Here is a 72,089-nt window from a genome sequence, read left to right as displayed (position 1 = left end):
ATGAAGCTGTGGGCCAAGAGGCCGTCTGCTTATCGCGCCTGCTGGCTCTGCTCAAATGTAGAAAACAAGTCTGCCGAGCGGCGTCTCTAAAGCTCGCTAACATCACACATATTACATCCTTCCTGGAGTCATGTCAGCATGAGGAGGAAGCCAGGACAATAAGTGAAGACACAAGGAAGTCACTGCCCTGGCTCAGGATATAGTCCGGCACATATAACCCCCACACATATTTGTTTTTAGACTTTTTGTGCAGATTAGTGAGCGTTAAAGGTCCTTGCAGGAGGATGTCGTCACCTTTGAACAGAACCAGGCTAGCTGTTTCCCCCTGTTTACAGTCGTTATGCTAAGCTAAGCTCTCCAACCGCTAGTCGTGGCTTCATATTTAACCTACAAACAGGAGGGCAGTACCAATCTTCTCATCTGACTCGGCATGAAATAAGCACATTTCCCGAAACTACTTCTTCAAACCTGCGATGAATGATTATGTTGTCCACTTGCGGGGAAGCAGAATCACGCTTCAAGTTAAAATGGTAAACCTGTTTGCAAACAGCTGCTTATTTACACATCCAGTAGTTTTCGAGCGACGTTATCATTCATTTGGAGTCGTGTTTGTGTCACCTGATGAATATCAGTCCAATATTCTCTCTCTTTTAGCTCTGTTTTTGGTATCCACCGCCTCCCACAGGGAATACATGTCGCTTTAGCTGCTAAATGCTACTCTATGTTCACCAGCTAGCTGCTAACTTTGCCTTTTAGGTGTTTGGTCGTGGACAGGAAGACACAATAACGCTCCAGAGAGCTCCTGCAGAACTGTGTGATAATTATCTCTTCACGTTAATCTAGAAATATTGGTCAGTTCTGCTTTAAAGCTCTGTCATGAGAGAAAGAGCAGCTGGACATGTCCACTTCAGAGGTTATGTTGTTCCTGCAGTTTGGGCGTTACTGAACTAACACAAGCTCATTCCTGCTCGCAGGAGGAGGCAGGATGCAGACGGTGGGAGATTATGGCCTCAGAGGAGTCAGTGGCTCAGTTCCAGTTTGATTCCTGTTGTTTTCCGTATCCACCGCGGCACATTTCATCGTCCTCTGGGCAGCTGGGTGGTAAAGTGTCAAAAACACAGAGGTGAACAATGAGGCAAGCACAGAGGTCAATGTTTAGAGGCATCCCGAAATCCATTGTGTTGCTCTATTGTAATGTATTGTTTAGAATAAATGAAGACACAAAGGTTCACAGACAGTCGTAGTCTGACTTTCCTCAGGAATCCAAATTCTTACCATCTGGTGTGTGATTCAGATCTGTGAAAAACAAAACCAGCGGTGAGATATGTTGTGTGTTAATGTCTGTTTGTGCAGGAGGACCGAATGAAAACCCGTCTGAAAGAGGAGCTTTGTGCATCTTGTTCCCTCGGACAGAAGAAAGGTGTCTGGTATTAAATGGCCTATAAAAAAAATATGCAAACTAAACCAGATCTTTAACAGCGTGTCTCTCCATTGCAGTTCTCATTTCTTATTCTGTGTTATTCTATTTCACACCTGTCCTGCTTCTATTCGGGTTGTTTTTATCTTCTATTTTATTGGCTCCTTAAATTGAATTTTAAGTGTTTTTCCATAAATGTGTTTTTTCTTTTGCACTCCGTTTTTTAAGCGCTTGTTGCTAAAATGAGGTTTATGAATAAACTATGTTTAATAAAAGGCTTTGTCTAGAGTTGGTGATTTATTTAGACACAGAAAGGATGTTCTGAGATCATTTAGTGAAGTAAAAGTATAATCACACTTTGTAATATACAATCAGCAGCATGTACCTGCGCTTCAAAGGGAGAGCTCTCCATAGAAGAGACACGTTGGTCTGAGACACATCATCATCACGCTCTGAACTTAACTTTCCATGATGCTTTGGGGGAAGTAAACAGGAAGTGTAATGTCTCATTCCAACTACAAGTACAAGTTGTAAACTTTGTGCCTCAAGTTCCTAAACAAGTCATTAATCACCCAGAGGTGATGTCACATGATAAATATCTCAGGAACATAGACTGAATGTGAGGTCAGGAGGAGAGAAAGACATGGAATAGATGTATAAGAATAGATCATCATGGTCAAATCACAGTCTGGAACTTCAGGTTCCAGCATCATCATCTTATATATGTTTGGCTTGTTTAAGATGATGCTATCTCTAAAATATGAAGCAGTAACTATGGTTGTTATATGATCTTGTTCAGTCTGCTTCCTATTTATTTGTGTGCTGCAGGAAAGAGCCCTTTCACCCGGATATGAGTCAGCATGTATTCCTTTGTCTTAGTTGCTTGAATGGGTTTTTGATCAGATGCCTGAAATAAGGTGACGTTTTGGGGATTTTACCATTTTATTCTACGACATAAAATAGGTCAGTAAAAACCCCTCTGGCATGTGACCGTGGTAAAGTTGACGTAGAGGAATAAGAAGTCAAATATATTCCTCTGAGTAAAAACATTATTTGATCACCTAAAGGTCTTTTTTCTTTTGTAGACAGAATCAAGTCGATAAAAACTGAATATGTCGTAACTATTCTGAAACACTTTAAAGTCAAAAAGCGTGTCGACTTCAATGTCAACTTTTTCGGGAAGGAAGATGCAATTTAATGCATCATCTTGAAAACGTCCATGTCACTCTTAAAGACGGAGTTGGCACACCAGCCCACTTCAAAGAGTCACAAAACCACAGTGACACCACACGGGTACAACGAAGAGCTTCGTCACGTTTCCTCCTCCTCTCACAGCCGGGTCGTGTTTCTGCTCCCCTGATGGATGCAGCTCCAATATTCTCTCTCTTTTAGCTCTTTTTTTTTGGTCTCCTCAAACCAACCCCCGTGGGAAATGATGCTAAACGCTCCGTTATGTTCACAGCGAGGGAACCAAAACAGTAAAGTTGAGAACCAAAAAAAGCATCAGAAAGACACTAAAGCTCCACACAGCTCCTGCAGAGCTGGGTGATCATTATCTGTTGATGCCGTCAAATGCAGAAATATTGATCATTTATATTTTGTCATGAGAGGAAATGCGTCTGGAGTTGTTATCCTCTTTCGAGGTGATGCACTATCTGTCTCCAAGTGCTCCAGTCTGTTCACCAGCTGTTCAGAAAGAACCCTCTAACTGTTAGAGCCTAGAATACATTGTTTTTCACTTATCATCACTTGTCATCTATCTCGATTACCACGAGAGAAGCCTTTCACACCACGCAGAGACATTTGATCCACTGTTAATACAGTTATTAATGTGTGCATCTATAACCTCCTATGTTTTTCCTCTGTAGAAGTGTGTGCAAACATAAATAAAAGTGCTTTTTAAGACAAAGACTTACAGGAAACTTTCAGAAAAGATGAAAGAAAGTTTGACGGGCAAACGAGGCCTAAATTCACCGCAGGGTTTTAATTGTGTTTACGCTGCAGAAACCAGTACAGGAAACCATTCAAATTGCCCACTTATAGTGATTACCAGTAATGACAACTGTGTCTTGAGGGAGTGTGGATCGACTTGAATCATTTATTTCAAATTGCATATTCATATTGTGGCAGCTGATGAAACAACAATAAAAAGGTGATCAAGTGGCCCCGGCCCAAAAAGCCATGAAATGAAACAGTTCCATGATGAAGGGTGACGTCGCCCTCTTGTGGAGAAAACAGGCTTCTTTCTAAAATGTTATAGCACAGACAAGACCAGCAAAAAGCTTGCTCAGGGTTTTTATAATAATAATAACCTGACAGCTTCAGTCTGTGTAAATCTCCTATAACACCAGGCCCCTTCAGACTATTTACTATAAGTCCTCTATTTATCAGGTATCTCAGTTCCTCCTCACACGCTCAGTGACACACTTTCTCTCCGAAATTCAGACCCCAAAGTCGTAAAAAACAAACTTGCTTCTTTCTATAGAAATAAACAGAAAGCAGTATTGTGGCTTATGAGGACGTTTGTACAGGAAGCTGGTGAGATGTGGGCCTTCCGAGCAGAAAGGAAGCAGACAATAGATGTGTGCTGGCGGTTTGTGTCACTGTAAATTCATATTAATATTACTTTCAACTGTTTTTAATTGGTGCCAAACTATTTGGATGACTCTTGGACTATTTGTTTTGTATCTTACGGTTTACATAACCTCCCCGACTTTCTGCTGCTTCTCATCAAACGCGTCCATGTTTCTTGTTTCTGTTTGCGCTGACGAGCAGATGCATCTATTTGTTCTCAGTTTGAGTCATCCGGGATGTTTTTAGCTCCGCGTTGGCGATGACGTCAGCTCAAAAGACTATCTGTGCTGAAGCTGCTGAGGTCAAACAGACGCTGCTTCTGAAAACACGTCTCCCCATGTAGCCGATGAGCAGATTAGATGAAAACAAGACGAGGCTCCCATCTGTGATCAGCTGGGTGTTGAAGCTTGAATAATAAAACGGGCCACTGGAATGTGCAAATACAAATATTTGATTAAGCTGTGTACGTCCTGAAGGTTACGGCCTATTCAAGCAGATACAGATGTCTGTAAATGTAAAAGTAAGACTGAGAACAGATGAAAACCTCAATTAAAGTTACCAGAAAAGATATTTATACCCGTATCTGTAGAGAAACGTGTGAATATGACTGCAGTGTGAAGCTGCTCCCAACTTTCTGAAGGGGCTATGTAACAAAATATGACTTTTAGAAGAAACTATGGAAGCTCATTTCTGACAATGTGATGACAAAAGTCATAATTAAAAACTTAAATTTGGAATACATTTTTTACAGACAAACTCATTATTTCGATACTATATATATATATATATATATATGTATATATATATATAAATATATACATAAATTTATGTATATATGTATATACATATATATATATATATATATATATATATATATATATATATTTTAGATACAAAGTAATTCTCTTAAGATGAAAAGCCATTATATTGAAGCAGTATGTCGTTATTTTGAGATATTTCGTCAGTATTTTGACATACTAGGTAATTATTTTACGAAACTAAGTCAAAACCCTTGAGAAAGTTTCTCATAATTTTGAGATAAGTATAAAATATTGTGAAAGCTTTTTAATATTTTGACATAAAAAGTCATTATTTTGACATACGTAGTTGATATTTTGAGATACAATGTCATAATTTTCATTAAGTCAGAATTTTGAGATACAAATTTCTCATTAGTTTGACATACAAAGTTGTTTTTGGAGATAAAATGTTAATATTTTGAGATACTATGTCATAACTTTTACATACTAGGTCATTATTTTGGCATAGAAATGAATTATTTTGCAATACTATGTCAAACTATTGAGAAGGTTTTTCATTATTTTTGTTGTTTTGAGATACCATGTCAATGTCACAGTATTTTTCATTACTAGTTTGTCATCATAATGACTGACTACATCTTCCCCCCTCGCAGTTGAGGAAATATACTTCCATACATATCTCAATGCTAAAATGACAAAAAAGGAAGAAAAAAAGACGGGAAGCGAAGACTAAATAAAAGTGCTCGTGTTCGGACAAGCTTATCGTCTTCAAACAGGCATTTCCTTGCTGCTCCAGTGTCTCCTCTCAGAATATTACCTCACATCCCTTCAGGCGTCACACACAAAAAGAATACCCAAAGTTTCCTCACTCACACTTCTCTTTGCACATCTTCTTTTAACATACAAAGCAACTTGACGATTTTAAAACAGGGTGTAGGGGGAAACACATTTGAGGGTGAAAGTTAAAATACAAAAGAGGTTCTGGCTGATAGATTAGAATCTCATGAAGAGGGTGTAGGGCGACAGAGGCGTCACTGTGCATGTTAACAGAAACCAAAGACAACCCACATTCCTGTTGGTGCAGAGACGATGTCAACTGTGTTTTTTCTCCAGTTGTGTGTCTCACTCTGCAGCTCGGGGAGATGTACAACAACGCAGACGCAGCAGACGGCGAGACATGTGAGGCTGAGCGAGCAGCGTGAGCAGAGAGAAATATTAATACACCAGAAACATAAAACATGGGGAAGCTTCTTCTCTTTTTGCTTCTTGCTGCTCTCTGTCTGAGTGGCTCTCTTCAAAAGAAAGGTAGGTTTCGTTTAAGATAAAGTCTTCTGTGCTGACATTTCTTGAAACATTCCCCTTCACAGCTTTGACCTTGTTTGCAGTGATGATGTCAATTGTTAAATAATATAATTAACTGTTAGTTCATTTGCTGATTCTGAAGGAAACAAGTGATCTATGTTTCAGTTGTTAAGAGTTAAACTGGGATCAGTGGTGATGGAAATTAACTACATACAAGTACCGTACTTATACTTTATTGATTATTTCCATTTTATGCTACTTTATACTTTTACTCCACTACATCTCAGAGGTAAATATTGTACTTTTTACTTCACTGCATGTGTCTGACAGCTTTAGTTTTTTCTCAGAGGATGTTTTTCTTCCCCTTCCTGTCCAGTAAAAACCTCGTATCTTCAGATGTGTTGATGTTGAATGTTTGTGATCAACTGAAGGATGAAGTTTCCCTTTATGTGTTGAGAAACTTACTTCTTCAGATAAATAAACTCTTTAAAAAGCCAGTTAGTTCTTTGTAGAGATACGAGGTTCTCACAGGACAGATGCTACAAACACGTGATGATCTCATAGAATATGATGCGTTCATATAGTTTAAACTGTATATATCATATATAAGGAGTTGCAATGCAACACACACATGAATGCAGCAGGAATATGAATCCAGAAACATCAGATATTCGTAAAACACTAACAGCGTTTTAGGAAACTGACATTTCGTAGAATCAGTGATCAAGCAAATAATCATGAACATTATCTTTAGTTGCAGTATCTTTGGTATATTATCAGTGATCGTCACATTTTAAATGTATTGAGATGCAAAAATATTGCGTAATAATGTAATAAATCTTCTGAAAAACATAATTAACGTGTGCATGTACTTGTTGTTGCAGAAGGCAAAAGGAGAAACAGAGGGCGGAGGAACATCTCGGAGGTTTTCATCCATCCCAGAACATTTTTCGGGTCCCCTTTTCAGCCCGACTTCCTCTCAGATCTCAATGGGACTCAAGCTCCCGTCTCATCTCATCCGGCTCCGGCCCTGCAGGCCCTCAGCAACGGCACCGCCGGCTACCTGCTCGGCCCTCTGAGCACGCGCGTCATCCCCGTCGTGTACATGCTGGTCGTCGCCGTGGGGATCCCGGCCAACGTCGCCATCTTGTGCACGCTGGCCTCCAAGATCCGCAAGGTGTCCTGCGCCATCCTCTACTGCAGCCTGGCCGTCTCCGACCTCTTCCTCCTGCTCTCCCTCTTCTTCAAGGCCCACTACCATTTCCATGGAAACCACTGGGTGCTCGGGGAGGCCGCCTGCCGGGTGGTCACGGCCTGTTTCTACGGCAACCTCTACTGCTCGGCCCAGACGCTGGCCTGCATCAGCGTCAAGCGCTACCTGGCCGTGGTGCACCCGTTCATGTACAAGAGCCTCCCCAAGAGGGCGTTCACGGCCTGGGTCAGCGTGGCCGTGTGGGGCGTGTTCGGCGCCGCCGTCGTCCCCGAGCTGCTCGTGCGGCAGAGCTACTGGATCCCCGAGGTGGGCCGCCTCACCTGCCACGACGTCCTGCCGCTGCACTACGACTCCCACGCCTTCCTGCTCTACTACAACCTGTTCCTCACCGTCTTCGGCCTCCTGGCGCCGCTGGTGGTCACGGTGGCGTGCTACGGTCGGATCGTGCGCGAGCTCAACCGGTCGCACCACGACTGGGCGATGTACATCAAGGCCAGCTCGCTGGTGCTCGTCATCTTCCTGCTGTGCTTCGCCCCCGCCGGCGTGCTGCACTTCCTCCACTGCGTGAAGCTGTTCTCGGACGGGACGGCGGGCCTGTACGTGCACTTTAAAGTGGCGGTGTGTTTGTGCTGCCTCCACGCCTGCCTGGACCCCTTCCTCTTTCTCCTCATGTCCAAGTCTGCGGGCTCCAGGCTTTACTCCAGGGCCTTTAAAGGCAAGACCCTCAGCCTGTCTGTGTAAGAGGGGCCGCGACCAAAAACTGTTTTTTCTGCTGGACCAAAAAACTGTTTTTGGGTTTTGCAGAAGATGAAGAGGGAGATTTTCTCTGTGGCTGGATTCCAAAGAGAAAGCAGAAGGACCCTGACTGGATTCACAATCAACAAGAGGTGACTGTGGCTCAGTGGTGAGCAAGGATCGGTGGTTCGATCCCGGCTATGCCAGCCCATGTCGATGTGTCCTTGAGCAGGACACTTAACCCTAAATTGCTCCCGAAGCTGTGCCTGCTGTGTGTGAATGTTAGATAATCCTGATGTGGCACCTTGCATGGCAGCTCCTCTCATCAGTGGGTGAATGGGTGAATGATGTCATGTAGTGATAAAGTGCTTTGAGTGGTCGGAAGACTAGAAAAGCACTTTACATGTACGGGTCCATTTACAAGCAATGGACTAAACTTTCATTTAATGTGCTCTCTTTAAAAATAGAATCAACATTTTTGCGCAGCACTGTAGTTCATATGACATATGGCACATATGTTAATCTATGGTTACGTGTGTAAATAATGAAAAGAAAGAATGCATGTATGCATCAAACACATGGTCATTAATGGTTTTGTGAATTTCTTTTAATATATATTGTTATTCTGTAGAGTTTGGGGGACAAAAATAACACAAAAGTCCTGTGAAGTTTATAGCTGTCAAGCAATAACACGGGACAGACTGACTAGAATGTGTCTCCTGTGTATTTTCTGTGTTCCCGTCGTGTGGAGCTGCGATGAGTCACACATAAACTTAACTATGACCCAGCTATGTTGTGTTGCATGTTTCATTTTGTGTGAGCCTCTCCTTCTACAGCCGGACTATATGTACCAACTCGGGGGTGTTGGTATTTCCTGCCAAGCTTGCACAGGATGTGGAATGACACACACACACACACACACACACGCACACACACACACACACACACACACACACACACACACACCATCAGAGACATTTAGAACAGGAAAAAACGGGTTCCTGAAATGATTTATATGTGCCTTTATCTGTCTGGAAACATTCAGTCTGAGGCTGATGTCTGAACATATATGAGTGCAGACGACCCACTAGTAGCTAAATAAGGTTTATGATACGTAATATCCAGGGAAAGGTCACATGATCAGGTCATCAGAGACTGCAGATTAAAACAGAAATTTGAGAATAAATACAAAAATAAAATCCTCACAAGAACGTCCTTGATCGATGATGGGAATTTGCGTGGTTGAAATGAATGTGACATTTTGACGAACAGTGTTTGAAATTGTCCATTTCACCTGAAACTGATTCACAGTGACAAACTGACTAAGTCTAAGTCATGATCTTGAGACATATGGAGGCATGACCACACAGCTGGAAGAGATTCTGGTCAACATTTGAAGGTTGTGGGTTCAATTCTCTCTTGCAGACATTGTCTTGTTGTTACCGCCTAAAATCCAGAAAAAACATTTTCAAAATATATTTAGTATATGTTATATTTATCTATTAAAAAACATTTCAACCTCCTGAAATTGCAGCCTAATTGAGAAGCTAATAGAGAAACTGATTCATACAACAAAGAAAAATAACTTAAACGGTTGAGATAATAATTTAAAACCCCCGTTATATATTCTGATACCTTGATTTGTTTCATTAAATAAACTTAAAACCCGTTGTGATCCCCACAAATGTGGAGCAACTCCCTGAATTTGCAACTTAATTGAAAAATGATGGTCAACAGAATCCAGATAATTGAGTTGGTAGAGGTCTTACTTCATAGTCTGAAGGTCGTGGGTTCAAACTCCTTTTGTAAATGTTGCCTTTTTCTTCTGTTACTGCTTAGAAACCCAGAAAAAAAGTTCCTAAGAGGACAAAACCAATTAAATTGTTTTTATGTTGTAATATGTTTTCTGAAGGTTGTGGGTTCAAATCACTCTCTGTGTTTTTCTTCTGTCAAACCTCATCGGGCGGTTCCATAAAAGTGTCTCTTATTGTGAAAAGCCCGTCTTGAACGAGTGTAATGAGTTCAGTTTCATGAGTTGTGAAGTGACTCATATTTCATCTGAAATGTGTCAGAGCTGCTCAGGAGTTTGAGCCCATCAAACTGATGTGTTGTGAACACCTGATGGTTTTAAACTTTTTCAGATCTTTTAGACAAAAATAAGAATATTATGTGTTCATCTATGAATACCATTTTGGGGTGGAACCCTGAGTTGAATGATTACAGTGCACGTCACATAACGTCCTCTTTGTTAGTTTGAGTCCAGCTTTGGACTTTTATTTTTCTTTAAGCAATAAAAAATAAAGTCCTTTTAAAAGGGATTGTTGCGCCTTGGGAACATTGTAAACCATGTAGATAGTATACATTAATAACCTGTAACAGAAAAGTCAGGATTTCATATGCTTTTTGTAACCTCCAGATGCTGGTGTGTTCAAACTCGTCTGCAGCTCTGATACATTACAGCTGAGATATGAGTCACTTCACAAATATTTATTGAACACAGATTCATGAGGCTCATTCAAGACAGGCGTTTCCCAATAAGAGACAGAGCAGAAACAGAAGGAACACAAAAGAGACTCAAACCCTCAACCTTCAGACTGTGAAGCAGTCACAGCCATCACACATATGTACGTACGTATACATTTTTAATTAGAATTATTTGTTGGGGTTCACAGGAGGTTTCAGACACAATATGTGAATGGATCAGAAGGAAAAGACAATATATTTGTAATAGTTTTGATAATGTTTCTTTATTAGTAATAATATGAATACTAGTATTGTAATAGTAATGACATTAAACTTCGGAGTAAATAATTGGGACGCCATTTCTCACTTTTTACCCAAATAAATCAATTGATTAATGTAGAAAATAATCAGCGGATGAATCCATAGTGAAAATACGCATTAGTTAGTTTAAAATGAGCTCCAGCTACAGCAGTGAAATCCTGCTTTTAGATGAATGCATAATTAATAATTGTCTAATGAAAGAATATATAATAGTAGAACAGTCACAAGGGACATTTTCCCTCTTTAAATACTTATTAAATTGAACATACAAACATCTGGATTTAAGCATGTTTAGATAGACCAAACCAACCTGATGTCCAATAAACTAAACCAAAGACTCAACAAACAGCCAACAAAGTTAATCACAAGTTATCAAACAAAGTCTTTGGATAATAAAATCACGCTTACATACATGTAGGAACATGTCATGGTTTATTTGAGATATTAATGGGTGTAAATGGTGTAAAGCATTGGGACACTAAACACAGTGACAAAAGCCGCATAGCTGTTCAAATGAAACTCTTTATTCAATGTGAAGACACACCAGAGGAATCCACCTTTACACTGCATTCACTTTTCTTATCAAAATAAATCATATCAAGGACAGGTCATAGTTAGTTTTTTTACACACACCTCCACATATTGTTTCACAGCAGAGGTTTTTCAATCTGAAAGTCGTGAATCTTTGTTCACAAACGCAGATTTGACCTGCCCTCTGCTGGATAACACCGTGTAGTACATACAGTCACCTCACCACGAGCATGCCCTTTCACAATGACCTAGAAGTCAACTCAGTATAATGAACACCTGTCCACAACAAATCTGACAACACACGAGAATGATACATTCACCTTTTGACCCGGGAATCACATGTCTGTCCCCTCCCTCCCCCGCAGAAGAGGAACAGCGAAACACACCAACATGGAAAAAAAGCGCACACACAAGAGAAGGATTTCTGTAACAAACATGCAGGGTTTTCTTTTTTTTTCGGAAAAATTGTTTGTTCGGCACAGGTGGACGAAGGTAAAGCATCAAACATCTGGAAAAAACAGATTGAATCGGTTGCATTCCAGTCCAAAGAAATGTGTTCTTAAAAAAGGAAATGGCTGCATGGAGGAGGTCATGTACTGCATTTGCTTTTCAGAAATATGACAAAAGAACATCACGTACTGCATGTTGACACTACATGTCATCGTTAAACAGATTTGAGAATAACTGAATGAAACAGTGCTGTTTTTCAGCACAGTTTTTTTTCTATGATCGAACAAACCCAGAAGTGAACATTTTACAAATTACCTAATGCAATTTTTTAACATCGTAGCAGCAAGAGTTTCATTCATTAAAGGTTTTAAAAGCTCTGTTCACCCAAATCACAATAAAAACATATTCTCTTAGTTAGCTGAGTTGGTTTCATTCGTCCAGATATACTTCAACTCATTCAAATGAGGGGAATGGAGTTTTGTTTTTGTCTTTCACAGCATTGAACACTCTCAATAGTTTAAATCTAAAATATTTACTGTAACATTCATGGTTCCCAGATGATAAACCCTACTGACTTTGGTGTCCATATTTAGCCTACTATTTGTATGGCTAGTAAATATTTGTTATTGGGATTTGGGTGAACTGATCCTTTAAGCATGGCTTTTAATTTCACTTCATTATGTAGTTTAAATCCCCCCAAAACACATCTCTAGTATAGAAACAAAAGAAAACCACTTGGGTTTCCACACACAAGATGGTCACAGAAGAGTGGCCAGGAAAAAGTGTTGGCAATGAACGTTTCTGTAAACTATTGATACGTCAATATCTTTGCATTCGGGCAGCGCAAGTGTCGTATTTGTTGTTGAAAGTCGTTGTTATGTTACGTCGTTACGTTGTTACGTTACGTTGTTACGTTACGTTGTTACGTTACGTTGTTACTCTATGTTACGTTACATTGTTAAATTGCTACGTCATGTTACGTTGTTACGTTACGTTGTTACGTTACGTTGTTACGCTACGTTGTTACGTTACGTTGTTATGTTATATTACGTTGTTACGTTCAATTGTTACGTCGTGTTACGTTGTTACGTTGCATTACATTGTTGCGTTACGTTGTTACGCTATGTTACGCTACATTGTAAAATTGTTACGTTGTGTTACGTTGCTACGTTGTTATGTTATGTTGTTACGTTACATTGTTACGTTGTTACGCTATGTTACGTTACGATGTTAAATTGTTACGTCATGTTACGTTGTTACGTTATGTTGTTACGTTACATTGTGTTGTTACGTTACATTGTTACGTTATATTGTTAAATTGTTACGTCATGTTACGTTACGTTGTTAAGTTGTTACGTTACATTGTTACGTTATATTGTTAAATTGTTACGTCATGTTACGTTACGTTGTTAAGTTGTTACGTTACATTGTTACGTTGTTACGTTATGTTGTCACGTTGTCAAGTTGTTGCATTATGCTGTTGCGTTAAACTGCCACGTTATGCTGTCATATTATGTTGTTACGTTATATTGTTTAAATATTAATTAATCATTTCCCAACATAAATTATTTTTTATGAAACACATTTTTGGTTCAGAAACGTTAGCAAAAAAATAAGGACAATGCCAACATGTTTTTTCTTGCGACTGGGTTGGGATCTTATTAGGGTTCGTCTGGACACACACACTCACTCTCTCACACACACACACACACACTGCAGTATCAAGAGATGAGAGACAAAAAAAAAGCAGGAAAGAGCAGCAAAGCTTCCTGCAAAGGTTCGGAAGGAGAGCCGGGCTCAATGGAGAGAGAGGCACGGCATCTGAGAAAGGCCTTTGAGGTTTAGAGGGAGCAGCAGCAGCAAGGCAGGAGGAGATAAACAGAGCAAGGGGACGAGACACGATGAGGAAGACAGCGAGACAGATAGAGCGAGCAAAGAAACAAACAAAAACAAGGAGAAGAGCAGATTATAACAGCAGAGTATGAATTATTTTTGACAAGATCGGATTGCAACGGAGAGCAGAGCCCTTCGCGGTGAGCTTGGTGCCACAAGACGAACACGACACACACCAAGAGAGGGCGAGAGGAAGCATTCGGACAAAAAGGGTTCCAATCTCAAAAGTCTCTTACTGCAAAAAGCAGAAAATGTAAACTTCTTTTCACTTTAGAAATGTAGCTGCTGAAGTTGCCGGTTTTGACTAAACTACGATATCGTTATATATATTTTTTATTTTTTTAAATTATGGCCATTGTGATTCTTGCAAATTGCAGCAAAAGGCTTGAGCGTGGTCAACCATTCCAGGAGTTCGAGTCTCGGGTGCAGAGGTCAAGAGCACACCGGTGAAGCAATAAATAACATAAATACTATCATTACATAAATTACTAAATATATAGCTTTACATGTAAACAAGCGTAATCACACAAAAGAGTGTTACAAAATGATTTGGAATAGTTGGACATTTTGTTATAAGAGATTTATTATGATTATGTCTTCATCACCACGTTGTTTAGCTGTTTAGATTTGATTGTGCCACATGTCTGTTAGCTTAGCTTAGCATAAACACTGGAAGCAGAGGGAAAAGGCTAGCCTGGCTCTGCACCTGACCAATAATCATACAGTCATAACCCTCCTTAAAACCTTAATGTGTTGTTTGAATAGTGTCTTTTTTGGAAAGGCTTAAAGGGACAGTTCACCCCAAAATCACAAATACATATTTGACTTCGTACCTGTAGAGCTATTTATCAGTCTAGACTGTTTTGGTGTGATTTCTTGAGCGTTCATAACGATTTCTGCCCTTTCCCTAGTAATCATGACAGATATTCCAGGGACCTTGTGGTGAGCCGTTTAATGTAAAAACTACTGTTGAAAGAAAATAGCTCCTCCATGAAACTGCTCACGTGTTAGTTAGTGAGCTTAAGAGGTGCTGGGAGGCCGATTTTGCAGCATTTTTGCATGTTTCCGGTCTTTATGCTAAGCTAACTGGCTGCTAGTGTGAGCTTTGAATTAGCGTGTCTCCAAAAATGTCAAACTATTCCTTTTATCTGAGCAGGAATTCGGGAAGGGGACGGTTGAGGGAAGCCCGAGCCTTTTGCAGCGTTGACACATGCATTAGTGGGTCGCATGTGTGGAACAGCGGATGAGCTGCTGACATACAGAGTCTGAATCATCACTTGTTTCTGGACTCTCTATATCTACGGCTTATTCCATTAAGCTGTGTCATTTACCAGACATTTCACCCAGGTATTACAGAATAACGATCGCTCGTCCCGTACTTATTTGAGAACATCATTCATCAAACAATGAAAACAAGCCGGACCGCAGCAACGCTTGTTTTGGGTGATGTTCAAACGAATCACGGTGCATGAGCGAACGTTTATTCGCTGGACTGAGTCAACACCTGGTAAAACGACGCGCTATCCCGTGTCGAGGTTTACATGAGGACATTGGCGCGAGTGTCTGGCAGTCGGAGCCCCACCAGCCCGCCGCCAACCAACACAGAGGACGCCATCAGGATGGGGATGGCCTTGGTGATGCCAACCAGCGAGCCAAAGATCAGGTTGCCCAGCACCGCGGCCAGCTTGCACATGGCGTTGCAGAAGCCAAAGCCCGTGCCCCTGGAGACAAGGAGGCAAGGAGACAAGGAGACACAGACGCAAGAGAGAGAGAGAGAGAGAGAGAGTCAGAACTTGAAGTATTTGTCTTTAAATTTCTCAGGATTTAATCGTTCTCGCAGAAGAACATGGCGGCTTTCCTGGAAGCCCTGCCATGTTTCTCATGAACGATCATGTAATATCTGAAAAAAGTGAAAGTGACCGTGCAGCTACAATACATATCAACAGTTCCAGTGGATCCATTGGCTTGGATCTGACTGGATGTTTTCCAGGATTACGAGGTGCATTCAGGCCACCAAATTCAAGCTGCCACTTAAATGTCACAACATACAAAGCTCTCTCTCTGGAGCCAGAGTTTGGTTTGTCCGCTCTGGGCTTCTGTAGAAACACAGTGGTGGACGTGACAGGGTGGACGTGACAGGGTGGACTCCGTAAAGGGAGGACAGATAATAAATACATAAACACACAGTAAAGGTATAATAAATCAAAGTAAAAACAAAGAAAAAAATACTGAAATATAATGGAACTGAATGGCTGACTTAAAGAACAGTGGATTGCACAGATTATGTATATTGTACAGTGGATACATAGATTTATAATCCTCAGATTTTGGCTTTTTCAAAACTACTTGATGAATTATTTAACTCAAATCTTTCTCCTGCAGCACAGTCACTCCCACCCGTATATCACTACGACTGACCTCCTGTCTGTTGGGTACAGCTCGGTGGTGACCACATCCAGGGAGTTCCAGGCAGAGATGCTGAGGCCGTTGTAGAGGCAGAGCATGAAGATCATCATGGACTCGCTGGTGCCGAACCAAAGGAAGAAGCAGCTGATGCCCGACAGCACCATGGACCCGCCTGCGGGACACAACGCCACACGTCTGTCACGCCTCGGACGCAAAGACACGGCCGCAGAAACGGCTGCTCTTCACAGAAAATGTTGCGTCATACCTAACATGCTCAGACGGCCTATTTTGTCCATGAGGAGGGCCGAGACGATGTTTCCGGGCAACACAGCCAGCGTTCCCAGGAAGTTGACAAAGTAGACCCAGTAGGCGCTGTAGTCGTCGTCAAAGGTCATCTGGCAGCCCGTCTTGTTGTGGTGGAAGGAGCTGTTGATCACTCTGGAGTTTGTTAGTTTGGTGTCGTCGATATCTGTAAAGGTGAGAGGCAAGCGTTCAGCTTTTTGCTGAACTTTTAACTGGTCCTGGACCTCTATAGACCTCAGTGTAGTCCTGGTCCTCTATAGACCTCAGTGTAGTCCTGGTCCTCTATAGACCTCAGTGTAGTCCTGGTCCCCTATAGACCTCAGTGTAGTCCTGGTCCCCTATAGACCTCAGTGTAGTCCTGATCCCCTATAAACCTCAGTGTAGTCCTGGTCCCCTATAGACCTCAGTGTAGTCCTGATCCCCTATAAACCTCAGTGTAGTCCTGGTCCCCTATAGACCTCAGTGTAGTCCTGGTCCTCTATAGAACTCAGTGTAGTCCTGGTCCCCTATAGACCTCAGTGTAGTCCTGGTCCCCTATAGACCTCAGTGTAGTCCTGGTCCTCTATAGACCTCAGTGTAGTCCTGGTCCCCTATAGACCTCAGTGTAGTCCTGGTCCTCTATAGACCTCAGTGTAGTCCTGGTCCTCTATAGACCTCAGTGTAGTCCTGGTCCTCTATAGACCTCAGTGTAGTCCTGGTCCCCTATAGACCTCAGTGTAGTCCTGGTCCCCTATAGACCTCAGTGTAGTCCTGGTCCTCTACATACCTCAGTGTAGTCCTGGTCCTCTATAGACCTCAGTGTAGTCCTGGTCCTCTATAGACCTCAGTGTAGTCCTGGTCCTCTACATACCTCAGTGTAGTCCTGGTCCTCTATAGACCTCCATCAGTAAACAGACCATCAGAGAGAAGTTGTTTCTATTGAGTTATTCTTAAAGCTTCCTTCCTTCCACAGTTAGATCTAAAAGTCTTGTGCTGCTATTTTAAAATCTGCATGTGTTTATCTTATTAATTCATCTTTCTTTTGGTGTTCAGTTTAGTTTTTATAAAATAAACGGATGGTTTTAGACTCCAATTACCAACATTTTTGGTAAAACACTGAATTCATCCCTAAAGCACAATATCAACTTAGCTGCTCCTGCTTCATTAGCTTCATTAGGTCATCTTCTTTCCATGGTGTTCAGGAGGTTTCTATCTCTAATGTTGCACTCAATAAACTTGTTTGTTTAATTAAAATGCCACAAACTAATATTCCCTCTGAGAAACACCATCGCCCATCTCACTCTCCTAGGAAAGCTTATTTCCCAAAATGTCGAACTGCTCCTTTAATCTCAACGCAGCTTTCTGGTTCATCGTGACCTAAATTAAGTCTTACACAGTGAAGGAATTTTTACATTTAATTAATACTTATATCCCTTATCAACTAAATGCATATGATACTCACAACCTGAACAGTTAAAATGTCTGTGGGCTCGGTCCCAAAATAGAAAGTGTATTAATAAACTTCAGCTGCTGCAGCGAAGAGAAAGCTCCCCTGCTCTCACCTCTGCTCTCATGACGCACTCCTCCTCCCTTTCCTCTCCATCCTCTGCTCTCTAGAGACACGTTGCCGGGGGCGAAGAGACTTCATTTCCCATGGGGCAGTAGCAGCAACCTGCCGTGCCCTTACTGTTTCCATATTCAGCTCTTTTTCCAGAGCGCTGGGGGGAACTATTTTTCCTCCGTTTGCTCCCACAAGGTCTGATTCAGCTCCAGTTTCTCTCAGAACATTTTAAACGTCTGCCCAACCTTTTCTTTTATTCCTGTCGTGGCTTTTTATTTCCATCAAGAATGATTGGTTTGCACTTTTGTAACATATCCTGGATTTATTAATTTGATGTTTTGAATGCTTCTGCAGATGCATTGGTCCCAAAACAAGTGACATTTTGTGTATTCAAATCCAGCTCTTCAGAGAACCATGCTCATGTTCCTCGCTGTTTAACTCTTTGCATGCATCAGATACGATAAACAAAAGAAAAGAAGCATCCCTCCAGGAGTGTTTGTGCGGTTCTAAATTGACATTTTCGAATGCTATGCAGCCGAGCGCCGCCTCAGTTTCTTTGTTAACTCCAGTCGCCTGAGTTCAGAGAGGCAATCTGTGCCGGGGCAGAGAGGTTGAGCAGTAATTTAGAGGAGTAACAAAAGCACAGCCATAAACGCTCAAACCCATTCTCTCCTCCCCCAGAAGCTGGCACGTTAAACCCAAAATGAACTGTCAGACATAGACTGAGCGAGACTTATGTGTAAGCCTCCTGCAGCATAAGAGCTTTTTCCCGTGTGCCCTGAATGCGATCCTGCAGGAGAAAACTCACCCGTGTTGTAGAAGAAGGAGTCGACTATTGTGCAGTTTTTGAAGAAGGATCCCAAGGAGGAGACGTCTTCGAAAAAGCAGTTGAGGAAAGAGGAGTCGATGAATGTGACCGCTTTGATCTTCATGCCGATGAACCTGGGAGGAGAAGGAGAGACGGAGGCGACGTGAGGAGATTATTAAACGTTTAAAAGGATCAAAAGAAGGAAGCAATAAAACAGGATTATATTTCTGACAGTAAAAGGCGATGATACGGAATTAAATGTTGAATAAAAAGGATAAAAAGCACATGCAAATGACATCATTTTCATTTTTTTACTATGCATTCTTCTTCATTCATCATTCTCCACATACTCAACCAACACATGTAAACCAGCCTGGTCTCCCTATACAACTAAACTTTATTGCCAATTATAATTCAAGTTAATCGGATTTTCTTCTGGATTACATTTGTGTTTGATGTTTCACAAATACGTTTCCAATAGAGGTCCACACAAACACAGGACTTTCACGCAGGAGGCTGCTGTTTGGGTCCTGTGTGAAACCAAAAGGAAAACTTTGTCTCAAGTAAAACTCAAGTGTGTTCTTGCTCCTTTAGGATGGGTGCGTCCATCCTGTGTGCTACGAGAGAGCTGACCAGGCTGTAGGCGATCTGTGTGCTGTGCACAGCATCGTGCTCTTGATTCAATCTCTTAATAAACAGAGAGGATGGAAAACAAAACAAAAACGCGTATCTTCTCTCTGGCCTTTGTGTAAATTCAGAACCGGGAGGTAAAGGTGCGAGTGTGTCGGAGAGAGAGAGATAAGGCTTTTAATTTCCTGGTGGTGGAGGAGATAGAGGATGTGCTATGGATGAATATGACCAGCAGCGGGGTGCTGTTGGGAATGACAAGGGCGACGGGACGAGAGCCTTTTAACCACAACAGAGAAGAGGGAGGCTCACAGGTTCACGTCCCTGCAGTGGCTTTTCTTACTGGGGAGTATTGAAATCCAAACAGAACAGTCAATTATTTCTTAAATGTATTTCTACCTGTCATTGAGGAAGACCCCGTTCCTGTGGATCTGGTTCTCCAGGGTGAAGTTGAAGGTGAAGTCTTCGATGCGTTCGTTGTTGTGGATCTTCACCCTGGAGGCGTAATCGTCGGCCTGGAGGTGCTTGATGACGTCGGGGAACCACACAGAGAGCCCGTAGTACCTGTAAACACACACACACACACACACACACACACACAGACACACACACACACACAGCAACAGCTTTTATTCAATTCAATATACTGTGGCCTCAGAGGGCCTCACAATTTTGACAGCATCCGACATGTTCTGTCCTTCACTGTCGCAATTTTAATTCACTTTGCATTGTGATGACGAGCGTTCGATGCTCTTCACGGTATTCAAACCAAACAATTACACAAAGACGTGCCGTTTAAAGTCACTGTTCCACTTCCTGGAACAGATTGTAAAGTCAAAAGGTCAGATGTTTGCTGCCGTTTCCTCCTCCGAATATGACATACAGGGCCTTGAGCAACATATTTAGACAAATTATAATTATTAATTATAAGGCTGAAGCTTCTTGTTGCAGCGGTACCAACCAGGGACTTCCTCTTAATGAACTCTGTGTCAGTAAATGTCAGTAAATGTGTCACATGGGTCAGGGCCGTGCTGTGATTGGCTGAGGGCGGAGTCAGAGGTGAAGCTAGTTTATCCGTATATTTTAACCAGTCGACACAAAAAGAGAACGTCAAAGAAAACAAACACAATTTGACACGAAATGAACAACATTATTTGGATTTTCTTGTCGCATTACAGCTTACTTTTGTCTCTTTTTAATCCTAAAAAGACTCTTTGGGCTTAAACTTTCCAACATGTGTGTTCTGTAGTTTATTACAGCAGAACTTCCATCAAATAATGATTTGCCCTTCGCTGAAACTGTTGGAAAGTAGTGGTAACTCCTGAGGGATATACTGTATATATATATATATATATATATATATATATATATATATATATATATATATATATATATATATATATATATATATATATATATATATATATCCAACATGACAGAAACATACGATCACAATGTAGAGAAGTGTATAAATTGTGCTGTGCATTCGCTATATACACTTAACACAGTGCATCTGTTTTTCTGTGCATAGATGTATGCTATGAATTCTAATGCCACATCAAATAAATAAAGTAAAAGTCTCTTACCCAAAGGACAGCGTGAACCAGACGACAGCCAGTTTAATGGTGTTGTCTTTCACTGGGTAGTTGAAGCACTTCATAAAAGTCAACCAGATCTGTAATAAAAGGGAAAATAGTTTTACTCTATTTAAATCTCGTAAAGAATATATATATATATATATATATATATATATATATATATATATATATATATATATATATATATATATATATATATATATATATATATATTAAAAGTAAAAGTACTCATTATGCAGACTTGTTCCTTTTAAAAGTCTTATACTATTATAGTATATTATATTATTTTGTTATATATATATATATATATATATATATATATATATATATATATATATATATATACATGCATATATATATATAACAAAATAATATAATATACTATAATAATATAAGAAATAGAATAAGATATATATATAAGAAATATAATATATCTTTCTTATAATATAATATAAGAAATATATATATATATATATATATATATATATATATGTATATATATATATATATAACAAAATAATATAATATACTATAATAATATAAGACTTTTAAAAGGAACAAGTCTGCATAATGAGTACTTTTACTTTTAATATATATATATATATATATATATATATATATATATATATATATATACAAAACACATCCAGAGGCAAAAGGAAGCGTACTCCTCTGAGCTCCGTCTTGATCTTGAAGAGCGCCCTGAGCACCGGGTTGGCCGACTGGCTCTGCATCTCCACCAGCTCGTCCAGCTGCTTGGGGACCTTGATCCTGTTCACCTGCAGGGGGAGACACTGCTCTGTCACCCTGCCGGCGGCACCGCACGCAGCAGGATATGATGGGAGCGTGTACTCACGGTGAAGACTCTCTCCGGCTCCCCGCGGGCGCGCATGTTGGTGTCGTGGATGTGTTTGAGCACCATCCAGGCCTCGTCGTGTTTACCCGTCTGAGGGACAGGGAAGTCACGTTTTGTGTGAGAGGGAATACACGACTGGATCCCATTGGCCTTCAAGTGGACTTTAACTTCTATTCATACACTCAACATATCATTATTCGGGTTTGCGTCTATATTTTTGAGCAAATAACACATATTTATAGTAATTGCGCGAGTCAAATGGGCTACAGATGACATTAATGCTAGCGCTGTGGTCAATCCCCTCCACCTGACAGCATTATGGGCTTCAACTTGAGCTTTACATTTTAGCATGATTAAAAGTATGCATAATTAGCCATTAGCAGGTCCTGTTTGCAATGTAGCCGTGCAAGTACAGACAACTGAAGTATGACTTAAACAAAAGACAAAGATCCCCATGTGCACTCAGGAGCATTAGCATTAGCATTAGCTCTCATTAGAGGTTTTATGTTACCCCAGCAGAGGAGACTTTGCTTGTTCTGGCAGCTCCGTGAAATTGAGATTGAGATGCACTTTCTGTTTTACTCTCCCATCCACGAGGACATAAGGGATTTAGTCTTTAGTAAAATGATCTCCATGATTTCTTTGGGCTGGATGACGATGAAAAACTTGAGTTGTGCTTCAGGAAAGGAACCTTTTTTTTGTCGCAGATTATATTTGCCAGAAGGAAGGCAGAATGTTATGTTTTAGACTAAGCGGTGAAACATGCCATTGTTTGACTACTGCAGCTGCATCTGTGGTGTCTTATAGAAACACAGGTGCATGACACGGATATAAAGAAATCAATCAATCCCTGGATCACTGTGATCCTGAAGAAACCTGAGAGATGGGATGATTCTCTGGCAAGTTCTGGAGTTATAAAGAGTCTCTTTTCTCCAAGATTTCTCCAAGATTTCTCAGTAGCGTTCAGGAGAAATCAGAGATACTGACACGCTTGGGTAGTGTAAGTCACGCTGAACCTAAAATCACATCCGTGTGTACACAATGTGTGCGTCACAGCAGTCAAACTATATATTTAACTTCATCGCGTGCACCTGTTCCTTTCCTCTCATGCAGAATTTTGTCCCAAAAAAATGCAATTGATTTACTTTTTTTTTTACTGGCATGAAAGGTTTTGTTATTTTCTGATATAAATATCTCTCTCTCTCTCTCTCTCTCTCTCACCTCCAGGAAGAAGCGAGGGCTCTCGGGCATAAAAGTGAGCGCCACCACTGCAGAGACACACGGCAGCGCACACACCACCACAAACACCCTCCAGCTGTGGAACTGGTAGGCTGAACCCATGCTGAAACTCCAGCCTGCACAGAGAACACACACACACACACACACACACACACACACACACACACACACACACACACACACACACACACACACAGCATTTGTTTGAATTCTTATAGCACCAAAGTAACACCAAACATGAATAAAACAAACACACAGAAACTCTTGTTCTTCCTACATGAATTCACCCAGAGGTCAACTTCTTAGTGTCACTGCTCACTCTTTAGCATCTAGATATACACCTCTCTCTCTCTCTCTCTCTCTCTCTCTCTCTGTCATTTTTCCTCACCTACCTGAATCCTGCAACGTAACCTGCAGACGTAACGTCATGTGACATAATGTCGCGAGTAAAACTCCCTCACCTTTTGTTTTTTTAATGCGGGACGAAAAAGCCGGTTTACTGAGTGAAAGTCCTGTGTTTGTTTGACCTGTCAACAACATGTTGATGATCAATGTGTGACGGAGCATTTTCAGTGTAAGTCTGAATTAGTTTGACACAGCCAAGTCAGGAGGAAAGTATGTTAGCATGGACATTGTGTGTGTGTGTGTGTGTGTGTGTGTGTGTGTGTGTGTGTGTGTGTGTGTGTGTGTGTGTGTGTGTGTGTGTGTGTGTGTTCTGGCCTGTACCAGTACAAACCTCATTAGAGGGATTATAGCTTTAATGGACTGGAGGAGATGGCTGACTGATTCAGATACTCAGCAAGATTTATGTTCCTATTCTACAGTAAGTGAACACACACACACACACACACACACACACACACACACACACACACACACACACACACTGTCCTTGGCCATTGTGCAACACTGTGACACACACATACATACACATTTTAAAGCATTGGTGTGTTAATGAAAACACGGAAAGGCAAACTGACATCTCACACTGCGACACACACACATGATCAAATAAATAAAACACCGGCTGCATGATTTTATTTTTAACCGTCCTTTTAATGTAACACCTTAAAGACAGAATGACACACACACACACACACACACACACACACACACACACACACACACACCGATCGATGCACGGAGCACTGCGGCGGAACCTGCTGCCCACACACCACTGCATGTCGGAGAAAAAAACGTGTTAAAACTCTGGCGTCTAATCAATTGGCCTCAATTATGAGACGCAGCCGGCGCTGGAGAGCATGAATAAAGTGTGACAACAGACAGAGAGCCTTTGTGTTTAAAACGTATATCTTTAGCGACTTCAGAGACACACATACTCGTCGAGATGAGCAGATTGTTTTTTATTACTTATTAAGAAAAATGACTGCTTGGTGTCACAGATAATGTAAAGTTTCACTGGAACTATGAATATGGATCTTTAGATATAGATTCTTCTCAACCTCAAAATGTTTTAACACTTCTGCGCCACTTAATGAAAATAATGTGCTTTGTAATTTTGGAAACTGGCCCTTTAAGCATGTTGTGTTGTTTCAGTGATCTCTTGTCACAGAGAAAACAGAACATAAAAGTAACATTAGTGCAGAAAATGACCCTGTGCATTTTTTCCCCAATTCCTTGTATTTACATTCTGTGGCTGTGTCCGCCATTTCCGCGCTGAATTCAAATTCCCGTCACAGGAAACGACGCCGCATGTAATGTCGGGTTACTATTTCTCATTCTGTGTCAAGTGCCTCATTGTTAACTTATCACTGTCCTGAGCAATACTAAGTTAAGTTATTTAGTTCCCAGTGTTGCTACTTCACATTAAAGGTGTTTAACCGGCTAAACATTGAGTGGCCTCAGTGAGGTCACGGCCGCGCTCCTATACCGCGTTGCTCCGTGTACAATGACGCAGCCAAAAAAACAAACAACTGTGATACTGACACAAGATTTCGAGTCTAAAACCAGAGCGTGGATCAGAAGGTTGACTTTCTTCATGGGAATAACGTGGGTTTGTTTGGCTGCGCTGTAAACAGACACACCAGCTGCTCTTAGGTCGTATTTGTAGTATCAAACTGCAGTTCCTGTCTGCCTTGAACCTGCATTCTCTCTAATGTCCACCAGGGGGCGGCTCCAGTTGTATAGAAGTCTATATAAATTACTCTACTTCTCTCTTGATTTATTCCCTCAGTAAATAAACATGAGTTTATGTCTCAATCTCTAGTTTCAAGTCTTCTTCAATACAACATGATGTTCATTTAGTAAATTATGGTCATTTAGAGTCAAACAGACCATAAAGCAGGGGCCGCTTTAGGGTGGGGCTACAAGGTGATTGACAGGTCGTTACCACAGCCGTTTCCGGGTGACGTCACGACGACTTCTTCCACTTTTTTTATACAGTTTGTGATCATATTGCATGGCGGGTGTCGCCGATTCAAGAAGGATGAGACTCTTAAGATTTATAACTCTAAAGTGATTTTCTGAAAATCCTCTGAAGCTTCTGCATTTCTATTTTGTGTGCATACGTGCGATTACACTGCCAAGAATGTCACTCTGACACATGGCGATCAAAAGCTTGGTTGAGGTTGAGGGTAGGGACCATCCAACTTGATACAAGTGGTGAAGATGGCGGCGTATTTCCCGAGTATAAGTATATTTACATCTGCAGATACCTTGGCTGGTGACAAATGCTCCGCCTGGTTGATTTAGAAGAAGAAGAAGAAGAAGAAGAAGAAGAAGAAGAAGAAGAAGAAGAAGAAGAAGAAGAAGAAGAAGAAGAGGTAACGTTGCAATCTTCAACAACAGTAAATGCACACAGTGTACAACATGAAAGAAGGAGCCCAATTGAATCATGTGTTTCTTCCTGGGTCTTGACTCTTGCTTTTCTCTACATGTTGCCCTGTGACATTTATATCGATCTTATGACTTTATTCTAGATAAGAGCACCACTTTGTTAAGGAACTTAATCAAGCGGCATCATAGAGTCCCACACTCAGAGGAGAGGCTCTGTCCCCATGATGAACACAGCCCTGAATAATAAAAGGCAAACAAAGAAACCCGTCCTCCTCACTCATCCTCTCCGGTCCGTCCTCCCTCCCTGTGTCCCCTCACCTTTCGATTATCCCTGACACCGGCCACATAAATCACCCCGCCTCTCCTTCCCGCTCGTCCTCCTAATCTCGTCCCCTGCTCCTCTTTCCTCGTCCCCTAACCACCAGATTGATTTCCTTTCACTCATTTTCTTCTCCTCCTCTGACAGGCGTCTCCTCCCTCCTCTGTTCATCCTCCCTCGCTGCGACCTTTTTTGTTTTCCTCCTCGTGAATCTGGTTTTACCTCCGACATTTTCACATAAAATACCATGAAATGAACACCGATCGTGGACCTCTTGGGACGACTACAGTCCTGTTGTGGTAAAGAAAAAAGAAAATTGATGCTTGACAGCTTTCCTGCCACACCCTCTGAATATAAAAAGGCCTTCATGTTTACTGTGTAGGCCGACGTATGCTTTGCTGCTGCTATTGTTGAGGCCTCCACCTCCACTGCCACCTGTGCTGTTCCTGTGCACCCCGGAGGGCCTTTTTCTAAATTAAGCCTCACGATTCGGGGAAATGTGTTTGCAGTGCAACCTGCAGCTATCGCGTCGTGACGGCGTGTGCGTCGGCACGGCGGGGAGCCGAGTCAAACTTTAATGCCGTCTCTATTCGCGGTAATGTTTGAAGTGGGGATGCGGGGGATTCCTGACGGAGGGAGACAAGAGCTGAAAGTGAATGTACATCCAGTGGCAACGTTTTCTGCAACGTGATGCAATGTGAGATACGATTAAGAGCACAAGATCCTCTCGTAACAGGAACGCTGTATTTTGACTCTTTTGTGATGTCTTTTTGTGTGTTACTCGTTGACAATCTCACTCCAAACTCATCGAATACCGTCTCTGTGACGCTCTAGTTTCCCCTCCAGCATCATTTTTAAACGTACGTATTTTCAAAATAAAAGCCTGTGCACGTCTCAGATGGTTCCATGCATGCAGTCTGGCTTCCTGTGTGCCGAGCTGCCGTGTTGTACATCATCTTTCTTTAGGGTAGCATCCGGACATTCGACAAGTGGCCTTTACATAAACCGAAAATAAAATGCTGGTATGAATGAGAGGTTGTTACTATGGGATCCAAGGGACCCCCGAGGGCCTATGTGCACAACATTCATTAATATGTAATTGTTATAGTAGGTTCAATGTGGAGGATGAGGATTTCTGTCCGTGTTTTTTGGTGTGTTTTCTGTCTGATTGTTCGTATAGTTGGTCGTTATGCTGTCATGTATTATTGTGTTGGTTGTTGTTGTCTAGTTTGAGACAATGTGTAACTTGTATGAACTTAAAACACAGTTATTGAAAGAAAGGAAACTCAACGTCTCAGATTGTTCCATGCATGCAGTCACGGGATGAACGGATCCAAACCTTTTTTCAGTCCCGACAGCTTTGAGTATCGACCCATACCGAGGACCAATGTGACAAGTATTGATTAAACATCACTTTCATGACTTTGTACGACAAAATGTTACACATAAAGACAGATATATATATTCTGAATTGCTATAGTTTGCGTTTGTTTGACCCAATCATCCACCTCGGCCTCTTCCAGAAGCAGACTTTGTCTTCATCCTACGTCAGTTGCTCTGAGTTAATAATGGGTTTGTATTGGAGTTAGTTTGAAAACCTTTTTTACTATTTCTGAGTTAGTGCGACACAAATACATTCTCTCCAAACTTTAAGACCATTTGATGAGACGAGGAGAAAATCCAAGCAACGCTGATGAAGAAATAAAAAGTCTGTAATGACTCAAAAAGTGCTGTGTTGTGACTCATCGCTCACCGTAGTGTGGGATGATGGCCCAGGCCATGGCTGAGGCGTAAATTCCTCCGATCATCCAGAACATGCACAGCCAGCTCAGATGCTCGCCTCTCTTCTCCCGAGCCAACACCTCGGCGAAGTAGGAGAATACGATCGGCACGGCTCCGCCGATCCTGCAGGAAAGAAGACAGACGGCCGGCCGTAATGAGCTACGAATGCTCATCATAATTACATTAATGTGTGTGTGTGTGTGTGTGTGCGTGTGACAAATGATTGTGGACGTGCACAACAGATTCACGTTTGCAGAAAATCATTTGTAACTTTCAGCAAATTTGTGGACTCATTATCTGATGTGACAAAGTAAAAAATTATCGCTCGCTTTGATCGTCAAGGAGAAACAGGATTTTTTTTTTACTTTTTTCGTATTACTTTGAAAGTGACTTTGTCTCTTTGGTCTGCAGACGAATAAAAAAAAATAGCAGCGACAGTCTCCTTAAAAATATACAAAGAGAGTGAAAAAGCACCGTACTGTAGCACTTCCTCGTTAGCTTGTAGCACAGAGTCAGAGTGCAGATGTGAGAATGTCTCACTTTATGTTCAATGGACCCGTGTTTTTAATGTGATTGTGTTCAGAGCAGATCCAGCGGGATTCCTTCTGTCCAACTGCTTTGTTTCACAGCTTCAGAGTTTCAACAATAAATTACAAGAGAGAGAAAAAGTGAGTGAATTCGACAAAAATCGTTCCATCGGGAGCCGGTCCACAGCAACGTGGTGAAATTAACACGGACGTTGCAAGTGTGCAGCAGACCGAGAGATTCTGTATTCATGTTTTAATTGTTGTTACTAAATTGTTTCTATTAAAAAGGGACTCTGGAGGTTATCCGGCATCATAGAACAATACAGTAATACTGTCAGTTTGAGTGAGCACACAGTGAAAAGAGAAAAAAAACACATTCTTTGTTTTATTGAATTAACTCTATTTCAAATGCATTTGACTTTAGGAAGAAAAAATATAGATTTAATATAAAATATAGGTATTCTAAGAATGACAATTTTAGCGTGCATAACGCATACTTGTCCTTACTTTTTATAACAAGTGTTGCTGTAAATGTATTCAACAGGGACCATGTATAATCAACATAAACCTCAATAATCTTCAACCCCAGACAATAATACAAACAGCCTGTACATAAAACAAACATTATGAAATACTGTTTACTACATACAAAATCACAGGATGCAACCGGTATTTACGGTTGTTTGATTAGTTAATAACATTAAAATAATGATTGCATTCTTGATTCTCCTTGAAACAAATTGTTTCGCATCATAGAAAATTAATACAAAACTGGGGAAAGTTTTGAGATGTCGAAGGGAGGTCCAATTATTTTGTGCCTTTAGTGGAAAATACCGGTCGTTCCTCGTTGAAGTCCTTGTAGTTCTGCATGAAGACTGCAAAGCCGCTCACCATTTGACAAATTGACAGTTTGAATCTCTTTTTTTCTTTATTTGTCGCGGCAGCTAATGGAAGCAAAGTTAACGAGGTGAGGACAAATGTTAATGAGACCGGCAGAATCTAGTGAAACATGCAACAGCACGTGATGCCGGATCGCGTTCGGTTGTATAAAAAGACTGAAAGTCTCAAGCTGTCAAAGTGTTACATGTTCCCAAAAGTAAACGTACAATCGTGAATCTCTTCAACCCCCAATATGATTACACACCCGCATGCAGATTGAGATTGAAGTGATGAAATAAAAGCCATTAAGCTGGTAGAGTTTACTGGTAAATAAAGTGAGATGGTTCTGCTGCCAGAACGGGGCGATCAAACTGCAGCTGAAACCAGACCGGACCGGCGGGTCGTAGTGGATGCAGATGAGCAACATACGCACTCAAATAAAAACAAACTGAAAATTCAATATTTTTATCATTTCTTGATTTAGACAGCACTCTCAAATGGACATGTAGCCATATATATATATATATATATGTCAATATGCTGAAATGAAATGTCCCCGTCGATGTATTTGTCACGTAACTTCTGAACTTCAGTAACAACAATTCTGTAGTTATTTGAACACCAATGCCGACCTATTCCTAAACCTATTTTAGTTTTATTTTGAAAGGACCGTATGTATGTAATGAGCGGGAAATGACAGGTGCTGGACTTTCGAAGGAAAACGCACGAAAAATTGGATAAGAATAGGAAAATATTTTTGCATGAGGTGGAATGAAGCTTTGTGGTTAAGTGGTACAGTTATTTATGGTCAGATTATATTAATATGGTCTCATTAATACATGAACTCAAGTCATCACCACGGGTCCAATTAAAAATGTAGTGGTACAAACATCAAATGTATTTACATATATATATTATGTTATTGGACCAGTGGTGATGCCTTGAGTTCATGCTTATATAAATATTCAGTATATCGGCTTGCTCTGCATCTTGACGTGTAATAGGGAGTTGACCTTTATGAGTCATATATGACCAGCGATGTCATTTATCAAAGCCGTGTGCAGCCGAGCAGACCAGCGCTCAAACGCACAGATGTTCATTTACTGCATTTACTGTTTCTGCAGACGTTTATTTTGTTGCTTTGCTCCGTCTCCCCCCATGACCTCCTGTCACATGCGTTGGAGGAAGGGAGACGGCGGAGGAACCGCTGGTAAATATTCACGAGATGAGAACTCACCCGAAGCCGGACACCATGCGGCAGACGAGGAACATGCTGTATCCTTGGACGAAGGAGGACAGGAAGGCGAAGAAGCCGTTGACGGACAAGGATATGAGGAGGCACTGCTTACGCCCCATCCGGTCCGACAGGCCGCCCCAAAAGAAGGCGCCGAACATCATCCCCAGATACACAATGCTACCTGGAAACAGAGAGAGAGAGAGAGAGAATAAATAATCTCAATTTATGACGAGGGGAGACGGGTTAGTATTCACTTATGCATGCATGCATTACCCCAAAACACATAGTGAAGTCTTCAAATTCAAAAGGTCAGAATTGATTGTTAACATAAACAAGGAAACACATTTTACAGTGTACTTCTGAAGATGGCACTTTGGAAATAGTAGCCTATTGACACAGAGAAACATAATAATTCATTTGAAGTCGTGTTTGTGGACTCCTAATAATTGATTTTCCAGCATTACCTTTCTTTTATCTCTGATTTGGGCTCCACCAACTCCTGAAGGAAATATCTGGCATATTAGCAGCTAAAAGTTCCACTTTTTTTACCAGCTAGTCGAGCACCAGCTGACTATTTTTATTTAGTGCGCTGTATTTTATCATTCTGTTGTTTCAAAGCAGGCGTTGAGGATGAATTCCAAAGTGATAGTTCCCTCTAAACTTTTACATTTCTACAGAATAAAGCGACCGTAGCGTAGCAGCGCGATGCAGTCGTACGGTGTAGAAAGCCTACACTTCCATTACATATTAATTCAAACATTTGTAGTGTTAGATTGGTCTGACACCTGGTGGCACTGCAGGTATTCATGCTCTAGGATTGCATTAGTCTTGGACACACACACACACACACACACACACACAGCTGAAGCATTAAGTGGTGCTTTCCAAGTGCATCAGTGGAGTAACAGAGCTCAGGCGGAAATTGTTTCTGTTCTTTCCCAGCTATCGACGGACCACTGAGGACCACATAAAATGTTGCTCTCTGGCAGAGCGAGGATCGATGAGTTTTGCTCGGAGCACAACAGAGTAGATCAACGGGATACTTTAGTTTGGCTTTACTTAGCTCTGATCATGAGCGTGAGTTAGCTGGGTCAGTATCTGGAGGCATGCGTTGTTGATCCAGGCTGCAGGTTAACACTGTGGTGTAAAAGGATCAAGTTACAGCACCTGCTAATGTGCAGAGGCAGTAGCTTCAACAGAGGCTTTGTTTTACAGAGGAGTCGTGTTTGCATTTCATTTATCTTATGTTAGGGCTCTGAAATATCGATGGCCGGAGAGCAAAACATCCTATCTGAAAATTCACTTTTTTGTGAATGTGAAAAGAAAATTGTTGTTTTCTTGCAGAATTATGTTTGTTAAGGATACCCCCAAAAAATAAAAATTTAAAAATAAAAATAAAATAAATAAAATAAAAAACGGACAGAGTACAACACTTTTCCTGGATCATTTTGCAGATAGGAGGTTTTGCACTAAATTCTGCATTTTACAATGTCAGCACGTTTTGTCGTATACTTTCAGTAAATTAAATTGATAATATTCAAGAATATCAATTAATTTTGAGTAGCAAAACATTGCACTCATTCGTTGAGACCGGGCTGAAACCTCTCTTGTGGTAAAATGAAGATTTGACCCTCTGAAGTGACTCTATCTGGTAACGGATGTTCCTTAACGTGACTGTGGGAGAAACGGGAGCTGTTGACCTCTGAGAACTGCTTTTAAAGTCCAGGCATTTGTGTTATTTATTTTTTTGCATGGCAAAGAAAGTGCTTCAATACAGTCAGAAAACACAACATTTCACCCTCTTGTAAAATAAAGTGCTCTAAATGTAGTTAGTGTCGAGGTTCTCCGTTCTTTTGGGTGACTAAGAGGCGACCCCTCCTTCAAGTTCCCCCTTGACACGCGTCTCGTGTTCTCATTGGCTGTCGCTCCACGACAGGTCAGATATTTAGCCTGCGAGGTGAAGCATCCACCAGCTTCTCGGCTCGCGTCTTTGATGTAACAATGTAACATGAGTGTGGACAACATGCCACTCATACTTGACACGAACACTGGTCACCTTAGTGAAAGTCCTGTGTCAGGTGTCAAGCCGGGGTTGGTCCCGATACCTTCGGTGGTTGTTGGGGAGCTAGCGGGGAGCTAACGGAGCACTAGCGGAAGTTAGTGGAGCGTTAGCGGAAGTTAGCTAGCATGAGCGCCAGCTGGCGACAGCGGGGAGCAAAAGGGGACACTGAACGAAGGTAGTGGCGGCGTGTAACCCGACTTTTTCGGGATATATACATATACATATATATATATATATATATATATATATATATATATATATATATACATATATATACATATATATGGATGATTAAACTGCAGTAAATGGCGTGAAATGACTCGCCAAAAGCCAGAACGCCGTTGTAATAGAACGGGTATATGACTCAAGAAGTTGCCGTGTCTTTCAAAAGCCATTTGGTGAGACCAGGTTGAAGCATCTCTTGTGATACATATTCAAGATTTGACTCCCTGAAACCACTCTATCTGGTGATTTAAAGCGACTGAAGCAGCAGCAGCTGCTGCATTTGCTTTTAAAGTCCATTCGTCTCCGGCTGCTGATGCTTCTTTTTCCGCAGGAAGTCTTGGTCGTTTCTCTTCCTGTCCCCGGCAACATGCAGCATAAAGGAGGGGCTGGAGGAGGGAGGGAGGGGGTTGGCAGGCCGGTAAACAATCCACTTTGCTCTCTATGTGCTAATGAAAATGCTAATGCATTTTGGAGGGGCGGGGGGATGTTTGATGAGGAAACACCAGAAAGAAACGTTTACATTTTTTCTCTCCATCCTCTTCCTTTTTTCTCTCCTCTCTCCCCTCTGTGTTTGAGGTGATGCGACAGATACGCTGAAAGTAGAAGGTCTTATCAAGCTGCGCAGACATGATGCTGAGAGCAAGTGATTCATTACAGGTGACAGCCACTGGATCTATCTATGCACTGCTGCCGCAGGGGAGGCTCTCCTTTCGGCAGCAGGATGTAAGGAGCCGGCTCCACCATGCAGCCGGCTTATAGCAAAGTGAATATCAAAACGGCTGCATTCGGCACAAACCGGTGACATCTTTTGATCGGTGTAAACAATGCATCAAAATGCTATCTGGTAAAAGCAGCTCGTTGGTTTTATGGCTCCCCGTTCACTGGGTTTGTGTGTAATAAAAGGGGGAGGGTGGTGATGGGACATCTGAGACGCATTGTGAATCTTTCTAAGATTGGATTTGTGGTTTTCCAAAGGGTTCAAACTCAGGTCAGACCGGCAAACCTCCACTAGCCTCATGATTGCAGGGATTTTATGTAAATGAGAGAGAATGGAGCTCAGGGAACATATGTGTTTAACAGTTTGGCCCCGTGCAGCTCCCTGAACTGAATATCGTGTGTCCACCACACAATTTAATTATAAAAAATAAAAGCACAGGCTTATTTGTGACTTTACAGGTACTAATAGGGGGTTTATACTTTGTAAGGGGTACTTATGTAGGATTTAGTGAAGCGTTACGATTAGGTTTCCGTTTTTAAAAACAAGATTAATTTTCTTTTTTTTTGCGAAAAAGAGGCGAAAAAGGGCTTGGGGCTAAAAAGGTGTTACGGTGTAGTCAGCCTCAAAATCATAAGACGAAGAAAAAATATAACAAAATAAAAGCTCCAATGAAGGGGCGCCCCTCCCACCGTGTCTCCACTGGAAAGTAAGTCAAGGAAAAGTTTGTGGACCCAACAAAGTTATCAGGATACATCCTCTGGGAGCCATGAATGTCTGGACCAAAAAGCATGCCAATCCATGAAGCATTTCATTGAATACGTGAAAACTTTGACCTGCTTGGTGGCTTTAGATAACAACTCCGTAGGATAAGATATTTCAGTCTGGAGTGGAGGACCGACAAACCAACATTTTAATCCATAATTAAATCATATTTTCCCCTTAGCTCTGGTGGTTTCTAGCTGTGCAGTTATGATACATTTCATGATGCATGATGAATCTTGTTAGTTTTCTTTTGCTTTTTACTAACTGAAGACTGTACATTTAGATTGTATGGATCCAATAATAAAGGGTCAAATGCTGCCCCCTATTTCTTAATGGAGCAGGTTACGCACTCCACCTTTTTGAACACTTGTAAAAATCCATCCAGCAGAAACACTGTGGTGGTACTTTGTTACGACTTAATACCTCTCAGTAAAGTTGTACTGAGCTCACCTGAATCTTAGCATACTTTTCTTTCTTCGGCAGAAGCTCCCAGCAGACGTTCTTTCTGCTCTCTTTGCTTTTTACCGGTACACTGTGCAGCTTTTCTGCATCCAGAGGGATCAGCTAACTCTTAAATCGTTCAGCAGTTTCCATGCATGCCCCCCTCTATAGTAATTAACTCGTATGTGTAAGTGTAATTCTCTCTTGACACATTCCTGTTCTGTTTTCTCTCCACGCCGCCGTGCAGCGTCCAGCCCCGGATGAGAGGAGACAGACAGCCGTCTGCAGAATCAAGCGCTCTTTTCCTCAGCGGGAAACATTCAGGACATCATGTGAGAGCTGGGTCTCAACAGACGAGGGGATTTCCCAGAGGACGGCGTGTGACTGGCAGGTGGGTTACACCAGGGAATCCCCGGGAGCGCAGCACATTCCTCGGGTATTAATTAAAGGAATTAATCAACACCTGCAGATTTGTTTTTCGACAGACTTTTACTGTACATGTTGACAGCACACAAGAACTCATTATCACATCAGAAGATGCACACAGGAGCTCATGTTAGGACCACATAGACCAACCAGGCCTGATGCAGTCCACTATCATGGAGGCCAAAAGATTCAAGCAGCAGATCAGGATGAGTTCAGGATCAGTCAGGGATTTTGTGTTGCAGCTGCAGAATGAAGGAGGCAATCACTCGTCTTCTTTGAGACACAACGGATGCAACTTATAGCGAGAGGGATTTTCGTTTTGTGTTTTTGTTTTGAATGTAATAAAATCCATAGCTGACAAAGACGGAATTATTTAAACTTTTCAAGTGGGAGTTATTTTATAAATCAGCACAAAACACGTCCAAGTTGTTGCATTGGAGTTGCTTTCGTGCTGCAGTAGCATTTCCCTTCGACAAGAACAAGGAGAAAAGGAAATCCCAAAAATGTACCAGCGAACTCACATAAAAAGAAAGAAAGAATGGTAGATATTAACTGCTGGTCTTTAGGATGTTAGCTTTTTCAAAGCTAGCACGAGGCAGCTATTGCCACCTACACTTGACATCAAAATACAGTTTATTTAATAATTAATCGTCTGTATTTTATGTTCTATCCTCAAACTGAGACGTTTAATTAAAATGATGACATGACGTTGATCCTTTCCTTCACACAGTGAAAGTCGAGCACCAGACGGAACAATTTACTAAAGATTTTTTTCCCGCCACTTCCGATCAGTTATCAGGTTAGATGATCCGTCAATAAGTCTCCTAAACACTTTCCTTAAAAAGTTGCAGAATTAATTCAGCCTCTTGTTGATGTCACACACTCTAAAAACACACGGCAACTCAATCATTGGTGCTTTACGGGGAATCCACACTGAATTGTTGTGACCTCTCTGCCTGGAATAGATCCTGGTGCTTTGTTGTGGAGGAGAAAGAGAAGAGAAACGAGATGGAAGTGACCGTTGTTGTCCCTGGATTTGTTAATTAGCTAATGCCAGGCTGCTTTTCTATTACAACATCAGCTGTCGATGCAACCGCAAAACATACAAAAAGAAGAGATTGCCATCGATTACTAAGCATTTCTCAGGATGCTAACTGCGGCGCAGGAGAGCAGCAGCAGACTAACTAAAGCCGTGTGTGGTGGCAGCGAGAGGAGAGGAGAGGAGAGGAGAGGAGAGGAGAGGAGAGGGGAGGTGACTGATAGGAGGTGCGTATGAAAAGCAGCTCTCCCTCCGGGGGGAGATACGTGAGCCAGTCTAGCGTGGCTAAACTGCAGCGAGGCACAATGCTGCAGAGATTAACTCCGTATCTTAGATCGCCTGCATGGCGGTGAGACACACAGAGAGTGTGAGGGAGGGATTACAGCAGGAGGGTAACAGAGAGGAGGAGGAGGAGGAGGAGGAGAAGAAAACCTGGAAACCTGGAGTAGATTATGGAGAGAAATACTAGAGATGCATGATAATGAAGAAAACATTCCCTTTTATGTTGAGTCATGTATTGTAGTATGAACGCAGTGGTGAAAAGTAACTAAGTACATAAACTCAAGTACTGTACTTGTTACTACTGCAACTTAACCCAGAGGGAGATGTGTTTTCTTTTTACTACATTTATTTAACACCACTAGTAGACGTTTATATATATATATATATATATATATATATATATATATATATATATATATATATATATATAGATGCTTATATGATGCAGTATAATGTACCCCTAGTATACAAAGTGTCTCAAATTGTCCTCACATGAAGAATGATGAACTACAACATTAAAATAGTCGTACGTGCATTCTCTAGTGATATAAACAAAATAATATAATATACTATAATAATATAAGACTTTTAAAAGGAACAAGTCTGCATAATGAGTACTTTTACTTTTAATATATATATATATAATTATTTTGATGACAATAAGTAACATATATTGAATGCAGGACTTTTAAATACTATTACTACTACTATACTATAAAAATACTATTTTTAGACCGTGGTATTTCTACATACTTAAAGGGACAGTTGCACATATTTCTAAATACTCTCAAATATCATGAGACTATATGGCACAAGCCCTCAAAAATACATTTGAAAAAAAGCAAAAGTTTCTGGTTCTGGAAAGTTTTATCCCCAGAAATCCTGACTCGGCTCCACGGCGGATTATTTCCGTGGGTTATCGAGAGACGGCAGACATCTCTACGGCAACGCACACCAGAACAAGCTGATAAGGAGCTCCACAGGTGAGAGGAAATATTGTACTTCTGACACGGGGGTGAACCGTCCCTTTAAAGTCACAACCTCAAAGATCTCTTTAGCAGCAGATGCCGATAAGTATGCATGTTTTTTTTTAAATATATGACTTCCCAGAGATCAAACAGTGTCGCCTTATCCCTTAAAATAAACATTAACACAAACTGCTTCCATACTTTCCAAATATTGTGACTATACGGACATTTATTTACGTGCAAAATCTTCAGAGAATAGATGTTCTTTCTTTAACGCGTTATATTGAATCATCGTTTAATGACCCAGTGAATCATGTTTGCTACTTTTTAGGTTTGTTTAACGTATTGTCAGCGATTAGATTCGATTTTAAAGTGTCTGAGAGTTTTGAAAAGTGTATGTAAGTAAAATGCACCACACCACAAGTCCGCTTACGATACATTTGTGGAAACATATAACATACACATAACATATTAGAAACATCACTACAAAGCTGCTCACCGTGGGAATTATTTAAGGTGAAATTTACATTTTCTTTCTGTGCAAAAGCTCTTACAAATGCTTTATATTCATGGTTGATGCATTTAAAAAATATGCTCCAATTCCTCCAAATAATTTCAGATTAAAATGGTCAGTGAGTGTTTGTCGGACGCCCACACAGAACATACACACACTCTCCATCCCGCCTAATCAATATCTATTTCTGCATAAGTTGTCGACGTAACACAGAGAACATGATCCAGCATAAATAAACCTCGTCCGCGACCTTAAGAGATTCTGCTGCTGCAGCTGCTTGTGTTCCTGTGAATATAATACTACACTTCCATTGTTTACCATCATTGCATGTTATGGATTATTCAAAGCCCCTTAATGCTCAAACATTAAATCAAGCTGTGTAATGTGAGCTGAATATTGTGCCGTGATCACATTTGACTGTTTCTGGATGATCTCGGTATCATTTCCTTCATGTTATTATTTCTCTCATGACTCTTCCTTCCAGCCAGATGTTCCACTGAAGAGGCTCTTATTGATCGCTGATAGGCTCTGACCTTCATGGGGGACAACACCAATCAGTTATACTGTGTAATATTTATTCTTATAAATGCTGACATGCCAATATCGAGCTGTCGGTGGCCCAATTTGTTTGTAAACTTCCATCTTCACAGGAAACAACTTAATTAGGTTTATGCAGCAGAAATACTTAGTTAGGTTCAGGTGAAGGTCATCATGTGTGTGTTGGCTCCATCTACCTGCTCTGTGTGTTTTGCAGTCTTTACACTTCTTTGTTATGATTACGGGGAAAACATTACAAATTATTTAGTGGGATTTTCATGTGTTCAAGTGCAACTGTTGGGACAAGACACAGGCGACGCAACACTCGGCTAGTTCTTTGATGTCCGTTTGGATATTTCTGACACACACACACACACACACACACACACACACATCCTCTACTCCGTGTGTGAGAGAGTTGGTACAATGACTCATTCTTGTTTTTCTTGCTCTCCTGTCTCCCACTGAGAGATGAGTCAGAATACGGGTGAAATCTGGGTGAATAATAAACCTACTCCCAAAAACTAAATATTCTCGTTTGGGTTATGAAACCACGCTGTCATATAGTGGAAAGAAATTATTCTTCCTCCCTAAAATCGTCTTATTTTATTCCCTTTTTTATCTTGTATGCCTTTATAGATGCACTGTAATATCTTCTTTTCTAATATGTTTGGTTGTGTATAATCTTTGCTTTTATTTTCATTTTAAAGCACATTGAGTATGAAGTGTGCTGGAAAAATAAACTTGACTGATGCTTTAATGTAACACTGAACACGGACGCACATATTGAGAAACATGTCCGGCAGCTATTGTTGATATTAGAGAGACGAACAATGAAGCTAAATCGCACAAACAGACACATTAGTGGCACACAAACACACACCCTTTCCTTTTAGTGTGGGAGAGATCCATCTCCAGCAACACACCTCCTACTCATGTTTCCAAATACCTGGTGCCATGACAACCCTCTGGTAAGCTCCGAAAGCAACGACATCACAGTTGCATGTGTCTCCGTGTGCAGCGCTATGTGTCGTGAACAACACATGGAGTGATTCGAGATTTCACTCAGAAAATAAATACTGACTGCAACCTGTTTCCTCTTCCCATCACTGAACACAAGATTTGCTGATTTCCACGACTTTGTCACTTTAAGTTTGTCATGCAATCACTTTTACTGTCAGATGCCACTGAAAACTTGATTTAAAATCGTGTTTCTCTGTAACATTAAATATGCATGACTAAAAACGCAATAATCAAAGAAAAAAAAAAATATTCTAAAAAGATGAGCCCCAGCGCCCCCAAAACTGGAGGTTAAATTCTTCATCAGGAGGTCTTCCTCACTCTCAAAGTCCTCGTACTCCCATGAATCCATACCAGAGCCACTGATGTGACGTAGCAAAAGAAACTGCACAGCCTGGCCTTACAAGAGCATACAAGTACATTGTACATGTTTATAATACAATTCAACCCTAAATATTAACATAAACCATAAAGTGACTCGAGAGATCTCCCCAAGTTTTGAAAATATCAATCTTCATATCCCTAGCTTAATGCCACACATGAATGGCGCACCTTTCTAGAACGCTAACGGCCTACGGAATCCGCTGTCAGACAAAGCCTCAGCAAGATTTCAACCACATTCCAGCCCAAAAACTGAAATATGACCTACTTATGGAATAAGCAATATTCCACACGGCTTTGCTTGGTATGTTTTGGTGCATCTGCTTCAGCAGAGCTCCTCTGTTGTGGAACCAGAGGCGTTCAAGGTCCAGGAAGAAAGTTAGGGCATGTTTGCTTTCAGCGGACCTAAACCTACGGTTCACGAAATGTGCACTAAATTAATTACAAAAAATATTTTACTTTGCAAAGATACTGTTAACACATTATATATTATAATATATCATATTTTATAGTAGAAAAAAATCTATGGTTGAGGAGATATTCTGTATTTAGTATGAGTATGCAAAACCATTTTAATTTTTTTTAAATTTTTGTTTTTTTTGTTTGTTTGCTTTGGGTTGAAAAGGTAAGGGTGGAAAAAAGCTTTGATTTAAACAGCTGTCAACACAGCCCAACAGCTGTCATCGAGGTACGACGATGTCGGCCATCTTTACTCTGTGTTTTGCGCCAATAAGCCAAGTAGCAAATGCTAGCATGCCAGGCTAGAAAGCAGTGTTTCTCTAGCATCTCTGGTTGAAAGTCAGAAGGGTGCTTTGCTGCCCCTCTTGACCCTGTGACCCCTATCAACAGTGATGTCAGTGTTTCAAGGGGAAACAACTCCGTAAAGAGTCCGACTGTAAATGCAAATGCTTACCGAGCCACCCGGCACCAGAGTTGGGGACGCACATGTCCGTTTCGGCGCTGGGCAGGACGAAGCCCACCACGAACACCTCCACGCCGTCCGACATGAGCGCCAGCCCGAGGACGAAGAACAGCTGCCACTGGAACCTCCCGTGGCCGCACTCCTGCATGATGAGCTCGTACTGCTGGGCGAGCTCCTCCTCGTCCGACTGCCTCTCGTTCTCCAGCTCCTTGCGGCTCTTCGCGCTGTCGGAGACCGGCTGGCCCAGCGCCACCTGACCGTCCCGCGGCTTCCCGTCGCCGTGGGCCGGCACGCCCTGGTACTCCCCCTCGTAGATCTCGTCTTCGTCATCGTGGCCCTCCGTGGCGTCGCTCGAGGCCCCGTCCTCGTCGTTGGCCGCGTCGTCGGCGTAGCGGCCGTCTTGCTGGCCGTACGCGTTGCCGTTGTTCTCTTCTTCGTCCTCGTTCTGGAAGCGGTTGTAGCTGCGCTGACTCGAGTATTCGTCGGAGGCACGGTCGACTGCTTTGCCGAAGTTTTTGGCAGCGTGCTTCTTGGCTTCTTTAGCGATGTCCTTGGCACCTTTAGCCAAGGCAGTCCTGTTGTTATGTGTTTCTTCCATCTTGGAACGAGGAAATGTACCTCTAAAAGTCTTTTAGTTCAAATCTATTGAAATGTATTCCACACACTTTCTTTCTTTCTTTCTGGTCTTCTAGTATCAGACTCGAGGCAGTTTAGTAGTCGGCAGCCAGAACACTAATGATTAAGAAATGATGTCTAATTCCATTGGATAAGAGATGCCAGACAGTTGATCTCAATTTGGAAAAGATCCTCCGCCCTGTCAGAGCTCAGCATGAGAGACCAGCAGCCTGAGGGGACAGAAAGAGAAAAGCAAGTTGAGTTTGATTAACAGCAGTCACAAAAACCTGCCTCCAGTATTGCTTGGCACACTGAAAAGAACTTTACAAAAAAAAAGCATTTCTTGGCCGAGTCAGCCAAAGTGAAGCTGAGGCAAAGTGCAATCTACTAAGTGGAAATGTGTTACCCAAGAGGGTTAATACAAAAGAGAAAGATTAATTGAAAACAAAGATTCAAAATGTTCTCAAGATTTCCGTCTTTAATATTTCTATTATAATATGGAGAAAAAAAACGTTGTACCTAATAAAAAACCACAACTCATATCCAGCGAAAAGTAGCTGCCCTATTTTTACACAATTTTGATGCAAACTCATCGATCCAATTATGATGCAAAGCTATTCATAAGCATCACAAGCCTCCAATAGAAGATGAATAAGCACATCTTTGACACATTCGCAACAAAAAAAACAAGTAATATGATGAGATTCACGAAGGGGATATTTAATGCAGGGATCTTATATCTGGATCTGTGCAGCTGGGTACATAATAAACTGTGTTGCTTTTTTTAGAAGAAGAGGTGTAGTTGTGGATAAAATATCAAACACTGAACTATGTGTGCCTTTTAACAATCCCATTAATGATAAATATAGATCAGAAACAAATAGGATTGATTGCATACAAAGCTATGTACTTGAATGGTGATCACGTTTGCCAAATAGAAAAACTGCATTGAACAACTTGAAGTATTTCTGGAGAGTTTCCAGACTGTGGCACACAAACTGTGAACTGCAGTCCTCCAGTGATTTGTACTCTTTTCTCACATTATTAGTTTGCTGATGACAGGACAGCGGTTGGTCTAATCACTGGGGGTGGAACACCTGGTGTGTAGACATCAGTCAGGTAGACTCATTAACAGGACCACACTCAGCTCCCTGATGACCTCTCAGTGGCTGTAACATCTCAGCATTGTGCAGGAAAGCACAGCAGCAGAATGGAAAGTCACGGTGACCCTCTCCCCCTGCACAACACTTCCTGGGAACTGATGGTATCTGACTGCAGCGGCTTGCAAAAGGTGATCAAATGCATCAGTGCATCTGTGAGAAAAATCCAACGTCACCAGACCAAAGGCTCTTGATCCAGGTCTTGTATGCAGGAACAGTTTCTCAATCAAACAGCATTCTGGACAACAGACTCCCTCAAACTCACTGCTGTGCAAAAGTCATCATTTTCATGCTGCGAGTCCCTGCAGGAGACGGTTGTTTTTTATTCTTCTCAAGAATTCAAGGTAACACAAGGTAAGTCACTGATAGACAAATGCTCATTTTGGGGATTCCTTTAAAGGAATAGTGTGGGAAACACACTTTCGACGAGAAGATTGCGACCACTCTCCACAATGTCTGTCTTAAAGCCACCAGATGTCCCCCGACTCCTCGTTTCCCATCGGCTCTGACGCAGCGTCACAGCGACACAAACGGGTTTGTACTGGATGTGTTGGGACACAAAGGCTCTTTATTTATTCAGTGCACATTTCAACCAAGTCAAATGTTTGCGTTGTGCGTTTCTGCCCACCGGAGGTTACGCTAGATGTGGACTTTCTAAGCCAAAGACAACGTTATCGCAGCACGCTCGAGATAAAAGACGATGCCAGGTGTTGAACGTTGTGATTGGGCAGGTGTAGCCACAGACTGAATATGAGAAGTGGACGTAGTCGTCGGGACGGCACCCGTTGGTTTGTGGGCGATGCTTTGAAGCCTTGAGTTTGGCCTTTTCGACATCTTTTTTTGCAACCAGTGAGCAGAAATGACCATATTTGGACAGAGGATGAGTAACGTAACGATGACGTATACGGCTCTGGTAGGGACCTGTCAATCACAAGGTAGCCCCGCCCTAAAGCACACCCTGCTTTATGGTCTATTTCAGAGGTTCTCAAACTCTTTTCAGTGATGTACCCCCTGCGAAATATTTATATTTTTTCAATTAAGTATAGCCTAACCAGCACAAAATCATTTTTGGTTGAAAAAAAGATGTAATACAGACATCGCTGTGCCATCAATGTCTGATTTAGCATGTAATATATACCATTAAGTTTATGAACATACACTTATATTGTATTGAATAGTTATTAAATAACAATTTTTAAAGGATTTTTGAATGGATGCTAATTATAAATTGATTTAAAATAAATCTTGCGTACCTCCTTTGTGGACTGTCTTGCCTGTTAGATAGTTTTCATATCACATAACTTTCAATAATGGTCGCTCGCTGTACTGTGTGACTTAATCTGCACATTTGTGTCACGTGAAATAGAACTGAACTAAGTTGATATCATTTATAGCCAACATGAATTAATCTGCATCACACATTCAGAAACATTTCATTCTTCTGTTGTAACCATGTTTTCCTTCAGAGCTCATTCCTTTCTGGCTCATGTTTCTGCGCCTGACAACCCGTCAGCCTGTATGACGGCCGCCCCTCAGAGATCTCTCTACTGTACTGGCTCTCAGAAGATCTGTCAGCACGTCAGGTCTGTCTGCCAGCGGTCATCAGGCAGCTGCAGGAGAAACGTCACAACACACCCCAAAGCCCTTTAGCAACGCTGTTATCGGCAGCTCTATGTCCGAGAATGGACAGAAGAAAAGCACAGAAATACAACATGCTAAAGACATGCAGATAATAATTTGTATGACCATTTGACTGGAAAGCAAATCCACTTCTTTTATTAATCTCTGGCAAATTAATTTGAGCTATAATGTAAAATCCTGTGATTGACGCAAATGAAGAGAAATAAGTAACAGTTTGACTTCTCTCAGGTGCCTTTTCAAAATAAAGTTCAGAGTTCACAGGATATATGCAGTTTCCACTCGTCATATGCAAACAGTCTCCTTTCAAAATAAACCTCCAACCTAGATTTACCTACTTTTAAGACGACTTACACGGCAAAAGCATTTGGTTAGGTTTCAGCTTAGGGCTGCACGGTGGTGTATGACTTGGTTTCACACTGGACACAGACAGTGATCTCCTGGGTAAAAGTCCTGTGTTTGTTTGATACAAATATCCATAAATGTAAGTATTGCATCAGCTTCGGCATTGGAGGAATCCATTATTAAAAGACTTGGATTGGGACCTGTGCCAGAAAAACTTGCACATCTCAGGGAGGACATCAATCTGCTGATCACAACCACAAATATCAGACAACTAGAAACAGAAATGATATCATTGAAATGATTCAAACACTGACGAGTCAGCTCAGTGGTTCCTGGTGTCAGTAGCCAGCATTCTGCACACTCAGCTATTCACGCGACTGTGTTTGTATCTGCACTCAATGGAGTGGAAAGTACACACTGAAGTGTTGAGACTGGCTGAGTCTCTGAATAGACGTGGCAGGTTGATGCATGGTGTTTCTGCTCACCTTTGCTCTGCGGGATGAGATAAAACATCAGTTAGGATCTGTCACTCGCACGTAAGCGCCGTTGCTCCACAGCGGCGAAAAGCAGCCCGAGAGATTTTGGTGCAATGCAGCAATGAAATGAAGTATAGGAAGTGCGTTCTAACTAACTTTGAGCTCGGCCAGATGATGAGACACTGACTCCCCCCTGGCCATGGATGTCTCTGGAAAAACATCTCATAACCCTCAGGAGAATAAATAAAAAAGACCTGCTGCCATCAGGATGTACATTGCATCATCTCCCACCTCAGTTTGGTTGAAGCATGAAGGCAAAAGTGAGTCGTTTAACGAGTTTTTTTAAGTCAGTATTTGAGTGAAATGAGTGCTGCCTGAGGGGTCAGATGTTTATTTCTTACTTGGTTTCATCACTTTTTTTTTAATATTTAAATACGTGCACTGATAAAGGCAGTCGGTGCTAAGTATATGACGCTGCCCTCACCGGAAAAAGAATAAAAGGCTATTTGTTGCAATGACTTATTGTGTTTTCTTGCTGAGAGTTGGACAATAAGCTTAGCTTAGCATTAAGACTGAGGGACGACGCTGTGGTAGCGACCTGTCAATCACAAGCTAGCCCCGCCCTAAACCTAAAGCATACATCATGCTGTAAAGAAGAAGAGTAGAAACTAGAGATTGAAACCATAAACTCATGTTTACAATGTTTACTGAGGGAATAAATCAAGAGAGAAGTAGAGTCATGTATATAGACTTCTATACAACCAGAGGAGTCGCCCCCTAGTGGTCAGGAGAGAGAATGCAGCTTTAACACATGAAGCATAGACTTCTATACAACCAGAGGAGTCGCCCCCTGGTGGTCAGGAGAGAGAATGCAGCTTTAACACATGAAGCATAGACTTCTATACAATTTCAACATTGGCATTTATGGAAAAGAAACCTGTTGCAATATACGTTTTTTAAAACGCAACACGACACAAAGACACAACAATGCTGGTAAACTATTTAAAGCCAGAACATTTAAAGGAGCGCGCATGTTTTCTACCGAAGCACAGTCCTCGTTCCAAACTCCCCCAAACTCGTTTCCAGCTCCTCCAGCCGAGTGCTCGACGTCTGGAGACTAAAGGTTGGACTCTGTGATAAACCTCATGATATGCTCTGAGAGTTTCTGCACCGCATGGCCGAGAAGAGAATAGCCAATCAACTCGCTGCACTGCAACACTGAGAGAACTTTTTGTAATAGAGGGGAAACGAATACTGGTGGATAACAGGCAGCCAGGTCTGTGTATAATCCCTGGTCTCGATTCCCCTCCTCCATCCTTGTATCCCCTCTATGACTGTCAATCTCTTCACTTCTTCCTTCTCTCTCTCTCTCTCTTCATCCTCTTCAAAGTCAGCGTCTTGATGGCAACACAGAAAAAATGACTGCTATCCCTCTTCTGTTGACATTTCATTATTCATGATAAGCTAACCATTCTCCTCCTTATGCAAATGACCATTAATGCTGACATTTAGAAGTCTTTCCATTCATTTTGAGCTACAGAGATGAGTCTTCAATATCTAAATGTCCAGTTCTTCTTTGAAGCCACCTATAGCGTATACCACACTTCAACCCGCAACCTTGGCCTCCTCCCTCCCCATAAACAGGCAAACTAATATCATTCATGGCCGCTTTTATTTCCTTTTTTTTTTATGGCGACTCCCCTCGCCTTCTGCTGTGATGCTGTGATTGGGGTTATTATAACAGCACCCCCTTATGATGTGATTTTCGCAATCAGCGAAAAAGTCCTGCGAGCTCTGAATCAGCAGTCCACGGAGCGAGAGGAGAAATCATTTCCTCGCAGTCGTGCTGTCATGGCCCGGTGACGCCATCCAGCTACGTTCATTAATCACACACACACACACACACACACACACAAAACGCGTGCATACAGTAGATGCACGCACACACGAGACGTGCTAGCACAGTGCACGATGAAAATGGAGATCATGCTTTCTGCAGGACATTCCAACAAACTTTCTGTGAACATATCGTGTTTTCAAAGAAATTATGAGCGTGAGTCGCTCAGAGAGGGATCCTGTGTCTGCATGCGACGCGCCGATATACAGGGTGTAAATGTAAGGTGGTGTGTGTGCAGAGCCCTACAGGCGTTCTGCAGTCCCCACAGATGGCTGCAGTGGGCAGTCGCTAATGCACATCGTGAGAATAAAAGGGACACACCAAGCTCAGCAGATGCCGCACAAGTGAGGTTTAGGTTTGGACAGAAATAACGCGAGGCTTCCTAAAAACAAGCTAAATATGCAATGTGAGTTCTGTCCTAAAGGACCAGCTTTAGTGCTGATTACACCTGGCTTTTTGGAAAAGAACGGGAATGGTGTTCATATTGGAAACAGAGAGACAAGTTTGCAACAGCTGCAGCAGATCATCTTCTCCTTTCCTTACTTATATTTTTACTTATTTACCATATTTTTGCAACATTTCTGGTCTTTGTGAGCTCTGAAATGTACATCATGTGAAGGCACGACAATAAATGTTCATGAGCATATGTCATCATGCATTAATTTCCTCCTCCCACCGGTCCCTGGCAGCCCATTGCGGGTTATTTCTCTCGTTTTTTTCAGTCATAGTGTCAACTCAACTCAACTTTCCACTGGATAAAAAACCCACAAACACCGACTTCCATCCGGTTTTTCTCTTAAGTGGGAAATGTTACAATCTGCATTCATTCGCGGGAGAAATTACTCTGTCTCTGTCCAAGCAGCGATCAAATATCGTCCCAAATTAGCCGCCAATGAGCTTGAAAGAAAGACGGAAGTAGAAGTAACCAATGTGACATCTTCATGGTTTACTGACCCTGTTTTCCAGTTTTTCCGTGACGTTGAATGTGACACAGCAGAAGAAGAAAATAAATTCATACTCGTCACCCATTTTAGCGGGTTAGCGAGTATTACTATAATTAAAATGTTGCTTTTCATCACCCAGCAAAGCCCCTTTGTAGATCTACCAGCCGAAACAATCCCTAATCTGTGACACATGCGTCTGCAGCTGTGGAAGGCAAATCAGGGCAGTGGACGTAAAACAGAAAAGTAAAGCTTTGACATGTTGATAGAAAAACTTCACACAAAAATCTGGTTTTCAATGTTAAGCTTCGCTGTCGGCAAACAAGTTTCCCTTCTAAATTGAATGCAGATTGATGAAAGATCAAGAGCTTTAAAGAACTAAACCCACTGCTGTAAAATAAGGCAGAAAAACACTGAGACAAGTGACACAATGGGACCAAATCAGTGAAGGATTGTCTTTTTAAAACTGACTGCAGGTCTGCAGACTTTGCATCAAACTTCGATTTAATAGATACTCAAAAATCTAAAAATGACCTCTACAGGAAACATCTTGTGCTTTCCAAAACAAAGGCGGGGGGCCGACAGACTGATGAAGAAGCCCTTTGAAAGCACGCATCCTCAAGAGAGGCTGTTGAAGAAGCAGCAGTGAGCCTTAAAGTGATGAACACACACACGGCAACACACACACACACGACGTTCTACAGCAGCGTCGTGGCTCAGAGCTCAGACCTCCACCGAGCACGAGCATGAATTCACAAATTCACAAATGCACCGCTGCAAAGGGAGCAGTCAAATGACACAGCGCTTCATTTGGAGTCTACTCCTGGAGTTCACACACACACACACACACACACACACACACACACACACACACACACATCTTCCTGATTGCCTGTTATGGTGACTGCAGCGTTTACAGACTGCTGGAGTTTGGCCAGCTGCTTTGGGGGTCCCTGTGTGGATGCCCAAACTGTGATTTGATGGAAAGTGTGTGTGTGTGTGTGTGTGTGTGTGTGTGTGTGTGTGTGTGTGTGTGTGTGTGTGTGTGTGTGTGTGTGTGTGTGCGTGAGTGCGTGAGTGTGTGTGTTATGTTTTTTTGTCAGACTGGCATCTGTGCAGACAGAAAGTGAAGCAAACCTTCCTCTTAAAAGGGCCAGTGTGCAGCATTTCGGCAAATCTATTAGCAGAAATGAAATATGATATTCATAACTATGTTTTCATTAATGTATAATCATCTGAAACCAACAATCGTTGTGTTTTTGCTTAGCTTAGAATACGGCCTTCATATTTTTACGGAGTCCACCGTGTTTCTACGGACAAACCAAACACTTTTCACATTGTTATCTTTCAGGAAGGCCACCGTAGTTCTTCGTCACGCTTGTGAAACCATGGTAACGTGTGCCGCTTAGTGCAAATCTGTGGAACCGCTAGCCACCGCCTGACCTCCGTTGCTCCTAAAGTTGTGCTATTATGGTAAAGATGGCCTCTTTACGAAGTGAACGCCGTGAGCCGCGGCTTTGCACTCGGCGGCTCACGTTAGCACAGAAAGGAAGGAGAGCGGTTGGTTGCAATCTGCCAAGTCATTCACCAATGTACCAACAAAACATTTTAACAAAACTCAGGACTATTTTGTTTTTTCAATTGAACATCACCTTTGCTGAATAAACTGAAAACTGGATCATATTTCGTGGACAGCCGAGGAATCATTAGTAGCTCAACGACAACTAAGACGGGTGGAAACACGCTCAACTGCGTTTCCATTAAGAATCCACAGTGTCTTCTGCAAACATCTTTATTTTGGGGGTTGGATTTCACATCGGAATGGCTTGAAGATGTTCCCCTCTCTCCTCTATCCAGGTTATCGATTGGCTGACAGCATCGCCAAGCCAATCGAGCCAAGCTCCTCTTTTGTGTTTGGACCCAGCCGAGATAAACAGCAACAACAAAAGGTTAAACGGGCCGAATAGATGGCTGCATTGTCATCTGCTGAGCGAAAGCAAACATAAGGTCCACATGCAGGCCCGAAGGCAAACATGCATCAACCGACAGAATGAACCTTTATCCCATCAGAGAAGTGGCCCTGCAGCAAACACATGCTTATGTATTTCAACATCTTTGACCCAATCAAACTTCCTGTCCTCATCCGTCACTTTCCTCCTCTGTGTTCCACTTGCAGGGTGCATGCACGGCTGCAGCACAGCCCACAGACCAGCACGTATACAGGAAGGAGCATCAATCACCGCGCGGGCTTTTGACGCAAGTCGCGTCCCATAATTAGATTTTTTGGGCTGTCCTGCTGCCGGGAAATCAATCCTCGTGTACAGTTATAGACGACTGCCCTACACACACACACACACACACACACACACACACACACACACACACACACACACACACACACACACACACACACACACACACACACAGAAACACACACAGAGAATCATACACTGTCACTGCATGCATGCGCGCGCGCTGCGCGGACGGGGAAAGCTCCGGGGGTTGCCTCGCGCCGCGCGCGCGTGTGCCGACTCATCTTTCCACGATCACTGAGCACGTCAGGATGGGAACACCCGCAACACACATCCCCACAACCACTACCACACATTTTGACATCTGGAGAGGGGAAGACACTCATGTGCTTGTTCATTTGTGGCCCTTTTTATTTTACTTTGCTGTATTAAAAATACACATCTGACCACATTTTTCGAAATTCATTTTCTTTTACGCTCTTAGAAAGTTCCCCAACTTTTCCGTCAATCACGCGCGCATGGACTTTATTCATAATTGTATTGTCATTGGGGATAACACAAAAAGAGCATTTTAGTCTCCAGGTGCACCCGACGTCTCCTTTCTGCATATTAACTCCCCCCCTCCCCACCTCCCCAAAAAAGGCGGATAAAGATGCGATCTATGTTCCACTCTTTACAGCAGAGAGCGGGAGGGAGATGAAGTTACAGTTTTGCATATTTAACAAAATATAAATGATACTCACAGCCCGCAGAGGACCTGACGCATCGTATCCAAGTCTACACGGCGACAGAGAGGGAGAGCATCGCGCCGAGGCTTCTCGTTTCTTGTCTCCTGCGATGCAGCGGTTTCTCTGCTGCAGTCCAGGGGAAGACGAGAGAGGCTGAGAGGCTGAGGGAGAGGTGGGGGTGTGGTGGAGGAGGAGAGGAGAGGAGGAGAGGAGAGGAGGGAATAGGCAGACTGAAATCAATGCTGTATCCTAAACGGACAATAGTGAGCATTTTCCGTGTCATACAGTAACAGGATATGTGGCGGAGGATTAGTGATGCAGGAGGTTTGTTGGCAGCATCACTGATCAAAGAGAGAAGGAGTGAGGAGGAAATGTGGCATGCTGGGAGAGAAGTTTGCTGAGGGACGACGGACTGTTGCATATGAGCACTATACGCTGCCAAAAGTCCAGTTTAATGGAATATAATAATCTGCTATCTATTTCATTTCAATAACCTCAGGTGTAATCCAGATTGTATGAATTCAAATGAGCCCAGACAACATCCTACAGAGTATTTATGTCAGCTGAGCCTGTGATGTGTTAACGATTATAATCATCATCATAATCATAATCATTTATTCCCATGTTTTCACATACAAGGAATTTGTCCTGGCGGGAGGTGCATAATATTTAACATTTAACAATAAACATTTAACAATAAACAGAGTGCAATCATCATCATCATCAATACAATCTAAAAGAATTACGAAAATTCACTGTTTTCCCCCCCAAAAGCCAAATATATGAAATGTCCTATATCACAGAGAACAAGAGGATGTGTTTTTGCTTAATACATTCAAAAAAAGTATTTTATTTTCTAAATAATTGCAGATTTTTTCCCCCGGGGAATCGATTCATTCGTTGGTTGACTTCAGTTTTTATACCGAAGCGTGTTGATAAACTTCTTCTCTAATCAAAGCAACGTTTGTATATCCAAACACCCACAGCCCTAATAAGTGGTATTCTAGATGTTGACCCTTGACCCCCATGATGTAAGAACTGGTTTGACCGGAGTAGAAGCTGAATGAAAGTTATTCTGAAGGAAGGTGTGTTGCTCTCTGACGGTGATGATGCTGTAGGAAGCCCATAGTTTCTGTCAGTGACATCACACATTACAGGAGTTAGTCGGATTTTTATTTTTAGGCTTTTAACACAACAGAAATTTTAATTTCTCATCATTTGTCATAGTAAAGCTCAGGTGAACCTTCAACAATAAAGGCTCCGTTATATTCAGGTGTCACAGGAAGCCAGTGTGACAGTGAGCCCCTTTTTATTTGAACTCTATAATTTACACCTGTGACATGTTAAAATGTCTTCCATGTCTTGTATAATATCATATCTGACACTCTCAGAATACGACTAAAAGCTTTTCATTACAAAAAGGATAAAGGATTATTAATCTTGTCTGCAGCTGTTCACATATTATACGTCTACCTTTTTAGCTTTGGGAGCCAAACAAAATTATACAATTGAAGCATATCCTTGTGGCTAATAAGTAGCTTTGAGGGGCAGATTAATTTGCATAAACAGAATATTTGGCCCAACACAGAAAAGCTTCATGGATTGAACTGTTGACCTGTAACGTTAGCTTATTGTTAGCATAACGTTAGGTATTTACTGTGTCACTGAGTCACTACTAGTGCGACAGCAACAGCTTTATAACATCACAGATCAACATTTGAGTAGTTTTTATAAGATAATACATTACATTGTAGAAGAAAACAAAGTTACATAGAGTTCCTTTAAATTAGTTAGACATCAAGCTATATATGTATATGTCTTGGGGAGTCATGATGCATAGTCGACCATATGTGTTTGAAGCCCTTTTTGTGGCTCCAGAGGGAGATAAAACTGATAAAAACCGCCTCAAATGATGTTGCTTGAGTCAGATTTGATTTAGGCAGAAGAATACGAGTTTGAAAATGAAGACAAAAAAAAACTGCGGAAGCGTCTTACAGCTGCATTCTCTCTAACGTCCATCAGGGGGCGACTCCTCTGATTGTATAGAAGTCTATGAGAAAATGACCGGTCACACTCTATGGCTGCAGGCTCGCAGTTCAAGGCTACATTAGCCGCTACTAGCATAACGCACCTGAATCCACGACCGAACTGCTGGCTGTTGAGTTGCATCGTGGGTAATGTAGGCACCAGGTTTTGACAAGGCTGAAGAACGAAAAAGACGATTTCTCGGATTCTGCTGCATCGATTTCAAATCCAAAAAGTGTTTTTAACTGTCCATCGTGAGTCTGACAACGCAGTTGGTAATACAAAAATATATATATATATATATATATATATATATATATATATATCTATATATATATATATAGATATATCTATATATATAGATATATATATAGATATATATATCTATATATATCTATATCTCTAGATATATATATATCAATAGATATATATATATCTAGAGATATATTTATATATATATCTAACGTTGTATTATGAGCATTACTAAAGTAAATAAATACAAACATTCCCTATCAAACCCTTTTATATTTTCCATAACATGTAGCTGATCTGAGCTAATGATGACACCTATGTTCAGTATGCATGAAATGTGTATTTGTGTTTCTCTGCATGTCTGAATCCAGCGTTTTTGTATTCACACCTTCTGAAGGTTTGAGGCTAAAAGAGTTCAATGCGGACGTCTGGGCAGAGAGAGAGAGAGAGCAAGCAATCCCCCAAAAAGCCATCCTATTCTGCATGGCTGCAGAAGGGCCATTATGAGCCCCGGTGAATGAGCACTCCGCTCAGAAATAACCATTCCAGGAGGAAACTCAAGGAGCGAGGAAGGAAGCCTGCGAGGACGTCCCTCTCACTCAGTCAACTAAACTGGAGACGCATTTGCATTTCTATCGGGCAGCTGTTGTTTAATTTGAGGGTTGAAATGAATAAAACCAAACACGCGCACACACACACGCACACATATTATTCATATCAGGACACGCCTGCACACACACACACACACAGACGAATGCACACATGCACATAACACAAAATTGGCTCCCGCATTAATATTAACAAAACAGTTCTGTTCTTGACGTCAGAAAATATGATACGGGCCTGCAAACTCAATACATGTTCATATGATCATCTCTCTTTGTCTTCTATGTTCTCTTTCTTTCATTCTGATCAATAAAGAATATGCTCCTATGAGCGTGGACCAGGTTATGGTTGATAAAGAACCGCGTGAATCGCAGGCCTGTGATGCAAAAACTCTTCGCATGAAAATCAGACGGGCTATAGAATCATCAATCTGCAATATTGTGCAACATTAAGGACGCACTACTTCCTGCCACTGAATGTTGCCATTAGACATAGATTATGAGGTGCAGGGGCCCATTTCAGCAACGCAACGGTGGCGGCGTCATGTTTCACAGAGGCTTGTTTGCAGAGAGTCCTAAATGCTCTCACATGCGTATTCATAAATCCCAAGGATTACTTAAATTAACGCAACAAGAAATGTTGTGGCAGATCACAGGTTGCATTTGGTGTAATGGGCCCGGAATCCACCAATATGGATGTAACTCCTGGGGCTGTTAGGTTGCTATCAACACTTTTAAGTTGTGTTATGGAAACTGTTGGATCCAACGTCTTTGGAGTCGCAGGGCGGGTTTACACCAAAAGGCCTGGTTCCTTAAATAAACAATGAATTATCTAGAATTGTTAACAGAAGTCATGTGGTGGAAATGTTGCTCGATCATTTTCCAAACATTTCCTTGACGCATGTGCAGATTTGTAAACTTTTACTCATTGAGGGAGTAGCTAGCTAACTATTGCTTGCTAATCCACCATGCTTTCATGCTCCGCCGGTCAACAGGCTGTAGCGATGCGCTTTGCTACGCTGTGACAAGAGTGTGTGGGTGAAAGATGAGGTTGTTCAATGTTGCTCATCTAGCAGCTGGACAGTTCCACCATGCTTTCAAGCTGCGCTGCTTACAGAAAACGAGCCGTACAGAGCAGCAAACTGGGCTCGTGAAATGAGACATGTTCTGCACGGTGGTGTAGCACCGTCGCCTCACAGCAAGAGGGGCCCGGGTTCGGTTCCCGGTCTGGGCGGTCCCTCTGTGTGGAGTTTGCATGTTATCCCCTTGTCAGAATGGCTTTTCCTCTCCAAGTGTGAATTGGAGGCTCTAAATTGGCCGTGTGAATGTGTATGTCTCTATATGTGCTGTGAAATAGACTGGCGACCTGGAATGTAATGGAAAATGAGACATAAATGGCACACTTAGAATGGTGTTCACACCGAAAATGAACCGCTCCAGAGTTCACTTGACAGTGCTCGAAGAAAAAACCCTTCGAGGCGGAGCAGAGAGCGCTTGTTTTGTCCGCACCATGGGGGGTAAACACTGCAGTGTTCGCTTCAACTGGAATAAATAAAGCTGGTGTGAACACACCTCGTAATGCTCGTCTAACGTCTAACTGCATGAAATCACACCAAAAAAAACACAATACTGCATGACAACTGACTGGCTGTCACACACATGTAAAAAGTAGTCCCTTTAAAACCACTCACATCCGGTTCACTGCTTGTGAATGAACTCGACATTGTGGAAATCTTCTCCAAAGCTCTCGATGCTGCAGCCTTTGGAGAGAACACTTAGACAATATACTGCAAAATTGCTTTTGAGTAAATTAGTTGGATGTGCGATATGGAGTTTAATTGATTTCTAATTATACGCCCCGGTGGGCGCATAATTTCATGCGTTAGAAAAAAACAAAACAAAAGAGGGGTTGTTAGCAAGGTCTGCTTCAGAATGCATCAGGATGCACGGCTTTGTTTTCCCTGTAATTACACACTCCACTCATCTTCCCACTCACACACCATTAGAGAAATGCATTTTGAGAGGCAGGTAATTACTTGTTTTTGCTATAACTTACAAACCACTGAGTATGTACTTTGGAAAGAGACGGACTGACTCATACAAACGGAAGGACAAACTGTATGCTAGGCTGGAATTAAGGGGAGACGACCCAATAAATAAAATAAAAATCTAACAGGTGTCTCCTTGAAACTTTCTCAGTTGATGACTTAATTATTTCTTGTTTTGCAGGGTTTTAGAAATGTTTTTTGGTGTCATCTAATGATTACTTTTGGTGAATTTAGGACAAAAGAATGTAGTCAAATAAACACCTAAATGTGTATTTCTTTTCTTATAGTCTGAAATATTTCAAAATGGAGGAAAGAATATGATGTTTTTGCCTTGGCTTCATTCCCTTAACATCACTAAACATCACTAAACACTCAACATCAGTTATTTTAACCCTTCACCACATTAAGGAGGGGGCTCTGGCTCTATCTCTCATGAAGCCGTAGAAAAGAGCTTTTGAGGGTCACGTTTCTGTTGATTTGGTGTTTAATAACAAGAGAAAATGGCCTCTGGTAGATCTCTGCTATAAAGGTTGATTACATTTCTTAACACACAGGAGTGAGGGGTTTCTGAAGAGGAGGAGAGGTGGCAATATTCAAAGACACACAATTAAATAGCACCGGGATTTACAAAATGTGTGAAAAGAAATGTGCAGCAATGCAATGTTTATTAAAGCAGCATCAGTGTGTTTCTGCAGAACACCTTCATGTAATACTGTTTTAATGTGTCTACGACCAACAAATCAACGCGGTCACGCAGGGATATCAAATTTTTTGGCGTCTGCTCGTTGTCTCTAGTTCCCGTGACGACAGCCTCGTGATCTTTCACGGGTCACGTCCCTGAACCCCCACGGGGTGCAGAGACTTCTGTCCTCAAACCTGGAAATGCCAACGTGTCAAGTCATTTAGCTCCTTGGAGTAAAAATGAGGCAAACGGTCATCTAGTTCCATATGTTTTGCTTTCTATGAAAGCAACTATTTGACTATTTGCATCCATTCATGACCTGAAGCTCTGGTGCAAAACCTTTCAGGTGCATTATTATATGTATATGTTATGACACTTGGCTTTTTAACTATTTGATTGCTGACTGCACAAGATGAAATGAGAGCCTGAATAGCACAAAGCAATAAGACAATCATTGGAAGCTGCTTTTATTCTGCTGCTTTCCCTCCCATAATCATTTTTCTCAGAGTGTTCCAGGTAAAAAAAAAATACAGTATCACAAAGACACAGGCTGAGCATTGAAAGGAGGAAACTACCCAGTGTGACATGAACCTGATGATGCTGGAAAACGCTTCAGGGCTGTAACCTTCCTCTGTTCTCTCCCTTTCTTTTTCCGTCACAGGAACAAATGGAGGACAGAGGATTAGCAAAGAAGGGGAAGCTCGCATCTTTTGAAGCTCTCTCTCTCTACTCTACTCTTAAAAAACAGCTGGTGAGTTTTTGGCAAGCACTGGAAATGATGTGTAAACACGTGTGTGTCTCGCTTTTTAAGCCTGGAAAACAGGCAGTCTGGACTATACAGGGATCGGTCAATACGTTACCAACATGCATCTCAGCCGTTAATCACCTGCAAAACTTACTCAAACCATCAAAACACTTAACACACACGTTTTAAAAATGAGCTTGTTCGACAGTAACGCTGACAACAATTCTCACTCAGGAAGCAAACGTTGTCCTTATAGAGCTACGTATCGACCCTCAGTATCGACCGTAATAATCCAGTAGCAAGAATAGATATGTCTCCACTTGATCGATACCTGCATTTAAACTTTCTTGTCTATTTGTATGGTTTTGCTCAAAGCTAATCCCAGCTAGCATTCTTCGATTTATTGCGATTTATTGCGATTTATTGGATTCAGCCGAGTTGGGTGCCGAGATGCCTCCGAAAAGTCGGAAAGCACGGCTAAACCACGGTCGTGTTCTTGTCCCAACTCGTCATATACTGACGCTTGGCCAGGCATTTCGCTGTAAATGCAAGAAACGCCTGGTTCATTTAGTGAACTCAACACTTAAACTCAGGTTTAAGCAACACAACCACTGAGTTATGTTTCAGAAGACTGATGCAAATGTAATGCTTCCATTCACATCATGGTTATCCAATTAAGTCGAAAAGTACTATATTGGTGTCGTAGTTTTTATTTTTTATTTCGTAGATATAGCCACGAACGCTTGACTCTACTAACATCAACAACAAGAATAAATGCAGCATTTTGATCTTATCAACACGACCCACCAAGTCAATCTCATTAGAGGAGGTGATATTCAATCAGTCAGATCAACATGTGATACCTCTCCGGGTATTGAGTTGACCTTTGGACTCGTGGCGTACGTGTGAGAGCAGACAGGAGCTGAACTGAAGAAGAAAGAGGAAGAAGCATCTGGTGGAATAGCCGCCCACGCTCAACGCGGCTTCGGTGTGGAGAAAGAGACGGAGCGAGTCGGGGGAGGGGGGAGCTTGATGGTCCCCAAGATGAGAAACAACATTGGTGGTCTGCACCAAGAACCACAGTGTGCCTGAGGAGAAGTAGACCTTGCTATTAGTGGAGAAATGAACACTGACTCACTTCACCCCTCAGGAGCAGAAGCATCCGTTCGTATATCAGTTAGGAGGAGATAAAGACCCCGATGGTGGTTGAGGGGTTCAGCACAGCATTAACGTTACGGCGTAATGCCGGTGATACTTCATCTTTCTGCTGATCTCTGCCGATGTGTAATACTTTCAGGATAGTCATCGTGCATTGTTCGTGTTGCTTAGTGTTCAGTGCTGCCGAGTCTGTGTTACTCTGAATAATTTATCCCATGTTTGTTTTATTTTGCACTCCATCCTGCAAAACCAGCTGCCCGCCGAGGGACGGATAACGCTGACGGTTGAGACTGCATGTGCTGTGTGAAGGCAGAGATGGACTCTTGTGTTTCTTATAACACTCCATTCTCCATTCACTTCCTTATAAAAAGAAGGACGCCACTCTCATGCATGTGCATCGAATATGAAGCTTGAGTGACAAACGAGTCACGAGACGAAACGTTTGAAACACAAAACAACAGACTCCTGGGTGAAAGTCCTGTGTTTGCGTCTGTGCACTATCTCACTCTTATGATGTTTTTTAAAATATGCACATTAGCAGTTGCATGTGATTCCAGAAGCAGTATGCATGTAGCTGGGTAATCCACAATCATTTAGACGAGCCAAACGTTTAAACGGTCTGCATTAAGAGTTCTCGTCGCTTAAAATGTAAAAGCAGCCGAGTATGAAGAGAAGCTCTCATGAAGACTTCACTCCAGCTGTCTTTCATGACGTTAATTCCCTGTCAAGCTCGTGTCCAAGGTAATTTGTAAGTCACTGTGCGGGATTCTGATGGCTTTTTATGTCACGTGACCGCTGCAGTGAAAGCCGATGTCGCTCTCTGTCCTTTCTGACGCAGCAACACGGGCTACACATGCCGGGTTTAGAGTTATAGACTCACTTTCAGGGTGAATGAGGAAGCTACTTTACCCAATTCTCTCTCTCTCTCTCCCTCTCTCTCTCTCATCCACCTACACACACACACACACACACATATACCAGGGAGTAGGAGGTGGGCCACGACATCCCACATTGCACTCCATAATTTGTCATCTTCCATTAGGACGGCGGTTAATAGATGGATAGTGACAGTGATGTTAATTGCTTTCCCCCCTCCTTGTCAGCCAGTGGTTGGGTGAAGAGACAGCAGGAGAGGTGGACAGAAAGTACTTCCATGTAAGTATGTAACGCTGTCCACAACAACAGATAGTGCGCCACATGCTTCTTATTGTCTTCTTCCAGTATTTCTGATTCTGTTTCAGCCTCTCAGCCCATTCGGTTAATTCAATTGTCACAATACGGATCACCGGGCACGACTTCTCTGCATTTCCAGAGAGCAAATGGCACATCTGATTACACTTTTTATATTACCTGCACAGAGTAGAATCCACATAGCGACTGGAAATTCATTAAAAGGAGTCTGTCTAAAAATAAAAGAAACACACACAAACAGCTGCAGTATAATTGCAATTTCATATTTTCTTACACAAAACATGAAGAGAAGTCACATTTGTGTTTGACTCTGAAGTTACGACGAGCATCTTTCATATTGTGTTGATTCTGGCGCCTCCTGTGGACTAAAGTGGTAGTGTCTCTGAGCACCAGGGTCCTTTTAGAAAACCTCTCATTTTACAGCAATACGTCCTGGGCAGAGAGGAGAAGCTCTGCTCCTGGAAGAGGAGGAGGAGGAGGAGGAGGAAGAGGAGGAGCCTGCCTGCCTGCAGTAAATACAAAAATAACTATAGACGACTTCTCTCTAATGATCTTGTTTACTTATGTAGATCATAAAGAGGTATCAGTATTAAACTGAGATTGTTTCATAACCAGTTTCCTCAATACTGTTCCCTCCCATCTATAATCTGCACACTGACACTTCACAAACACAATAACTTATACATACATAAAATGTATATAAATTATAACTAAATAGCACATTCAGCAATTGAAAAGAATACATTTTATGGCCAGCTATGATTGAGGAGAGCTCGGTGGAGAAGGCCGCTCACCTCAGGGTGACAGCAGCACTGTGAAGTATTGACCGCGCTAGATTGATGGTCCAAGGGCGACAAGAGGTGATACAAAGGGAACCTGAGGTGAGGGGTAAAGAAGAGGCTACAAATATTGATCAATGGCAGGATGGTAAACAAAGTGGGGCCAGCAGACAGAGCGATATATAACATCAGGAGTGAGGGAGGGCTTTACTGTCAGAGATTAAAGTGTTTGGTGACAAGCAGGTGTGTGTGCATGTATGTAATGTAATCAATGCCCCGTAATACAGTGCAGAGCTCCACCAGGAATACCTGCAGATGACAGGGCTAATCCTATCACGAGGCCTCACAGTCTGACGGTGGAACTAAATATGTTCACGTCCTCGCTGAAAAACCTCCTGGTCACTGTGACTCAGCATGATGTGGACGCAAAGGAAGACGGTCATCTTTGAGGGAGACGATGCAGGTAGACTGTGGTTCCTTGAATATAAATCCTACTAACTCTGATCTCTTAAACATTCCTGCAGCATAGTGCCGACCACATGGCAGCCACGCTGTTGGCAGTGAGGACAGGAAGTGGGCCAGATCTCCGCAGTGATTTTTCAAATCCCGCTGATACAGACGCGTTCTCTTCCTCCATCCTGTTCTCAGGGCGCCCTCGTTTCTACCAAAACAAAACGTGGGCAGAGGTCAGCGGGGTCGTTCCCCAAAGGGCGTCCTTCGCTGCTGCGGGGCGCGTTCACGCCGCCAGAAACGGAACGGATGCGTGATCTACGAGCACAAGCAGCTGCTGCTATTCAGGCCAGAAGTGCTTTTCTACATGGTACGCTAGTCAATGCACATTACACCCAAGAGGGCTGTAAATACAATGGCCTTCAGCATCAGGGGCAACATCACCCCCATGTCTTTTCTAAAAGTGTCTTTAATTTGAAAATACTGTCACATAAATAATTGGATGCATCAAACCTCAAAAGGAGGTTTAAGAGAGGAGGTAGTGATCACAGTGCTGGTTGGTCTTATCCAGCATTCGTAGCTTTACCTTCGAAAAATAACGCGCTGTAATTTGTACGCATCCCACAAAGTTATTTACTATTTTATCCACGTAATGATGAACCAGGAAGTATAAAGCCTGCAAATGCATGATGGATGTCTCCAACAGCCAGGAAGCCGCTGTTTGATCCCAAGGTGAAACGAGAAGTTGAAGTTGATTTATGTGTCACGTAACTTGACGAATGAAGTCACGGCACGCAGTTATTTGAACTAACTCTGGGTTTCACAATTCTTTCCTATATCTAGAGTTTCCGTGCGGCACCAAAGTTTGTCTTGAAAAAACTGTATGCATGTTACGAGCATTGGCAGCATTGAAGGCTTTCGTATAAAGCTTGCAGAAAATGAGGAGATACGTTTCGTGAAATATCCAAAGAAACGTTGCACAGTTTAAGCAACAAGTAATACGCTTTACTTCTTGACAACGCCCTTTATTAAGATGACTTGCATTTCGACACCTGCAATTTGTCTGCAATGTGAAATAGACTACTTGGAAACTTGGACAATGTCAACGTGACCCTTTCAGGGGTTTCAAAGTGCTGCACAGAATTGCAGAGGGAGCCGGTTCCCGTGCCATATACCTGCAGACCAGGAGGAAGAAACTAAATCTGATCATGCTGTTCGGGAAAAAGAAAAAGACTGGCGAAAGATGCATGAAATGAAAATATTGTCTGTCTTTCACATCCTCTCTGACATTGACCAGATGTGATTTGCAATGACACTGAGGATCCGTCTGTCAGAAGAATGAGGCGGATGCTCGGTGAAGGGAATCAAAGCTTCCCGCAAGGCGGCTTTCCCTCCCACGCCCGCCCGCCTCGCACAACAATACACCATCCGATGACTCACAGCTGGGAATCCCTCGGCGGGTGAATCCGGCTTCCACAGTATATCCTTCGGCTCAGCACTTTCCTGTATCGAGCTGACAGGTTAAAGCCATGAATGGATCCCTCTCTTTTAATTACCTCCATAACAAGCAGCCAGTAGTTTGTGTGACACGGAGAGGACGCTGCTCCGTCCTTTGGTGTCCATCAGGGCTTCTTTTTAGTGGGCAGATAATGGGCCACCGAACCCACCTCAGCCGTCCCTGACCCAGCACATCCAACCAGAGAGCAAAGACACTGAAGAAGCTTCTCGTTCAGCTCTGCAGAGCGCTTTTAATCCTTCTACTTCTATCCAGTGGGTGCTGGAAACGCCTGCCACAAGCTGTGAAACAACATGTCTACATTAGAAAGGTCAGATCCCACAACAAAATGACCGGTTCAGCAGCTTTGTGAGTCTTTATCCACTCAGCTGTTTCACACCTCAGCCCACAAACAACTGAGATAATGTATCCATCCGACATCTGCAGACGGGCTTCATCCTGCGGTCGTAGCTGCAACAAATTATGGGCCTAACAAGGAATCCTAATAATGATAATTTAACGACAATATTCACAAATGTGCATCATTAAAGAGCAAGAAACGCAGAGAGGGCGAAAGGGGTTTTGCAGCCTTTTCAGCCAATGACTTAGCCAACTGCTTAAACTAGAAAAATGTACTGTATATATTAAAAGAAACCATTTATAATGCTCTCTTTCTCACAATGAAACATTCATCTAATTTATAAACACCTTCCATTTCCATATTTGTGGAAAGACTGTTTGAGATCCGTGTGTTTGAAAATGAATGGAGGACAGTAGATATCAAAATAATTGCTACTAAAAAGGTAAATCATTATAAGGGTTTCTGGTGGTCAGAGAGAGACAGCTGGACGCCGCAGCAGCATTGCGGCTGAAGCTTTGCTCACACTGTCGGATGCTAGTATCCTGATATATAACCAGATTTATGGCCATCCTGGTAACAATCCAGCAGCACGTTGCAGAAAGTGTCAGCGCCTGCCCCTCCGACTATTTGTCTTGCTCCTCTATGATGTAGTTTAATTAAGATTAGAAGGGAAAAGGTCTTTCAGCAGAAGAAGAGAAGCCTGTTTATCTCGTGGTTTCTGCTAGAAGGCCGAGCTCAGCAGAACACAAGCCGCCTGTACGGGAGGAACCAACGCTGTGGCTCTTATGTACGCATTCATTAATGAGAGGAGTCAAAACCAACATCACTGTTATGACACAGCATTTCTGGGGGTTCTCTTCGTTAGTCAGCACCTCCCTCACGTTTCCTCGAGACCAGAGTGTTGTCCAAGCTTTATTTTGTTGTTTCATTCTTCTTCACAGCCTGCAGCGGGTAGAAGAACATTTTGAGACACGCTTCTTTGCTTTGTTGCTGAGAGTTAGATAGGATTAATACAATTATCATATGTGTCTTAAATATGACACTATACAACTTAGTTTAGCTTAAATAATGCAAGCAAGTGGACACAGGTCACCTATAAATCCACTTAGCAGCACTTTATAATAAGTCACCGCTTGCCAGATCCTCTGACTGATTAATCACTGTACATGTTTATGTTTATCTACACTTCACACTTCACATATATCATTTTTGCACTCTCCTATTGTTTGTTATTGTTTGTTTATTTACACCTCACACACTTAATACACACATACATACTTGCACTTTTGCACTTCTACTGTTTAAGTTAAGTTTAATTTAATTCCTAAATTAATACTCTGTTCTTTTTTCTTTCATCCCAGCTATTTTTATTTTTATTAGTATTATTATTGTATATATCTTTCATCCCTGCTGTTTTTATATCTTATTTTTTGTCTGTAAATTGCTGCTACTCTACACCAAATTTCCCCTTGGGGATTAATAAAGTATATATTCATTCATTCTAAAGCTCACTAACGTTTTATATCCAGCCAAGAAATCTGACTCATAATCGCCCATCCAACCACACATTGTCGTTGTGACATTTGTGAGTTCCCCCCGTTTCTTTATGCTAAGCTAAGCTAAGGACCTGCTGGATGTAGCTTCATATTTAACAGACGAGAGTTGCATCAATCCTCTCACCTGACTCTCAAATAGCAAATGCCTGATATTTATTTCATTTGATATTTATGTAATGTGCATATATTCATACATATTCGTACAGAATATTGTTCCTCCAGCTGACTGTGCTATGATTAGTCAATAGACTTGTATTCCCAGTAGACAGTTTGGGGGTCTGGTGATGTGCGTCATGCTTGACTTCTCAGAATACTTGAACGTAGCAGAGCAACTGACCTTATAAATTATACACAATCTATTTAAAATATGACAGAATTAGAATTAGAACTGTTTATTCAAAGATTTCTGTTTCAGCATCATGGACAGAGACACAGAGAGACTGGGGGTCAGTCAGAATAACTAAAGAACTACTGTTAATCTTTGGTAATATTTAAATAAATGATAATGCTTACGTTAGAGTTTCTTTTTGGTTGTTTCATTTTTTATCTTTAGTTTGTTTTATTAGTATTGACGGTGACCTAAAAATAGGGCCCAAGCAGCCTGAATAATAGCAATAATAAGAAACAGTACAGTGATCCTGGTGAAGTCACTTGGCAGGATGAAACTGAACAAATTATGGAAATGAACAGAGCCGGAAAAGGAGGAACAGGAAGTCTGAGGACAGTGCAGCAGTGTAGCCTACTGGTTGTTGATCCATAGTTCTGTTTAATCGTGTGGCTTTTAAATAGAGATGGAAAGCATGTTCCATGTTCATGTATTTTGCACAGCTGTCGATTGTTATTTATGCACCCCTGACGCTCAGTCAACCACACCATAAGTTTGCACAAATAAGGCAGAAGTAACAGTCAAATAGTACATTTTATATTTAAAACCCCAAATTGCTGGAAACTGGAAATGTATTGAACATATTCATGCTGTTTCATCATGTTCCAAAACTTCCAAAATGAGAATTTGTCCATTCACAGTGTCTTCAAAGGCAGGACAGCTCTCCCTGTCTCCTCCAATAAACACCATCCAGCTATTTTATGTATGTTCTGAGTCTCAATGGCAAAACAGTCCAATAGTCCAACGTCTCTTTCTGGAGAAGAAGCCGCCCAGAAGTGAAGAACAATTGGAGCCTTTATTTTCCAGTGAAATCCAAACAAAGTATTACTCTTCCCAGACCTCCTGCTCACTGCTCGTTGTGTACGAGGGGAGCCGCCCTCACTCATGCGGGTGACGACTGTAATTCGGCTGGAAAGAGAAACTGCTGAGTCGGCAAAAGCCTGCATGTCTTGGGAAGGTCAAAGCGTTTCTAGTGTCACTGACAAATGAGCTGTATTTCAGGCCGCCGCTCGCCGGGCGTTCTGCTCTGTTGTCTTTAAAACAGGGATGGAGGGAGGAAAAGACACACAGACCCAGACACACACACACACACACACACACACACACACACAGACACCCAGACGTGCAGCATTCTGAGTGTACTGTATGCAGGGACCTAAAAAAGAGTATCCTTTATCTTTAATATGCAGACATATGCAGTTATCTTTGCTTTACAGACTAAACTAGAGTTTTATGTTCCATACATCAATAAAAAAGTATTTTATTATATTATTTTGCAGTCATTAATTATATATACAGTTGCTATAATGATCAGCTTCTGCATTTCAACAAATACATTTCCCTAGTAATGTACAGTACATGCATGTCAAGTTATTTATTATGAATACATCTTCAAAAGTACAAAACTATGAGACAATTGTACTCAACTCCTTTTGCACAAACCTACAGTACATTTATAGAAATACAAACTCGCAAAGAGCAATTGCACTAATGGCGTGGTTTATGTTGTTTCTTTATGTATGAGGTGACACAAACATTGGCTGGATGTGACATTATGTTTTTTCCATTAGCTTTAAATGCACAGAACACTGGGGCACGCTAATAGAAATATGAAAAGGCTGAAGTGGCCACAACAATGCAACACTGTGACGGTGTGTAAGCACTCGAAAGCCGTCGCTGAGGAACTCAATTCGAGCAGTTTTGCCTCTAACGATGTAGCTCGGCTCTGGTTGGCCTCTCTCCTTTTTATATTACAGGGATATAATGGCAACACTGCCGCTGGAAAGGCCTTTTGCAGGCTAGCAGAGTTAACCTGCGGAGGAGTCAGTGTCATTGTCATGCTTTGCATTTTCAGGTTCATCGCTGTATTTCTTTTTTTCTACTCGAACATGTTTCCATCTGTTTAAAAGGAAAAAGGGCATTTGTTTATGATAAACTTCTGTAGCCATTTTACTTTTTTTATGATCAAAAAACACTTTATTCTGATCAAAAAGATTTAAAAAATGTAGTTGCAAAATACATTACGCTGGCTGTAAGCGACAGTACAAGCATGTGCTGTTTCCTTGTGCTGTTTCCTTGTGCTGTTTCCTTGTGCTGTTTCCTTTTGCTGTTTCCTTGTGCTGTTTCCTTGTGCTGTTTCCTTGTGCTGCCTGAGGGAGTCCGGTGACAGAGAGTTTTAAGACTGGCTCTTCACACCTCCCTTGTCACGATATCATTGGTTGAAATTGGTTGGTTCAACATTACTTAAGCATGTTAAAAAAGATGACGGGAATTTGGTAGAAAAATAAGAAGAAATTCACTTTACAGATTTTGTGGGTATTATTAAATGACTGCAATATTACCGGGAGATGTGATCTCAAAGGGTTTGATCTCCACTTCAATGTATATACACTACTGTGGTCTAACAATCTTCCTCGCTGGGGGTAAAAATGTAGTCGCATTTAGACATTACTGCTGTAAGCGACAGTACAAACATATACAGCCGTTTCCGTCTTTGTTCCTCTCATGAATCTGGAACAGCGGCTCCTCTTCTGGTCACAAAACCTCTCCTGAAGGTCTTTTTTACGGCTTTCTTGACCGACTTCGAGATAGCTAGCACAGTTTTTATGTAATCATTGACCAAGTTTCAGGAACATTTTGAGGCAGCTTCAGAAAAAACGTCTGACATCACAGTAATGTTGAGGTCCAGGTGAAGCAGAAGTTAGCGTGCCTTTAGCTTCAGTACTGTGTCATATTCACTAGTGAAACAGAATATTTGAGCTGTTGAGATTTGACATGTTTTGTTTCTGAACAGCTCACAAAAAAATCCTGTGAAATAGTCTTTTTTTTTTAAGTATTTTGACTTTGACTCCACTTAACTGTAAATGATGTATGAGTCACAGACATCAGGCAGTGGTGAATGACAGCAGCTAAATAAGAGTCTCAATGTTGCATCGAGCCGTCATGCTCCTCATGCTTTAAGACTGGAATACTTTCCAGGCTCATTATGGCCGCGCTGTGAAGGGGTTTCCTCATTATGAAGCTTCACACAGTTCAGTAGCTCAGTGTATCGTCTTTCAGGAGACAAGTCGGATTCTGTAAATCAATTATGGGGATAGCTTAAGCAAGTGTGGCATGACAAAGTACTTTAGCGGAGGACTTTGTGTGTGTGTGTGTGTGTGTGTGTGTGTGTGTGTGTGTGTGTGTGTGTGTGTGTGTGTGTGTGGCCCCCTTTAAAGGATGAGGGAGAAGATGGAAAGGGATCATTACATCTTATTAAACCAGAGCACCACACTGCCTTATACTGGTCTAACTGGATCCAGAGGAGTTCTGTAGTTTTCCTCCCTGTTTCTAGAAGAGCGGGAAGTCAAAATATTTCTAATTTGTCTGGGGAAGACGGCAGCGAGGACAAGAAACCGGCTGGACAGCATTGACAATAAAAGATAAAGTGCTCAGACAAACAGAGAATGTTAATGTAAGTGTATGTTAAAGTGACATGAGTGTTTAAATATGAAGTGTGCAGGGGAGTGGCCGAAGAAGAAGAAAGAAGAAAGAAAGAAGAAATAGTCCTAGGGGTGACAGGGTTTGTTTGACTGCAGCAGGTTTATACTGTATGCCCTGGCCTTGACCAGCAGAGGGCGCTGTTTTCTCATTCTTCTGTCTCTGTTTAGTTTTTTACTGTCCTGTTTTATTTTCCAAGCTTCATTTTGAAAAAAGAAAATTCAACTATAACTACATCTAAAAAAAAGGAAATACAGTAAAATGGAATTCATGAATAAAGATTGTCAAAAGACGATCATATAATTTAAAGAAATCAGACAGTAAAGGTCGAGCTTCTGAATCAGATTGTACTGTGTCTAGCTCACCATGCTGCTCCACATCCTTGTGAATGTCTTTTTAACACATTTGTCTGTCTGTGTATTTGTGTTTGCTTGCCTTAAATTGCCCCAAACAAAGTATTTTGAATGGCACTGAATAGTAGAATAAAGTGGAATCCAGAAGGTTTACTGAATGCTCTCTCCTTTAATCTGAAGAGCGTTTGCTGGCCTCTGATTGAACGACACGACACTTGCAGCCTGTGAACGCTTCATGGCCTCCTCCTGGTTTCCTGGCAACAGTTTCCAAGTCGTGCAGTAAAGTCTCTCATGGCGTCAGGATTAGTGTCACGGCTGCTTTACCTCGATGAGGTGAACCCACGCACACAAACAACTTTATTATCGTCTACTCCACTGCAGTCCTTCTCCAGCAGAGGGCACAGCGATCTCGTGAGGCAATAGGCCTGATCCAACCTTTCCTGAGGTTCCTTACGCAAGACTTTCCCTGAGACCTCTACTGCCCGGCAGTCACGTCCACATCCAGCTGGTGTGAAACAGCCTGTTGCTCATGAATGTGGTTTTGGAAACCATCAGTGCACAAAGATTGGCAGAAAATACCTGAAACACAAAAGTATTTATACTTTCCCTGGATTTACTCTATTATGACATCCAGGAGGAAGTGTGTGACATGAGCATGAGGTAAAGTAATCCATCTCCGTGAGCCAGCTGCTTCCTTCCCCTCTTGCCCATGGGGCTGCTGACCCGTGTGGAATATGCAGCTGGAAAGAGGATGTGATTTAATCACATTACTGCTTGATCAGCCCCGCCTGAGTCATGGTCCTTGACTCCTGGCCTCTCTAAATGAATCACAGGTCTAGTAAACCAGGGACAGTTTGTGTGCCGCATTGATTAAATCAGCTGCTGAAATCCATTTCAGTCAAAGAGCCGGTTGTGTCCACGCCCTTCCGGCCGTATCACCATGGGGAAGAGAAACTGTCAAAATGTTCAGGTGCAGGTACACCGTGTGAACTGATGGGATTGGCCGGGACTGGTTTCACTAGTATCGTCTGACAGATAATGATCTCAACGTATTTTATGACAATGTAATTCCTTCTCTTGCACAGTGTGTTTCTCACATCTGATTAGTCTTCAAATACGAGTTCCGATAGAGGAAATAATCTGTCAAACAGACGATATTTCCAGAGGCCATTACTAGAATTCTCGTGTACGCTTTCTATAGTTTGAATAAATAAGCTTTCAATGCAGCTTCCTGCCACTCACACTTTTTCCTTTCAATGGAAGAGAAGAGTCAGATTGTGCCTCTAATAGAAGTCTCGTGGTTTGTTTGCTTCCTGGTCTCATGATTCCACGGCGCTGCATCCGACTCACAAGACCCATGATGACAGTTGGCCAACAGCTCTCCTCTCCTGTAACTCACTGAAACACGGGTGTGTTTTGGATGTTGGGACACAAGGTGTGTGTGTGAGTGTGTGTGTGTGTACTTGTGCTAAATCCCGCGAGGATTATCACATGACTCATGGTTGACATACAGTCCTGTTTTAAAGGCTTATGTCAAGGGAAGTCAGGAGATGACATTACAACATTCTTATTGACTAAATGAGTGATGGCACTTATTATGATGTTTACAATTTTAAAGGGGACATAGCAGGATCATTATCAGGATCATACTTTTTTTGAGAACATGTTTACATGCTTTAATGTTAAAAAAACAAACATAATTTGTCTGTCTGGATTTACCTACATTCCCCCTCTGACTGAAACGCTCCGTTTGAGCGCCTGTCTCTTTAAGACGATTTATAAAGTGCACCTGTGCACAGGTAGCTCTCAGCCCTGGGCCTTATATTCTAGTGAGTCGCATGTGACATAGGAGGGGGAGTTAAATCTCAACGGTTTGTTGATTCACTTGTTTTCTCAACTAGACAGCCCACTAAGAAACTGATTTGGTTGTCTAAAGAAGTACGTTTTTCATGATATGATTACTTCCCAACCTTAATGGTTTATTTGCTAAGGGGACAGTGCACATTAATAAAAACATTTCTGTAAATGCTCCAGAGTTAGCCAAGAGGCTATTTTTCATCTCGTCCCGAGAGGCAGATGTTGCAAAACAAACCTAAAAACCGAAATAAGTTTATTAAATATACAAGGCTTTACAATGCGTGCACAAACAAGGAATAGAGTGTGAATATTAAAATGCATAGTATCATCAGTCAGGAGACTCTTAGACATTGTCAACAATTACTAAGACATGCAACACAGAGGCTCACAAAGTCAACACACACAAAGCAAATACAATGAGGAATATGTGTTAAAATAGAATGGATTATGCTGCATTGTTAGACACAAAAAAAAACTCCATGTCAGAGGAACAGAACATAAAAGCATGCAGAGTATGTGAAATATATTATATAAGTCAGTCAGACACAGCTGAACAACAATAAAAACATGCATGACAGCCAACAGTCAGACAGAGGGAAAGTTCAACACCTTAAACTGTTTGTTAGCATTGAAGCTACATGGTAATGTATTCTGATGTATGAGGCAGATTGTTGCCATCAGCAAACACGTGAACATAATTCATAAATAGATATTTCAGTGGATAATATGTCTGCATTTGTCCTGCAAATGAAACCCTCTTTGACCTCACATATATTTGCTAATGTTCCTGTGGCTAGGCCTCATAAATGTCTCCACTAAGTGCTGATCCTGCATGCTGTGTTTGTTGGTTGGTAAAGTGACTCCTGAGACGGAGAGGAGTTGTGCTGGGGCTCCAGAGGCCCTCATTATAATTTCACCATAATTTAATTCACTAAAAATACTTCCTCCCCCGTGGAAAAGGTGACAGGTTATCTCTAAATCAGTTACAGTGCGGTTACACTATCCCGGAACAGATTACAAATGAGAAATGTGTCCAAATATATAGGGTCCGAAAACCTGCTTTCTCAATCAAGAGATTTCTGTATTTGTGTCTTTTTTGTGTTTTTGCTCTTCTCATTGCTGGATGAAGTGATGTCATCACTTCCACATGTTCAGTTGAGCAACAGGTGAATCAATATGTGATGACATGTCTCGGTCAAGTCCATAATCTGACTCTTTGAGTGTTAAACTCTGGATAAAAATGTAATTCATCAACACTCATTTGTTGTGCAACCCTGTGTATAAGGACAATACAGTATCAGGTGGTTAATAAGTGTAATCAATAAAAACATGATTATGCATCATTACAGATTAAGATCGAACTAAACATAATAAAGAGGAGGTACTTAATTTCACCATAGTATAATTATTTGAAAAATACCTCCTCCCCTGTGGAAAGGTAACAGATCATCTCTAAATCAGTTACAGTGGAGCAAAGTATGCACACTAATGAGAAATGTGTCCAAATATACAGCTATTATGGGCCCTGAAAAACTGTTTTATCAATCAAGAGTTTTTTGTATTTGTGTCTTTTTGTGTCTTTGCTCTTCTCATTGTTTTTGCAGTGAGCTGGATGAAGTGATGTCATCACTTCCACATGTTCAGTTGAGCAACAGGTGAATCAATGTGCGAAGACACTGTCTGGGTCAAGTCGATAATCTGACTTTTTGAGGGTTATCTTGATAAAAATGTAGAGAGGGGG

General features: G+C 41.8%; 2 protein-coding genes across 2 annotated transcripts; one reads left to right on the top strand and one right to left on the bottom strand.

The window, feature by feature from the left end:
• Positions 1 to 5,894: 5,894 nt before the first annotated feature.
• Positions 5,895 to 8,774, top strand: LOC306751444 (proteinase-activated receptor 3-like; the record flags this gene model as incomplete). Its single annotated transcript, XM_079235011.1, has 2 exons — positions 5,895 to 5,922; positions 6,939 to 8,774. The coding sequence occupies 2 exons, from the start codon at positions 5,895 to 5,897 to the stop codon at positions 8,006 to 8,008; spliced, it is 1,098 nt and encodes a 365-aa protein (XP_079091137.1). The 3' UTR covers positions 8,009 to 8,774.
• Positions 8,775 to 15,197: 6,423 nt separating this feature from the next.
• LOC306751982 (synaptic vesicle glycoprotein 2C-like) lies at positions 15,198 to 41,472 on the bottom strand (the record flags this gene model as incomplete). The annotated part of the gene is made up of 12 exons (XM_079235670.1): positions 15,198 to 15,381; positions 16,079 to 16,238; positions 16,332 to 16,535; positions 18,718 to 18,851; positions 19,744 to 19,908; positions 20,931 to 21,019; positions 21,611 to 21,721; positions 21,799 to 21,888; positions 23,020 to 23,153; positions 27,906 to 28,057; positions 30,578 to 30,758; positions 40,866 to 41,472. 12 exons carry the CDS (start codon positions 41,470 to 41,472, stop codon positions 15,198 to 15,200), a joined length of 2,211 nt encoding a protein of 736 aa, XP_079091796.1.
• Positions 41,473 to 72,089: the final 30,617 nt, after the last annotated feature.

Source organism: Taurulus bubalis (assembly GCF_910589615.1).
Source record: "Taurulus bubalis genome assembly, chromosome: 19".
Classification (NCBI taxonomy): Eukaryota; Metazoa; Chordata; class Actinopteri; order Perciformes; family Cottidae; genus Taurulus; species Taurulus bubalis.
This window is presented reverse-complemented; position numbering and strand designations above follow the sequence as displayed.